General features: G+C 41.9%; 5 protein-coding genes and 2 pseudogenes across 6 annotated transcripts; 2 read left to right on the top strand and 5 right to left on the bottom strand.

Annotated features, from left to right (window-relative positions):
* Positions 1-3,825: 3,825 nt before the first annotated feature.
* Positions 3,826-5,438, bottom strand: LOC143891912 (lectin alpha chain-like). The gene is made up of 4 exons (XM_077396408.1): positions 5,040-5,438; positions 4,872-4,938; positions 4,329-4,774; positions 3,826-4,287 (listed from the first exon to the last, which is right to left on the bottom strand). The coding sequence occupies exons 1-4, from the start codon at positions 5,436-5,438 to the stop codon at positions 3,826-3,828; spliced, it is 1,374 nt and encodes a 457-aa protein (XP_077252523.1).
* A 1,767-nt stretch (positions 5,439-7,205) lies between these two features.
* Positions 7,206-12,571, bottom strand: LOC143846041 (putative L-type lectin-domain containing receptor kinase S.5). The gene is made up of 3 exons (XM_077354449.1): positions 12,151-12,571; positions 11,302-12,072; positions 7,206-8,187 (listed from the first exon to the last, which is right to left on the bottom strand). Exons 1-3 carry the CDS (start codon positions 12,560-12,562, stop codon positions 7,379-7,381), a joined length of 1,992 nt encoding a protein of 663 aa, XP_077210564.1. The 5' UTR covers positions 12,563-12,571; the 3' UTR covers positions 7,206-7,378.
* Positions 12,572-21,637: 9,066 nt separating this feature from the next.
* Positions 21,638-25,803, top strand: LOC143846310 (putative L-type lectin-domain containing receptor kinase S.5; annotated as a pseudogene). Its single transcript, XR_013234743.1, has 3 exons — positions 21,638-22,085; positions 22,555-23,229; positions 24,699-25,803. The product of XR_013234743.1 is annotated as a putative L-type lectin-domain containing receptor kinase S.5 (transcript).
* An 18,076-nt stretch (positions 25,804-43,879) lies between these two features.
* Positions 43,880-44,600, bottom strand: LOC143845564 (protein VACUOLELESS GAMETOPHYTES-like; annotated as a pseudogene).
* A 2,456-nt stretch (positions 44,601-47,056) lies between these two features.
* On the top strand, positions 47,057-49,523 carry LOC143891911 (uncharacterized). The gene is made up of 4 exons (XM_077396407.1): positions 47,057-48,345; positions 48,428-48,870; positions 48,960-49,406; positions 49,500-49,523. Exons 1-4 carry the CDS (start codon positions 47,367-47,369, stop codon positions 49,521-49,523), a joined length of 1,893 nt encoding a protein of 630 aa, XP_077252522.1. The 5' UTR covers positions 47,057-47,366.
* Positions 49,524-57,975: 8,452 nt separating this feature from the next.
* Positions 57,976-61,361, bottom strand: LOC143891910 (L-type lectin-domain containing receptor kinase SIT2-like). Its single transcript, XM_077396406.1, has 4 exons — positions 61,164-61,361; positions 60,321-60,854; positions 60,161-60,272; positions 57,976-58,778 (listed from the first exon to the last, which is right to left on the bottom strand). The coding sequence occupies exons 1-4, from the start codon at positions 61,359-61,361 to the stop codon at positions 57,976-57,978; spliced, it is 1,647 nt and encodes a 548-aa protein (XP_077252521.1).
* Positions 61,362-63,119: 1,758 nt separating this feature from the next.
* LOC143846951 (putative L-type lectin-domain containing receptor kinase S.5) lies at positions 63,120-68,370 on the bottom strand. Its single transcript, XM_077355573.1, has 4 exons — positions 67,942-68,370; positions 67,477-67,570; positions 64,291-65,021; positions 63,120-63,934 (listed from the first exon to the last, which is right to left on the bottom strand). Exons 1-4 carry the CDS (start codon positions 68,273-68,275, stop codon positions 63,168-63,170), a joined length of 1,926 nt encoding a protein of 641 aa, XP_077211688.1. The 5' UTR covers positions 68,276-68,370; the 3' UTR covers positions 63,120-63,167.
* Between the last annotated feature and the right edge of the window lie 2,021 nt (positions 68,371-70,391).

Below are 70,391 nucleotides of genomic sequence, written 5' to 3'. Positions count from 1 at the left end.
CCCCAAAAAGCTCTTAGAAGCCAATTAAAAAAGAACAGACTAAAAGAAATAGTGCAATTATGAAAACAGGGTAGTGTCAATATCAGTAACCTATATCTTTCTTCCAATAAATTAAGAATAGTACAATGTCATGCATTAGTCTTTAAAAGGGACGACTACAGACGATATCCTACTTTTCCTACAATCAAATGGGCGTGTCTTCACGGCCGGCTTATAACTTTTTTAACACTATTGTCTTAAGAAACTTCGCTGCTATTACGAAGAGGAGTTAAAAGGAAGGAGTCCAATTTTCCTTGACCTTTCATCTCTTTCTAGGAAACTGCAACGATGCATAGGTTGCGTGGTCAATTAGACTAACTGGGTTTGCAGAGAAATGACAGATAAAACAAGGACAAGCTTTGAAATAGATGTACAAGGGTGTCTTCGTATATCGTCAAGATGGACTTTCTGTCCAAATAAGATCACATTAAGGCCCTATTTGTTTTGGATTTTGAGAATCGATTACAAACCTGATCATTGGACTCAAAATTAAGGCCCAGGTTTGTTTTGGCTTTTGAGAACCGATTGTGAGTCCAAAACTGATTATCGTACTCATATTTAGGCCATGTTCGCTGTGGATTTTGAGAGCTGATTGTGAGTCCTATAATCAGTTTTGGATTGATCACCATCGGTTCTCAATTTTCAAAAGATATGGGCCTGGTGGGGTAAAATTTGCATCCCCTCTGAGATTTCGACACGTGGCAAAGGCATGCTCCGCATGTCCTTGTCCGCCACCTCCTTACAGGACCGTACTCGATCCACAACGATGTCCGCCTCCTTCTTAGCACGCCTCCTTCTCAGCACACGCCATTCCCAAAGAAGGTAAAGAACCTTCCTCCGGCACGTGCGGCAACAGAGATTGTGCCTCACTCCCATGAGGCCCAATCAGCTCCTCGCAAGGACGACACTACACGGTGTAACACCATCATTATCTCTTCACCAATGAGGCCACGACATGTCACACTCACACCAAATCATGGTGTAAGAGATCCATATAAAAGCCTCCACGCTCAAAGGTACCGGGACCTCTCCATCTTCTCTCCTCTCCTATTTCATCTTCAACCTCTTAAACCTTCAGATAAGCTCATACTTTCCTGGTACTCTTATCACTTGTCTTTACCTGTGGTACCGATTTCTGACTTGAGCGCAGGAGTAGATTCCAGGAGCCATAGCTCTAGGACCCCAACACTTTATCTGTCAGCACAGGACAGTACAGATTTGAGCTCTACCAGCCCTTGGATTGCGGGATCAGATTTCGGTATCATTAGGGCCTAATCTGGGGCCCTATTTGTTTTAGATTGTGACAATTGATTGTGGCCCCCAAACCGATTATTGGACTCCAAACTAAACGTAATTTGGAGACCATTGGATTGGGACCCACAATCGATTGTCACAATCTAAAACCAACAATGCCTTAATTTTGAGTCCAATAATAAGTTTTCAAGTCACCGATGATCTAACATAGTTTAGTCATCTTCGATGTGGTACGGGTATTTTGCTTATGTTTTATGATATAAAGGTATTCTGATCCTTTTGTATAAGATAAGAGTATTTTGGTCATATAAACATGATATAGATATTTTGGTTATTTTTAGGAAATATGGGAGGTTTGGTCATTTTCTATGAGATAGAAGCATGTTGGTAATTTTCATAAGATAGGTGTATTTTAGTAGTTTCTAATGTAATTGGGTTGTACTAGATTGTTTTCTTGTTTGGGATTTTTATTTTTTATCTCTTGTTTTCATTTTTCTATTTTTACAGAAATACTCCATAGATACACAAATAAGGATGTTATGTGAGATTGGGATATTTTATTTTATTTTTTTGAAAAGAAAATAACATGCATTACTAAGTTTTTGCTTTCGCTGTTTTTTTTTTTTTTGGAGAAAATTTTTACTCATGAAAACCTCACTTTCCAAGAAAAGTGTTTACCTTTTTTTCTTTTGAGAAAATAGAATCCATGCATTCAAACATGGTATAAGAAGACCGAAAAATCACAACTTTATAGTCTGCATTGCTTGATAAACTCAAAAATCAAGTAATTTATTCAACAAAGCAAATAATTTACTTAAATTGTAATTCAATAATTTTTTTAGGATAGCACTTGAGAGTCATTGTCAAATATATTGTAATCTCTTTAAAGAAATATTAAGGATAATCTTAACAACTCTAGAATTAGGATATTGATCAAATATCCATCTCTTCATTCGCTGATCGCCTGAAATGGAGGAATCGGATTGAGTGGTCCTCCACTCAATCAAAGATCTCATCTATGAAATCTCCAGGGATGGGGAGAGCTCTCTTCAAGCCACCTGAATAATTACATTGAGGGAATCTTCTTTCAATATAAGATTGTCCAAATCTCTGCCTGCCATCAATCCAATACCCTTAAAACTGCCCTGATTTCTGCCTCATTTGAGTCTTTCGTGCCAATTGGACCCGAAAAGGCCCATTTAGTGGAGCTATTTTCTTCTCTGAGAAGCCCTCCAATACATGACAGTCCTCAGTTGCTCAAATTGGACCCATCAAAATTTAATTTTCGGCGCTTGTGGTACGGGGGATTCCATCTGGGTACGACTGACACCTCGCGGTCCCTACTAATATAAATCTCCATCCAGCATCATCTTATATCTGTGGCTGAGCACAAGTTGAAACTAGAAAGGAATTTAGCCCACGAAATAACTAAATTTAAGGTCATTGAGAAAGAAGAGTAGGCGCTCTTGACTACATTCTTAAATATGCGCGCATTTCTCTCTTTCCAAAGATCCCAGATAAATGCTAGCGATACCAACTTCCATAACATCCTTCCCTTGATAGACCACGGCATAAAAAACCAACTATCTAGAGGCTCTATCATGTGAGCCAAGAAGATTCACGGGATCTTCCTGTAAGCCCAATGTTTCAACCCTTGGCATTCTTTTATCTTGTTTTTATGATTCCAAACACAAGTGATTTAGTTTACTAATGTGTTTGATGTTTTAAGTTGCGGACTTATTTAAAGTTCAGAGTCAAGGATCAATGGATCAATAAAATTGGAGGTGAAATGAAGATCAATTGAAGTATGAGAAGATTCAAGAAGAAGAAGGAAAGGCTTGAAGATGTAATGTATAGAAGATCTCAAGTCAAGTCTCTTTATCTAAATAGACTGTAAAGTCCAATCCTACACTTAGGTTGCATAGAGGCACTAAAAGGAGGCCTAAAAATACCTTAAGTAACTTATTCATGCTATGAAAATCAAGTGGACCAAAGTGCATTTGAGAAATCAAATGAAAAGGGGTAAAATGCGGAAAAACATAGCTTGGAGGTCGACCGCGACCCAATCAATCAGGAAGTTGCAGAGAAAAATAAAAAAGCAGAGTAGTTCTGGCAGTCGGCTGGCCTTTCTCGGTCAACCGGCCCGATCGACCGGGTTCGGTAAAGTTATTTTTTAAAATACCCCAATGGCTACTTGCAACTAGACATTAGAGAGTCGCTGGGGGACTCCCAAATGGCTAGATTTTGGCTTTTTGCACTATGTAAGGGTTCTCTAACCCTCTAAGTTCAATTCTAACACTCTTAAACTTACTTGAATACTATTAGAGTGAAGAATCACCCTTTGAGAGCCTCTCTTGAGTATCTTAGTGGAGGATTGGATATAGGCATCAAATTGTATATCTTTCTTATATGTGACACTGCAAGGCTTTCTTTCTTTGTTTTCTTTGATTCATTGTATATGGCGGAGGGTTCCCTGAAGTTCTTTGTTGATTGTGTGTACAGTTGAGGGCACCAAGCAGTCCCTTGCTCTTGTTACGGTGTAGGGCACCCGGAAGACCCTTGTTGGCGAGTGATGAGGTGTGGAGCCACCTCATATTGTGTATACGATGGATGGAAACCGGAAGACCCTTGGGCAAGTGACGAGGCGTGAAACCATCTTAGAGGTGAATTGTAATGGATTGGACTACAGTTGTAAGGAGTCCGGTTAGTGAAGCCACCACGGATTTTGGTGGAATGGATGTGGGTCCGGGATTTGGGCTGAACAACTGTAAAAACCACGGTGCACTCTTTCCTTTCTTTCTCTATGTTCCCTCTAGAAAATTTCTCCACAGCCACCTCCATATTCTCCTTGGCCAAAATCCCCTTATATTGTCCAAGCTTATTCTTCTCATCGAAATTGTTCGTCGCCTTCTTCAGATCCTTAAACCGAAACTCTCTCGGCGTGTGGGGAAGGCTCCTCAATGTCACCAGAATTCTTGGGTCGTCTTTAATTTTCTTCTTATACATATAATAACCACTATCAGACCCACAATCACCAATCCCAGTATTGGGATTCCGATTGCCAACATGAGCTTAACCGACGTCGAATTGTTGTCCGACGGAAGAATCTCGACTGTCAGATTCCAACCCAATACGGAGTTGACCTGGTACGTGCTACCGGTCGAGGCAGAAAATCTGAAATACGATTCCTTGGCTACAATTTCTTTCAAGTTGATGCTTCTTTGTATGATGGAGATGTTGGGCTTGAGCTTCTCTTGTGGGCCTATGTAAACATCCATCACCGTCGTGTTTCCCTTATAATCCACCCCGATTGTGTAATTTGTCGGAGTCTCCGGTGCAAGTTCAATTCCAACGTCGGAGAAATTGTAAGTGAGATTGGACTTGATACTGTTTATGTTAAGTCCGATATGGTTGTTGTTGGGATCGAAATCTTCCTTGAATGTATCGAGCTCAATCGCGATGAACTGGTTAGATGAGTTACCTGATTGAAGTATAAATGATTAATTAACACCAACTCTAACGACTTAATCTTTTTGAATAATTGGTTCTTTCACATGGTATTAGACCTATTATCTCACAGTAGGTCTTGAGATCAAAACCCAATAAACTCCCTATATTAAAAACCAAGTGTAAAGCCAAAACCACCTATAAATGATTAAATAACACCAACTCTAACATCTTAAGCTTTTGGAGTAATTGGTTGTTTCACATTACCGTCGGTGGTGGAGTTCGTGAGCCCGAGCCACTGTCCTTTGCTTCCGGCGGGGATTTCGAGATTTGGGGCAATGAGAAAAGCGAGTCCTTCGGGTGAGGTTATAAGGACGGAGGATGTTGACGAGAAAGGAAGTGGAGAAGGAAGCTACGGTTCCGGTGAAGTTTTCATGGCCTTCCCAGAGGCGGAAGGGTTTGGAGAACATGGCGCGGCCGTATCGGTTGGAGAGGGTGAAGTCGGTGTTAAGGGAGTTGGGGGTTATTTGGAGGGCATTTCCTGTAATGGAGGCATCGTTTAGGGTGGTGATGGTAGTGTAGTCAATGGTTTCGAATTGGCCGAAAGTCATGGAAAAGGTTTGTGGTTCTTTTGCGGTGGAGATGGAGAGCCAAGTGAGGACGATGACTGCGGAGACGATGATCTGGAGCTTCTCCATGCTGGAACAGTGCAAAGAGGTTGAGGAGAGAGGACCAGATCTTACATTTTTTTCTTCATTAATATATAGAGAATAGAGATGTCAACGATACACTTAAGATTCGGTCCACATATGTCTTGGCCACGATCCATTTTAACCTCACTTGTGGTAATAAATTATTAACTGCATAAAATATAACAAAATTTTCAAATAGGGTGATGGAATCAGCACTCTCCTTCCAAAGTTGATGATTCTCTTATGCCAAAAATCATTCAGATAGGAAAATTCAAATATATATTTTTGAAATGGTAAATTATATATTGAAGGAAGAGAAACCGAGATGGTTCTCAATGATTACATTAAAAGATAAACAACAAAATAAAATATTCCGATCATAGGTTTTTTCATATGTATATTTTTATTGTCCAAAAATGCATTTAGTTGGCTGTCACAATATTCCGATCGGTGTCATCTTTGGGCCATCGGTGATCCATCATGGGCCTACAGAAGGACGGTCCAGATCAAACAAAGGTGGGACCTACTATTACGTGACAGCGGACGTCTTCCATTGTTACTACAGTGAAGTCTGCATGTAGGTGCCCATGTTGCTACCAATAAATCTTAACTTGCTTGTGTTGTTAGAGTATAGTTTAAGATATTCCCCCTCTTAAGTGCATGGCAGTGGCTCTTGCACCAATCATGTAGGAACCGAGCTTGCCTATTATAAAGTATAGTTTCAAAATCCCCCCTCTTTAACCGTTCGTGAATTATGCTTTATCAAAAAATTTCATTAAAAAAAAAAACAAGCAAAAAAAAAAAACGAGCGATAGGCCATGGCATGCCGTGCCCACCTCCCAAAATTCATGGGTCGGCCCGGCCTGTGAGGGACCCGTGCAGCGCAGTGCTTGGCCAGCGGCATGGTTACCTTTTCATTAAAAAGGTATTTTTGTTGTGGGAAGTGATAAATCCGCCCCTTTTAATTACTTGGCCCATCTAATGGATGGTTTGGATCATCCTATGGTGCGGGTCATACCGTACTTTTAATAAAGTGAGAGTGTGATCATCGAAGTACAGTAGTGCTAATAACATTTCCTTCTTTTTTTTGTTAGCTTGAACCCACATCTCGTGGTTGCAATAGAAAGCAATGGAAATATGGGCCAAGCTTGCCATTAATGTTTTTGGGTTAGTGGCAGTGTGGGATACTGGGATTGCTGTTAGGAAGCTCTCTTCTCCCAAAATGTGAGTATGGTGAACAGAGTACAGGGAGTTTTGCCGCATCAAAATTTTCTTTGAAAAAACTACAATGGTTCCTAGGACTATTCTTGGTGCTCACATGTATCATATACAAGCCCACTACCTAAAAAGCTAGCTTGTGTTGTTAATCAAAACATAGTTTTTGTCCGAGTCCACATTTCACCTTACAAAATTAATCAAAACACCTTTGTAACCCTTTTAAAGTTACTAGAGTGTTAACCGAGTACTCAACCGCGTTTACAGAACTTACGCGGAGTTATTTAGAATTTGCTTTGGCTGTGTTTTGGCACCGTTTGCATTTTGAACCGCATGTTAGGCCCAGTTAGTTTTGGACTTTTAGAATCAATTATGAATCCAAAACTGACTGTGGGACTCAAATTTACACCCTGTTTGTTTTGGAATATGAGAACGGATTGTGAGGCCACAACATTTTTGTAGACTCAAAATTAAAAGTAAATTTAAGTCCAATAATAATTAAAAAATCGTACAAAAGTAAATTTTAATAAAAGAAAGAGCACTATTATCTGTACACGTACGTACGCTAAATTGAATATATACAATGAAAGAAAGTACACTTTCTACTTTATACAAACCAAAATCTTCGTTGGCATGAAATTCACCATCCTTTCTTACGGAGCATCTAAAGGAACTCTTTATGCCATGAAATCAACTCACATCCTTTCTTAGAGAGCATCCAAAGTACCTCTTTATGGCATGAAATCTTCGTTGCCATTGTGTCCGTCCACATTTTCCCGGCTAGGGTACTGACGGCTCCACCCCGAGGTCCTATCACTGATGACAACCGAGCTTTCATCGTCCTTGGCGATTTCCATCCTCGACAAATCGAAAGACGGCTTGATTGGTGGGACCCAAGGAGGGCCCACCAATTTCGAGATGATCTGAACGATTGCTGCCACCTTGGGCCTCTCGCTAGGCTTGGGGTGCGAACATGCGAGCCCCAGCATCAATAGCCTCTCCGCATCCTCGGCCACATAATTATTCACTAACCTCTTATCAATGGCCTCTAACATGCGGCCCTCTCTGTAGAGGGTCCATACCCAATCAACGAGTAAATCGAACTCCTCGATGTTGACTAGGGCAGGCTGCCCGCACATGACCTCGAGCACCACAGCTCCAAACCCGTACACGTCGGACTCACAGGTGGCCTTGCCTGTGCGGAAGCATTCGAGTGCGATGTAACCCCTAGTGCCAGCCACACCCTCTTGCGGGGAGCAGGAAGTTGCCGAGTTCTCCAAGGCACGTGCGAGACCGAAGTCACCGAGGTGAGCATTATATTCGGAGTCGAGCATAACGTTACTAGCTTTCAGGTCTCGGTGCACCACCTTTTGGTCATATTCGTCGTGTAGGTAATGCAGGGCGGAGGCAATGCCGGAGATTATTTTGTATCGGTGGGCCCAGTTAAGGGGTTCGACCCCGCCAAAGAGGTGTTTGTCTAGGCTGCCATTGGGCAAGTAGTTATATACCAAAAGAAGCATTTCGTCCTTGTGACACCATCCTGATAGCAAAAACTAAAGTATGGTTAGACCCTAAGCATAGTAATTAGAAGTGATAAGAGGAAATGGGGTCTTTCAGTTTCCTTCTGTTTGGTTGCGGGTATTTACCTCGTACATGGCAATGTTAGTCAACCTGAAGGAGACAAGCATTAGATTTACATGGGACTTACCTTGTAGAATAGTGTTATGTAGCTATAAAGTTTACATGGGACTTACCTTGGTAAACTGGAGAGATGTATGTGTACCTATAAAGTTTGGAGGTTTGGGCATTAGGAGGTTTAGGGAGTTTAACCATGCTTTATTGGGGAAATGGTTGTGGAGATTTGGGGAAGAGCAGTCTAATTTATGGGCTAAGGTGTTTTGTAGTAAGTATAGTTGTATTCCGGGTGGGTGGGAATCAAAGGACGAATATAAGAAAAATGGGTCGACTGTATGGAGAGATATCCTGAAACTAGCTTGTTCCTTTAATTTAAAGGTGAGGTTTAGGGTCTATGGTGGTGATAGAATTAAGTTTTGGAGTGATGTGTGGCGTGAAGAGGAGCAGTTAAGGATCTTGTTCCCTAGGCTGTATAGGGTGGCTGTTAACAAAGAAGCCTTAGTTTGTGATTGTTTTGATCTTAGTGGTGGTAAGTTGATATGGTGTCCTGCCTTTAGAAGAATCCTTTTTGAGTGGGAAAGTGAGGATGAATCTTGGCTTCGGCGGCTCCTTAATAAGTACTATGTAAAAAATGGGGGTGAGGACAAAAGAATATGGACAGTGGTACCATCTGGCATTTTCTCTGTCAAATCTTTCTATAATGGTCTGATGCCTCCTTATGTTCTTGCATTTTCAGCAAAGGTATGGAATTTTCATTGCCCACCTCGGGTTAGTATCTTCGGTTGGGCCGTTTGTCGTCAAAAGATACAAACCATTAACTTCTTGAGAAACCGTGGGATGTGGCTAATTAATCACTGCCCTCTTTGTCTTAAGGATGGGGAATCTGTGGATCATTTGTTCATGCATTGTTCTTTCACCAGGATCATATGGAGATGTATCTTTCTGAGGTTTGGGTCTTCCCTAGAACTATTCAAAATCTTTTGAGTATATGGGGGTTTGTGCCGTGGAAAAAGAAAGGAAAATTATTGTGGAATGTGTGTTTGCTAGCTACGTGGTGGGTGGTTTGGAAGGAAAGAAACTCTAGGGTGTTTCAGGGTACGGCCAAATCACCTTATTATCTGTACATGCGGATTATAGCATTGGTTATATCGTGGGTTAGATGTCTTCCATCATTTCGTTTTGTATCGGCCTTTGATCTTTGGGAAGGTTGGAGGGAAGTGTGCTCTAGTAGTGAGAGGAAAATTAACATAGCCCAAAGATGGGAGCCTCCGATGCTAGGATTGTTGAAAATCAACTTTGATGGTGCTTGTTTTGGAAACCCGGGTCCGGCAGGGGTGGTAGGCCTTTGTCGTGATGAGTTTGGTGAGATACTTTGGGCTTTTTCTGGCCCTATTGGTGTGTGTGATTCTTCGGAGGTGGAAGTCAAAGTGGCCTATTTTGGGATCAAGAAGTTGAGTAGGGAAGTCTTGGACCATATTATTGTTGAAGGGGATTCATTGAATGTGATTCGGTGGTTGAAGGGTGGAGTAGCTCCTCCTTGGAGATTTTTGGCATTATTTGATGAAATTGAGGATTTTGTTGCGGGTTCGGCTATTGTCTTTAAACACGTTTGGAGGTCGGGAAACGAAAAAGCGGATGTGTTAGCCAAGCAAGGTGTTGGGGGGGAGAGGATTCTCTGGTTCGATCATCTTCCCTCGTAGTTTAATATTGTAATTTTTGTTGTTTTTTCTCCTTCTTTCCTTGTATCTTTCTTGTTTTTGTTCTCTGGGTTTCCCCTTCTTGGGTGCTCCCTTTTTATTTTATACAAATCGCTATTTCAAAAAGAAAAAAGTGGTATGTAGCTTTTGGTTGTCAACCTCATAGAGTAGTGGTAACGGGTGTCATTGCTAATATATATATATATATACACACACACACACACACACACACACACACACACACACACACACATATATATATATATATATATATATATATATATATATATATATATATATATATATATATATATATATATAGAGAGAGAGAGAGAGAGAGAGAGAGAGAGAGAGAAGAGTTGCTGCGTTCGAGCACAAAAACAAGGGGTGGGGACATTGGGAGTGATCCTAATCATTCATTTGGAAGGGGTCTACCAAAAATCAGCTCCATTGGATCACCAATGTGTGTCCATTTGTGGGGCAAAAAATGGACAGATACTGTTTGTTCACAAATCTGTCCATTTTTTGCCCCACAAATGGACACCCTAAGGTGATCCAATTGAGCTGATTTTTGGTGGACACCCTACCCATGAAAGGGCCCATCAAATGAATGCTTTGGATCCCACCCAAAATGTGGCCCCACCCTGTTTATGTGCTCGAGCGCAACAACTCTATCCTATATATATATATATATATATATATATATATATATATATATATATATATATATATAGGGAAATGACATCACCACTACCGTATTTTGATGATCACACTCCACACATTATTAAAAAGTACTTTATGGCCCGCACCATAGGATGATCCAAACCGTCCATTAGATCAGCCACAGCCTAAACAATCATTGAGAGAGAGTGGGTGTGCTATATAGCATATCTGTGTGTGTGAGAGAGAGAGAGGGAGGAGGGGGAGTGACAAATCAGCAGACCATGCAATGATTAACTAGGAGACATCCTTTGTAGTCTCCGGGGACTTGAATGCTATATATATTAGGAACCAAACATGCAGTTTTGTTGAGGTGGCACCCGAATGTCAAGCAAAACCCCAAAGCCATGGGAAACGTCTATTGTCTTAATATTGAGGGTAGGCCATGAGGGATCTATTTTTTTCCAGTTGGGGATGCTTTCAACAGCCACATCAAAGGAGTGGACATGAGATGGCTTGATCAAGAATGTTCAATTAGGTGGGCCTAGTATGTCTTGATCGGGACTTTCTATCATATCCATCCATTTTTGGGCCATCACGATTCATCACCAACTCATTCAAATAGACGGAATCAAAGAACAGAAAAGTTAAGTTGCACTGACCTACTAATCGGACGAGATTCTTATGCCGGAGACGATTGATGATGATGAGCTCCGACAAGAAATCATCTTTCCCTTTTATGTTCCCTCTAGAAAATTTCTTCACAGCCACCTCCATGTTCTCCTTGGCCAAAACCCCCTTATAAACAACTCCAAAACCCCCTTGTCCAAGCTTATTCTTCTCGTCGAAATTGTTCGTAGCCTTCTTCAGATCCTTAAACCGAAACTCTCTCGGCGTGTGGGGAAGGCTCCTCAACGTCACCAGAAATCTTGGGTCATCTCTAATTTTCTTCTTATACATATAATAACACAGCACCATCAGAACTCCAGTCACTGTTCCGATTATTAATGGGATTCCGATCTTCAACTTGAGCTTTAGCATATTCTTTCTTGGAAGAATCTCTACCGTCAGATTCCAACTCAACACGCAGTTGAGCTGGAACGTGTTCCCCGTCGATGCAGAGAATCCGAAATACGAATCCTGGGCTATGATCTCTTTCAAGTTTAGGCTTCTTTGGATCACTGAGGTGTTGGGCTTCGGCATTCCTTGTTGGGCTATATAAACATCCATCATTGTCGTGGTCCCATTGTAATCCACCCAGATTGTGTAATTTGCAGGTTTCTCCGGTGCGAGCTGGACTCCGATGAGGGAGAGATTGTAAGTGATATTGGATACGACGCTGTTTATGTTAAGCCCGATATGGTTGTCATTTGGATCGAAATCTTCCTTGAATGTATCTAGCTCCACGGCGATGAATTGGTTGGATGAGTTACCTGTTTAAGTATAAATGATTAATTAACACCAACTCTAACAACTTAAGCTTTTGGACTAATTGGTTATTTCACAATTACCGTCAGTGGTTGAGTTGGTTAGCCCGAGCCACTGTCCATAACTTCCGGTGGGGATTTGGAGATCTGGGGCGATGACAAAAACGAGTCCTTCGCCAGGGGTGGAATTATCAGAACGGAAGATGTTGATGAGGAAGGAGGTGGAGAAGGAAGCTAGTATGTCCCCTTCCCAGAGGCGGAAAGGTTTGGAGATCATGGCGCGGCCATATCGGTTGGCGAGGGTGAAGTTGGAGTGATCAGAGTCGGGGGTTATTCGGAGGGCACTGTTGGAGATTTCGGCGTCTTTTAGGGGGGTGAAGTTGGTGGAGTCGAATGAGCTGAAGCTCATGGAAAAGTTTTTTGCGGTTGAGATGGAGAGCCAATTGAGTAGGAGGATGGTGGAAAGGAAGATCGGGAGCTTTTCTGGCACACCCATCTTTGAAGATCGGGAGCCAAAGTGAGAAGAGAGGATCAGATTTTTGACAATTTCTCCTTTAAGAGAGAGAGAGAGAGAGAGATCCATAAGTCTAGGGCTGCAACCTGGGTCGGGTTTTACCCGACCCGAAAATAGCTTGGGTTGGGTTCATGGTTCTCGGGTTTCGGGTCGAGCTGGGTCTACGATCCAAAAGCCCGCATGAATCTCGGGTCGAGCCGGGTTTGAAGGAGCCCAACCCGACCCAACCCAAGTTAACTTTGTTACTTTAAAAGTGAAAACTTAAAAGTAAAACTCATGCACGCACGCACGCATTCACATGGACTCTTTCCATCTTCTGTTTGTTTCTCCCCTTTAGCTCTAGGGTTTTAAGTTTCAACTAAATAGTTAATGCACTAAATAGTTTGTTGTTTATCTCATGAGTATAATCATTTTCATTTGGTAACGCATCAATTTATTCTCTGTGGACTAGTTATTAGTTAATGCACTTAAAAGTTTGCCATGCTTGAGTTTTTCTACTTCTATGAGTTGAGTTGCCTTGCCAAACAAGAGTTTTCCTTAAAAAACTGCGTCAACGAAAAAAAACCCGACCTGACCCGACATTACCCGAGATTTATCATGGGTAGGGCCGGGTTTGGGAATCGTGGTTTTTCCGGAAAAAAACCCGACCCGAGATATTTCTCGTGTAGGGTTGGGTTCTTCAAAACCCGACCCGCCCGACCCGAGTTGCAGCCCATAACCATTGATCGATTAATTTTCCAAGTCAATTGATATAAAGTTTTTAATTTCAAGCAATTTTTCACAAGTCAATTAATATAAAGTATTTAATTTCACAAGTCAATTAATATAAAGTATTGTTGCGTGTGGTATTAAATTATTAACGGGGTAAAATATAGACAAAATTAATTTTTTGCGTGACAAGAAGCATTATATGATGCTTTCATATTTTAGTTTAGAGGAATGCTAAACTCAGGGGCACCCTTGCATAAATGAGATGAAAGAACACCCCCATTGGTCGAAAGTCACCAGAGTGCATTTAATGCCACTTTTACAGTATTTGGACCACACTAAATACGCTAACAAGTAGTAGTTTATTTTCTGATGCTTTTACCCAAAACCATTCCTTTTCTGGTGAAGAACATGTTCAAGATTGCTTAACTATATGAAGCGTTTCCTTAGGGACTTTTTCATTGTTCTCTTCCATTTCATGGGTTTGCTTGAATTGGACAAGCAGCCTAAATAAGTCTTGATCCCAGCTTAGATACTGTCACATTCTGCTTATTTGGTTTGAGGTTCTTGTGCCTCTAGAAATGCGTAATTTCTGTGGATGAGAAATTTGATATCTGTTGCTTATTTTCCTTGATAAATCATACAAGATATGGCTTCTGTACAATTTTTTTTTAAAGTAAGTGATGGTTGAGCAAATCAAATCATAGCAATGCTATAAAGTATACGTAACAATTTTCAAAATAAGAAAAAGCATACATAATGAATAGACAAATATTACAGATACATTTTTTCAACTTATTTCTTATACAAGTTTAGCAATGCTATAAAGGACCTTTTAACAAGTTTGCTGGAAAACAACAGCATCATGAGCTTGAAGAGATCATCAGCTTGAAACTAGAATAGTAGACCCTAGGAACCCTCCGAGAAGCTGTCCTCGTGTGCTGGTATGATTCAGTGAGTCCCGATGGTTTCTGCCGAGGAGTCTCCCCATGGGGAGACTCCTCTTCCTCAAGAATCCCTTGGTGTCTCTCCAACCAGATTTGCAGGCGCCACCTACCTGGTACCTCCTCCCCCTGTTATTGCATCAAAACCTGCGCCTCAACCACCCTCTCTGGGACGCAGCTATGCCGACGCAATGGCTAGGAACCTGTTCTTGCCGAAATCTTCGCTGGGGTTGTTAAAGCCATCCAAAACTGCCTCTGGTATTCCTGCCCTATTTCTCAGTGAAGAAGAAGTCAGAAAGGGGTCTGCTCCTTTCAAACTAGCTTTAGTTGCCAAATGTTCTTATGGGCGCCCTCCCCTATATGTGGTCAAGGAATCGATCAAACAAAAATTCCATATTTCTGTGGAACCAGTTGTTACAATCCTGGATCAAAGGCATTTATTGATCAGATTTGGCACGGAACGAGATTTCCTCTCGGTCTGGCTCTCAGATAACATGAAGATACAGGGCTACCTCCTCAGGTTCCTGAGGTGGTCACCGGACTTCAAGCCAGGTATTGAACCGCCTATTGCCCCTGTGTGGGTAACGCTTCCGGGCCTTCCCATGTACTTATTCAATGAAGATTACCTAGCCTCAGTAGGAGGGCTGCTTGGGAGAATGTTGAAAATTGATGCTCCCACCATCCAGGGCACTCGAACAGAATTTGCAAAAATCTGCATAGAGATCAATATTAGGGAGAAGCTCCACGAAAAGTTTTGGCTTGGCTCCCCGGGCGGTGGAGGAAGATGGCAGAAGGTGACCTATGAAAAAATCCCAAAATACTGTGATCACTGTCTCAAATTTGGGCATTATGAACTAGAATGCAGATCAAAAAAAGAACACGAATCAATTAATCCTCTTAAGGATCTCTCAATGGAAGGAAGGGTCAGGGCAGCAGATGTCTCGGCCCCAGATCAAGGTGAAAAGCAGAACTCTGGCAGGGTGGGGAAGTCTACGAAGGCCTGGGTAACAAAATCATTCTCCGATCGAAGAGATCCAGAGGACACCAGAACCATGCAGGACAAAGAGAATATTGATCAAATGGTTACAGGATTGGAAGAGACAAGATTTAATGAAGAGGAGGATTTGATGAACCAAACAGAATTTTTTGCAGATGAAATATCAGCAAGGATAGCCTTCAAGGAAGATATGCAAAGACAAATTCAGTTCACCCAAATAGAGCCATCAGGCACCCATGAGGAAGGAGAACAGTCTCTGGCACATTCAGCATCAGACCAATCTCTAGGGACGGAGCTAGCTGAGGAAAGTCCTTTAAACCATGAATCAAGGGAAGTTAGACCCGAAAATTCAGAGATGATCCTAGAAGCAGGAGAACCGGAGGAGGAAATTCCAAGCCGTGTTCATTATAGTGAGGGAGCAGAACCCGGGAGATTAACAAGAGAGTCGTTAACCCCATCCTCGGAGAAGGAAACTAGCACAATCGTCGAAGACGGTTCAGAGATTCATCTCTTAATTTCACCTAGAAATCAGGCTGGTTCGAGTTCTGTTCCATTACAAAATCCAAGAAGGGACATTGAAGAAGGCACAGTCTCGGCTGGAGCTAGTCCAAAGTCAACAGTTCCTAGAAGGGAGCTAATCAAATTAGGAGTTAATGTTGAAGCCAGAATTCAAGCAATTATGGACACAGTTAGGCAGGAGAACACGGGAAGTGCTCTGTTATTGGAGAAAGATTGCCTGGAGATAATGCTTACAGAAGAATCAGCTAAGTTGGGAGTTTCATCTCAGGAATCAGCCAAAGCTCAATCTGAATTTACCACCAGGTCAGGAAAGAAATGGGGGAAGCCTTCAAAATGATTTCAGGAATTATATGGAACATAAGGGGAATTAGGAGCAGGAGCTCCCGTAGCAGGTTAAATATGATTAATAAGATGCACAAGCCATGCTTCATCGCAATTTTGGAACCATTTCTAAACGAAGCAGCGATTCAAGGGGTGGCCAATCTGTTAAATATGGATTATCACATGACAAACTCAGACTCAAACTCAAAAATATGGCTGATGTGGAATAATATGATTGATATAAATATAATATCTTCGTCTCAGCAAGCTCTATCAGTGAAAGCCCGCCATCGGGATTCGGCAAAGTCTATTTTCATGACATTAGTATACGCAAGTTGCTCAGTAGTCGAAAGAAGACTTCTTTGGAGCTACCTGTTTGACTGCAGTCAATACTTTACTGATGCGTGGATGGTGGGTGGGGATTTCAATGCCGTATTAAGTGCGGAAGAAAAACTGGGATTACATCCTCCTAACTGCCGATCTACATCTGACTTCCAAGATGCAGTAGAAGGAGCAGGATTGATTGATGTGGGATACTCGGGAAATAGGTTCACAAGATGTAATAATCAGATGAATGAAGGGTGCGTATGGGCTAGATTGGATAGGGTTCTTGTTAATGCATTGTGGATGACAGAATTCTTAGCATTAAAAGTTACTCACCTATCTCGAACCAATTCAGACCATTGTCCGCTACTTGTGAGCTTCAGGTCCAATGCCAATCCTCCTGTGGGGTCGTTCAAATTCCAAAGAATGTGGTGCAGGCATGAGAACTTTCAGGAGGTGGTCAGAGGAGCTTGGAGTGTGCCGGTAGATGGGAACGCCCTTGAGATCTTGTCCATAAAGCTAAAGAACACAAAAAGAAACCTAAGAGCTTGGAACTCGCAGCATTTTGGTAATGTTTATCAGAATGTTAAAGATGCGGAAGACTCTGTAATAAAAGCGGAAAGTATTCATCTGGAACTTCCAAACCAAGTAAACACTGCAAGCCTTGATGGGGCTAGGGCAAAGTTGAACGAGGCCATTCTCCAGGAAGAAATATTTCTAAGACAGAAATGCAAAGACAAGTGGCTTAAAGAGGGGGATCGAAACACAAAATTCTTCCATGCCTCAATTCAAATGCAAAGGAAATACTGTGGAATGAGGAGGATTATGGAAGATAACTCTTGGGAGGAGGACCCTCAGAAAATACGTGAGTTGGCTGCTAAATTCTTCCTCAAAGCCTTTCAAGAGGAGGGAGTTTCAGAAGATGAAGAAATGCTCGAAGCTATTCCTTGTCTTGTATCTGAAGAGGTCAATGTCTCGCTGATTCAAGCTCCCTCAGAAGAAGAAGTCAAGGAAGCCGTGTTTGGCTGCCCAGAGGAGAGTGCTCCTGGCCCAGATGGTCTTAATGGGACTTTCTTCACAGCTTGCTGGGAGGTAATTAAAGATGAAGTGGTGGAAGCAGCAAAAGCCTTCTTTGCCGGAGGTAAGTTATCGAGACACTATACCTCCACTCTAATTACGTTAATTCCGAAAGTGGAAGACCCAAAGGACTTTTCTGAATATAGACCAATCAGTTTGTGTAACTTCTGTTATAAAATCTTTGCCAAGATTATTGTAACAAGACTTGCCAAAGTTTTGCCTAACCTGATTTCTCCAGAACAGGGAGCATTTGTTAAAGGAAGATGCATTTCAGACAATATATCAATTGCCCAGGAAATGATGGTGGGAGTAGGTAGGAAAGTGCGAGGAGGTAATGTAATGCTCAAAATTGATATGGCCAAGGCGTATGATAGATTAAATTGGGATTTCATGCAAAAAGTGTTGGCGCGATTTGGATTCTCGGAGTCTTGGCGAAAGCTCATCGAAGAAGCAACCCAGAAGTGCTGGTTCTCAGTGGTTTTGAACGGGGAACCAAATGGATTTTTTAAATCTTCGAGGGGTCTCAGACAAGGCGATCCTTTGTCTCCTTGCCTCTTTATTATTGCCGAAGAAGTCCTAAGCAGAGGAATATCTAAACTGTTCCGTGAGGGTAAGGCTAAGTATTTCTTGAGAAGTAAAGATAGCACCCCAATATCTCATTGTCTGTTTGCAGATGACACCGTGATCTTTTCAAATGGAGGGAAAGCAAGCTTGAACCAGATTATGAGATTCCTAAAGCGGTATGAAGCTATGTCAGGCCAGCTAGTTAACGCTAACAAAAGCAGCTTTACCACATCAGACAAGATGACCCTCAGTAGGCAAAGAGCTATTGGCAAAAGTACAGGGTACATGCAAAAGAAGTCCCCTATAATGTATCTAGGAGCTCCCCTATTCACGGGTCGTCTTAAAGCGAGTTTCTTTGATGGGCTAATAGATAAAGTTCGGAAAAAGATTGAAGGATGGAAAGGGAAAATGTTATCCTCTAGAGGAAAACTTATATTAATCAACCATGTTCTATCAAGCCTTCCCATCTTCATCCTGTCAACATTATCCCCTCCAAAAAAGGTTCTCCAGCGCATTGACAGTATAATGGCCAACTTTTGGTGGGGGAATTCAGAATTTGGGGCTAGAAACCATTGGGTTGCTTGGAAGAAAATTTGCAAGCCAACAGACGAAGGGGGATTAGGCATAAAAGCTATGGAGGACCTATGTATTGCTTTCCGAATGAAGGCTCTTCATAGGCTTCACCAATCCCATGGGCTATGGGCCTCATTCTTGAAATCTACCTACAGCAGGGGTAAACACTTAAATTTAGTGGAGCCAAATGCAGTCTCATCAAAACAATGGAAAAATATTATTGCTACAAAACCCTTGTGGCAAGAAAATGCGAGGTGGACTGTTGGAAAAGGAGAGGTGTTTTTCTGGACAGATATTTGGATAGGGAATAAGCCATTGGTGGAATATACAACAGGATTCCAAGGAATCGATCTTAAGGGAAAAATCAAAGACATGATCAATGAGAATGGAGAGTGGAAGAAGAGTCATATATTGCCTTTTTTTCCTGGTGGTTGGGATGCAATTATGGACAAGGTTAAGATCGTCATCAACCGATCGCCTGACAAGCTCATTTGGGCAAAAACATCGTCAGGTAATTTCAGCTCTAAATCGGCTTGGGAAGTATGTAGAAGGAGTGGCCCTAAAGTGAGTTGGGCGCAAGGTATTTGGGATTCCATCCCACCTAAGATGGGTTGTTTCTCTTGGAAACTTTTCCTCAATGCCATTCCAGTGGACAGCAGAATCAAAGATCTCAAAATCCAGATGGCATCCAAATGTGAATGTTGTAAGCACAGTAAAGAAGAATCAGTTGATCATCTGTTAGGTAACAGTGGCCTAGCAAGGGGAATCTGGGAGTTCTTCGCAGACCTCTGGGCCATGAAACTTCTTCCATTGCAACCAGTAAGGAGCAGGATGCTTGCTTGGATATCATATGGCAGGAAAAGGAGCACCCAAGCTGGATTTCTCCTTGGCATGTCAGCTTTGATTATCCCTTGGGAAATCTGGAAGGAACGTTGTAATAGAAGAATGGAAGGTAAAGAGAGAAGTACAAATTGGGTGATTCAGCAAATATTAAATAAGTTAAAAACTGTGAGCTCTAGCCAAAAATTCACCAAAGAAAACAATATGGTGGAGTGTTTAGCTTTGGAGCAAATCCAGATTGATCCGCAGAGGCAAAAGATCAGCAGGGATAATTGGATTTGGTGGGAACGTCCGATGATTGGTTCGCTCAAATTGAACATTGATGGAGCAGCCAAGGGAAACCCAGGAGAGTCGGGAGGCGGTGGAGTTATGCGAGATGCCAAAGCAAAAGTTATATTTGCTTTTGCGTTCTTCTACGGGACATCTACCAACATGGTGGCTGAAGCGAGAGCTCTATTGGACGGCCTTAGGCTATGCAAAGCCTTTGGGTTCAAGAATTTCGTAGTAGAGTCAGACAGCAAAGTTCTCATGGACTTCATCTCTAAGAAAGGAAGCCACCCCTGGTCCATCTCTTTCTTCTGGCCCGAAATTATAGACCTCATGGACTTCATGGGCCCTCATCATCAGCACCAGTTTAGAGAAGGTAACCAAGTGGCAGATGCTCTTGCAAATGAAGCTTGCAAAGCTAGATCTCATCAAATTTTCCATGGATGGTCAGAAATGCCTCGCATAGCCCGGGGGGCTGCAAGATGCGACACTAATGGTTTTCCAAATATTCGCCCAAGCAAATGAACGAAGCAGGTGGTGTTGTGTAGGGTCTTTGGTTCCCCTTTGTTTGTCGCGGTCTAGAGGGCTGGTTGTTTGCCCTCCTTTTGTATTGTGCCTTCAATAAATAATATGCTGAGGCCCGCCCCGGGGTCGCATTCCTTTCCGGGTTAAAAAAAAAAAAAAAAAAAAAAAAACTTATTTCTTATACATTCTTGCTTTTCAATATTTAATTATATTTTAAAAACAATTCTTTGTGAATTTGTGGGTTACATTTAATCATCATCTGTTTGCCAATGAAGAACACAACCTCATGGGCCAAATTCAAGAAGATCCATCAGAGGACATGGTGTTGGGCATCTAACAATGAATCAGTCCACCTTCAATATGATTTCAGATCAAGGGAAAGACAAGACCTTACAAACAAAAATCCAATTTTGAATATTGACTACGGAGTCTTTCCTTTTTGTCAAACAAGTAATATAAAATTAGCAGCTCAACCACCTCCATTTACTTTCCTTTCTGATGTTTGCTACATTCATTTCATTTGCTATTACTACATCAAATGCCGAGTGCCCAGCCCAATATAAAACTCGCTCCTCTTATTTGGTTTGTTCTTTAGTTAACTTTAAATTTCTTTTCAATCTTAATTCACGGTTAGTCACACTAGTTTCAGAGTATGGCCATTTTTCATTAGTCAATTGTCTGTGAACCAAGTTAGTCTAAATAATCAGGCAACCTATCTATTGTTGCAGTTTCGTAGCAAGTGATGAAAGGTTAAGGAAAATTGGACTCCTTCCTTTTAACTTGATCTGTAATGGCAGCAAAGATTCTTTCGACAGCTATTTAAATAATAAAAGACAAGATGAGTTAGTGCAATTATTAAAACATGGTAGTACCATCTATAGCCAAATATAATGGGGACTATACCTTCAAGACAAGCATGTAGTGACAAACTCGTAGTGATGAACAAAGTTCACAACTCACATGTAGTGACAAAGGTCTCTCTCTCTCGGGACTAAATGACTGATACCTTCGAGACAAACACGTAGTGATAAACTTGTAGTGATAAACAAAGTTCACAACTCACATGTAGTGACAAAGCTCACATCTCTCTCTCTCTCTCTCTCTCTCTCTCTCTCTGGACTGAATGAATGATACCTTGAAGACAAGCACGTAGTGACAAACTCGTAGTGATAAACAAAGTTCACAACTCACATGTAGTGACAAAGGTCTCATCTCTCTCTCTCTCTCTCTCTAGACTGAATGACTGATACCTTCAAGACAAGCACATATCTCTCTCTCTCTAGACTGAATGACTGATACCTTCAGGACAAGCACGTAGTGACAAACTCGTAGTGATAAACAAACTCCCTCTCTCTCTGGTCCTCACTCCTCACCGTGCTCCTTGCACTTTTCCGAGATCATCCGATATGGGTTTGCCGGAAAAACTCCCGATCTTCCTCCTCTTGGCCGTCCTCCTCCTCAATTGGCTCTCCATTACCACAGCAAACCAACAACAATCCTCCTTTTCCATGAACTACAGATCATTCCAAAGAAGAGATTCCAGCACCATCACCACAAAAAATGACGCCTCCACTGTCGGAGATGCCCTCCAAATAACCCAAGACACAAGGAACCCGAGCTTCCACCTCTCCAACCAATCTCGCCACGGCATGTTATCCAAACCTTTCCGCCTCTGGAAGGACGACACACTAGCTTCCTTCTCCACCTCCTTCATCGTCAACGTATATCTCTCCTGTTTGTATTTTCACCCCAAGCGAAGGACTTGTTTTTGTCATCGCCCCAGATCTCCAAATCCCCACTGGAAGCCATGGACAGTGGCTCGGCCTAACCAACTCCACCACTGATGGTAATGTGAATCAACCAATTACTCGAAAAGCTTAAGCTGTTTGAGTTTGTAAATACCCGAAATTACCCCTCCCTTTGAAATTCGCCCCCTTTGTTTACCGAGGGTATTTTGGTCGTGGCATGGGAGCGTGACAGAGTTGGTGTTATTTAATCACTTATAGGAGTTTGTTGGCCATATACTTAATATCAAGTAGTTTATTGTGTTTTGAGCTCAAGACCTGCCGTAAGACAATGTCTCTGATACCATGTGAAAAAAAACCTACTATCCCAAAAGCTTAAGGCCCTGTTCGTTTGAGATTATGACAACTGATGGTGAGCCTCCAAACCGATTATTGGACTCAAATTACATTATTTATGAGTCCAATAATCGGTCTGGGGCTCATCATCTGGTTATCATAATCTCAAACAAACAGGGTCTAAGGCCTAAGCTGTTCGAGTTGTGTGTTATTTAATCATTTATACCTGAACAGGTAACTCATCTAACCGATTCATAGCTGCGGAGCTCGATACATTCAAACAAGATTTCAATCCAAACGACAATCATATCGGGCTTAACAAAAATAGTGTCAAATCCAATATCACTTACAATCTTTCCCACATCGGAATCGAGTACATGCCATGGACATATAACACAATCTGGGTGGATTACAACGGGAACACGATGGTGTTGGCCGTTTGCATAGCTCAAGAAGGGAAGCCCAAGCCCAACATCGCCAACATCAAAACAAGCATAGACTCGAAAGAAATCCTACCCCTGGATTCGTATTCCGGATTTTCTTGGTCTACGGGGGCAAGAACGTTCCAGCTCAACTCAGTGTTTTGTTGGAATCTGACGGTGGAGATTCTTCTGAGCGACCAAAATGGGCTTAAGATCATGTTACCGATCCTAATCTCGATAGTGGCAATGGTGATTATAGCTAGGAGAAGGGAGTTTTGGGGCTGTTTAAGGGGATTTTGCCCAAGGAGAATATCGAGGTGGTACGAGGGGTTTTTAGGCCTTGTTACAAGAGAGTTTTGACCGATGAGAATATGAAGGTCGCTGTGAAGAAATTTACTAGAGGGAATATAAAAGGGAAAAGATGATTTCTTATCAGAGCTCACAATCATCAATCGTCTCCGGCACAGAAATCTCGTCCGATAAGAAGGTTAGTGCAACTTCTCGTTTCTCTTCTTCCATTGCAGTCCTTTATTTTCATTTTTCTATTTTTTTTCATTTTAAAGATGTTTGATTTCTGTGTTACTTTGTTTTTTTTTTCTTTTTGCTTTTTTTTTTTGGAATTGATAGGTTTTAGTTACTCAGCAGGAAAAAAAAACAAAAAATAAAGAAACCAAGCAACAAGCAATCCATTTAAAACGAATGTTTTTTCATTGGGATTTCCATCGCAAAAAGACATTTCGCAGCGGGTGTCAGACCAGCCACCTCGTGAATGAAGACAACAGCTTTTGAGATGGTTGGTCTATGACATGCGACAGACCAACCACGAAATGCCTTTTGCGATGGACGCTAGCAATTCTCTTTTTCATTTAGTGATTTGTCTACACAATTATTGATTTATTTACTATAAGATTGAAACCAGAACGTACGAAGTCCATATTTTTGCAATTAGCCATGTAGGTTATTTGTTTAGGGAAATGATATCCCCCCCCCCTAAACGGATAAAATCACTCCCTCTAACGGTTTTTGTGAGAATAATTGAGGATAAATTCACCCCCTTTATCGTTTTGCTTTGGCTTTAAAACCTAACGGATAATGTTAAAGAGGGGAGCGTGAGAGAATTTATCCGTCAGAGCGGGGAAATATCAATCCCCTTTGTTTATTTATTGCATTATTATTGTTTTTATCAGATTTTAAGCTTACATGCTCTATATTGGAAAACCATGGTAATTTTATTTATTTACTTATTCTCGAGTAATCCAGCCACAGACTAATAAGCACTGTATGTAAAATGCAAATGAATATAGCAGAGAGCTTTAAATTTATATATAGTATGTCTTTATTTCTTTTTGTATCTCCATCATTATTTTTCGTCTAACATGAGGAAAAAATTGTTCCTTTTCCAATTCTGAAATAAATGAACCTCTTATTTTAAGAAACATGAGTTTATTTCCCATAGAAAAGAAATAGATAAAATTACCATTCAAAAAACTTTCATGGTTTTTATGTATTTAAGCTCGTGGATCGTCCGAGAAGACAAATCTCACAGGTTGGGTAATCGGGGCTGTCTAAATAATCTTCTAACTAGTAGGCCCATGAATTGAATGACTTGATCATGATGGCCCACAAATGGATGGATAGGATAGAAAGTCCGGATAAGGACAAACTTGGCCCACCTAATTGAACAGTCTGGATCAAGACATCTCATGTCCACTTCTTTGATGTGCTTGTTGAAAGCATCTCCAACTGGAAAAATGGATCCCTCGTGCTCAACCTCAATATATTAAAGACACCCACGTTTACCATGGGCTTGACATTTGGGTGCCACATCACAAAACTTAAAGACCCCATTTGTTTCTATCACTTCTAATAACTAAGCTTAGGGTCTAAACTTACTTGTTTCTATCACTTCTAATTACTATGCTTAGGGTCTAAACATACTTTAGTTTTGGCTTTCAGGATGGTGTCACAAGAATGAAATGCTGCTTTTGGTCTATGACTACTTGTCAAATGGCAGCCCAGACAAACACCTCCTTGGCCGGGCTCAGACCCTTACTTGGGCCCGTCGATACAACATAATCTCTGGGGTCGCCTCTGCCTTGCACTACCTCCATGCCCAATACAACAAAATGGTGGTGCACCGAGACGTGAAAGCCAGCAATATCATGCTCGACTCCGACTACAATGCTCGTCTAGGCGACTTCGGCCTCGAACGTGCTTTGGAGAACTCGGCAACTTCCTATGCTGAGCAGGGAGTGGCGGGCACCAGGGGGTACATCTCACCCGAATGCTTCCACAGTGGCAAGGCCTCGCGCAGGTCGGACGTGTACGGGTTTGGTGCTGTGGTGCTTGAGGTCGTGTGCGGGAAGCGTGCACTAGAGAACTACCATTTACTCGTTGATTCGGTGTGGACCCTCTACAGAGAGGGCCACATTGTAGAGGCTGTTGATGAGAGGTTAGCCACGGATTATGTGGCCGAAGATGTGGAGCGGCTATTGAAGCTGGGCTCGCATGTTCGCACCCAAGGCCTAGTGAGAGGCCCGAGATGGAAACAATCGTTCAGATCATCTTGAGATCGGTGGGCCCTCCTTCGGTCCCGACAATCAAGCCGTCTTTCGTTTGGCCGATGATGGGCCGTGTTAATGGTGATGACAGCTCGGGGTGGAGGGGGGAAAGTCTGTCTGATTCCGAAGAAGAAGATGATGCCCCTTGCCAATTAGATGATGTAATGGTCGAACTTTCCATCCCTTGCCAATTCTGATGTAGTGGTCGTAATTTCTGTCCCTTTTTAATTTGGGAAAAATACAGTTACACCCCCTGATGCAGGCGCATGATATGGAAAAGGGTATATCATATGGAAACGTGGAAAGAGTCATGCCAAATTCAAAGTTTCCAAAAGATCTAGGAAGCCAAAAATATATTTGAGATATGTTTCCTAATTATTCTCCTTTTCTCTAGTTAGCAATATATTGGTATTATAAGATTTTAGGATATCTTTAGTTAGTAAGTGTTTCTTAGATTAGTAACTCTTTTATTCTTTGGAATCTAAAGAGATCTTTTCCTATTTTTAGTAGGTAGTTTTAGAATGATTTTAGGGCTTTTGTTTGGTATTAAATAACGTATGTGATTTGGGGGAAAGGGACATTTTTTATTTTAAGAAATTGATATTTCACGTTTTGTGAAACAGATGCCGTGAGCCATCTTTTTCTCTTCATTTGTTATGGTTTTGTGAACACCATAGATCAAAGGTGAGAAATTAAATTTGAGTTTTGGTGTTGCAATTTCTTCTTTCTTCCGCTCGCATTAATTTGGTATCAAAGCTCTCATGGTTCCTTGCCGTTAGTCGTGAAGAAGCGATTACCATGGCTCGTGGACGTCATCAAGATCATCAAATCGATGAAGTTGAAGAACTAATTATGCAAATCCATCAACATACGAAACGCATAGCTCGTCTCGAAACTCGGAGAGGCTATAAAAATAGTCTCGTTTCGGAAGATATTAACCCTCTTTATCATCATGGTCCGCAGGGTGAGCCGGGTGAAAGGGAAATTCAGGATCGGACGGGTCCAAACCAAAGGTACATAAATTTGGTCGAAGAATTTGATGGGTCGGTTGAATCGAAAGTTTTAGTTGAACAACCATATTTAAATTTGGTTGAAGAATTTGAAGAGTTTGTCGAATCGAAGGTTGAACAACCGTGTTTTGTTGAACAACCGTATTTTGACGACTATAATGATGATGAGGATGACGTGATCACTCAGAATGATCGTGGCGAGGCGTTGGTTACTCGGTGTACTACAAGTGATCTCATCATTAGTAGTTGCGAAGATGTGGTGACAAAAGAGATGGTTGTTGAGTGCTACAAAACCATGTATGGCGGAGCAAAGGAAATTGAATTTGACAATAAATTAGATGAATTAATAGAGACTGAAAAGATAGGTGAGTGGAAATACATTCAACCATTTACATCGATCCATTTTTATTCGAGTCTATACTGAAGCCTAAGGATATTCATGAATTTGAGCATGTTCAAGATCAAGACATAGACTATGCGGCGGGAATTGAACCTCGAGATTTTCTTATGATAAAGATTCTTCGACACTACAAAACTGGAGGACGATTTTTTTTGAACCAGGGGAGTTTGATGCAGGCGCATGATATAGAAAATGGTATATCATATGGAAAAGTGGAAAGAGTCATGCCAAATTCAAAGTTTCCAAAAGATTTAGGAAATCAAAAATATATTTGAGATATGTTTCCTAATTATTCTCCTTTTCTCTAGTTAGCAATATATTGGTATTATAGGATTTTAGGATATCTTTAGTTAGTAAGTGTTTCATAAATTAGTAACTCTTTTATTTTTTGAAATCTAAAGAGATCTTTTCCTATTTTTAGTTGGTAGTTTTAGAATGATTTTAGGACTTTTGGTTGGTATTAAATAACGTATGTGATTTGGGGGAAAGGGACTTTTTTTATTTTAAGAAATTGATATTTCACGTTTTGTGAAACAGAGGCCGTGAGCTATCTTTTTCTCTTCATTTGTTATGGTTTTGTGAAAACCATAGATCAAAGGTGAGAAATTAAATTTGAGTTTTGGTGTTGCAATTTCTTCTTTCTTCCGCTCGCATTACCCTTTCAACTTTCTGACACATTCAACGATATCCCTATAGTTTGAAACACTACCAATGCTTATTAAGATCTCTGACTCAGCCCAGCTGCATATGAATTAATTCAGAATTGGAGGGCATCTACCTTATATTTTGAGTCATTCCGTCATTTTAAAGTGATGGACCGTCAACCGAGGGGGTTTACCTTATACAAATTGAAAAGTCAGGGGGTGTAGTTGATGAGTTTGAAACTGTAGGAATATTGTTGAATGTGGTTGAGGTGGTATATTTGTATTTTTCCCTTTTAATTTTTAGGTCAAGACAGCCAGCTCCACTGTATCTATGACTCTAGAGGGGCGGATGTACTTCACGTGGGAAGGATTCAACGAGCGTGATTACCATGTACACTGCTTCTGGCTGTCCCATGTAAGAAAAGGTGTGAATTTATCATTCCCCTTCTTTTATTCTCCACTTTCAAAATATGTCATTTGTCCTTAGTTTATTTGCTTTTATTAATTTACACATTATATGGTGGAATGCCTAATTTTAAGACTGGCAATGTCTTTCCTCTTGATATCCGTATGCATGGAAGCTCAAATAAGGATTCTCTTTCTCTGTGTTCTTTAGAGTGAGAGGAATCTGGTTGCAAAGTAGAAAAGTGTACTTTTCTCTTTGTATTCAATTTAGTGCACTTTTTTATAAATTTAGTGTAAAGTTAATACAGATTTTTCTTTTATCAAAGGTTCGTTTTTATGTCATTTTATTATCCTTTTTTTTATGCAGATCAAGATCTTCTATTGCCCAGTTTGTTTTAGATTTTGAGAATAGATTGCAAGTCCAAAACTGATTATTGGACTCAAAAACTTTCAGTCAGATGATCAGTTTTGAATTACTGTTGGTTCTCATGATCCAAAACAAACAAGGCCTAAATTTGAGTCCAATAATCGGTTTTGGCCTCGGAATTGGTTCTAAAATTCCAAACCAAACAGTACCTAGGATGTGTTTCAAAATGTAGACGGGCCAAAACATGGCCAGAGCAGATCCTAATGATCCTAATTGACTGGCGTGATGCAATTCACTACTCAGTTGACGCAGGCGAATACTCGGTTGACACTACCATAACTAAAGAGGGTTAAAGGTTGTAGAAAACCAAGGATCAAAGCAAGAAAGCTTTGATACTAGTTGTTGAAAACGAGATTAAAGCAAGAAGCAAAACTCACAAAACGAAGAAACAAAAGCCACAATAAAAGAGAGATATTTTATTTACAAATATAATCTGATACACTCTTCTCTGTTTCCTCAACACGTTTTATCATAGACTCTTTTTCTCTTTCACAAGTTGTTCAAGGTTTGGGTCTCCTCTTTATATATACAAAATCAAATAACACACCAAAACCAACTAGGACTCAGAAACTACTTTCTGGAGACAACCAATAGAAAAGTTATATTCTAAGACAACTTAAACTCCCACTCTAACTCAAAATATACATCTCCTCTTAATACTAACTATTTATCTTTTAACTAAAACTCAAACAATTCCCAACTCAACCGCAACTCTAATCACGCACGGTTCCTACTTTATCTAAACAAACTCCTCAACGTCCCACTCAAAGAAGACTCCAATAAAATTACTTTAATAACCACTAATTAAAATCCTATTCTAAATCAAAGACATCAACTAAGACACCGTACACGTCACGTGGGTTCCGCATCTCCCTGTGTGAGCCCACACCGCTCCACGTGCCACACCGTGTCGCGCCGGCCCATCCCTTCCGGCACTTGTGTAGAGTCGGCTATGACTCTCAAAACTTCCCCTCAGTGTTGACTCTCAACAAGTCACATCAAGCTCCTTTCGAAACTTCAACAACTTCTTGTAGTAGAGCCCTTTGTTAAATATGTCGGCAACTTGATCATTAGAACAAACTGGCATGAAAGAAATTTCTCCACGAAGCACCTTCTCTCTAACAAAGTGATGATGTACTTCCACGTGCTTCGTTCCGGCATGAAACAATGGATTTTCCGCAAGCTTGATCACACTATCATTATCACAATACCATACAATACCACTCTATAATCGATTTCTTGGTTAGGTCTTCCATCAACTGCATTAACCACACACTGTCTTGTGACGCCATAGCCGCAACATGATACTCTGCTTCAGTTGTGGATAGAGAAACCATCAGTTACCGTTCACCACCAGCTCAAAAGCTGCTATATCGTGTTAACAAAATTGTCAAATAGGGTCATGGAATCAGCACTCTCCTTCCAAAGTTGGAGAAATTATATGGTGTAAGGCCTTACACCGTATGAACTTCTTATATGCCAAAAATCATTCAGATAGGACAATTCTAATATTCAATTATATGTATTTTCATCGTTCAATGTAGACTTGCCTATATGTATACTTCTATTGTCCAAAAATGCATTTAATTGGATGTCACAATATTCCAATAGGTGTCATCTTTGGGCCACATGAAAGATCAATCATTAATTGAGCCTACAGCTGGATGGTCTGATCAAACAGAGGTGGGGCCTACTATTATGTGACAGTCGTAGTCTTTCCTGCCAATTAAAGCCTGAATGTAAGAGTAAATTACTAGGGCATTATTTATGCCCCTAGAAGTATTTCATGTAGAGGTCTAAATGGGCCGAGTTGGGTTGGATTTGCGTAAGTTTTAGCCATAGTTTTTGACCCATTAAAGTAAACAATGAATTTCTGAGCGATCTTGGCTGACCTTAGTCGAGTCTGAGCGAAAACCAATAATAATTAATGGATCGAACATTGGAAGTTTTCTTTCAATCGGAGGTTTTCAAAACTGGCAATGAGACGAACAACACGTCAATCCGACATCTTAATCAAAACCTTTAGGAAAAATATCATGAGAGTGTTGATTTCGACACGCGAGCCAACTTTCTACGATCATGGGCCCACCGGAGTAGGGATGCCACTCGGATGGAAAAATGTACGTATAAGCAGCCGATGTGGTAGGAATATAATCAACGTGTGAAATTCATACCTAGCAGCGGAAGAAGGAAGGGATGGGAAGAAGAGTACAAAAGGCAACAAAAATAGAGGTGCACACAAGGACTTCCCAAGACGTCACCCCAAGCACGCTTAACTTCAGAGTTCTAATGGGATCCAATGCATTTGAGCTATTATGATCTCACCCCGCATGCCTCTCCATTTTCAAAGTAATATAGATGTTTCATATGTGGATTCAATATGTAACGAAATTTCTTCACATGAAAGTGCAAAAAAACTCATATTAGATAACATCGGATCGACGATCGAAGCATACCCGGATGTCGCATGACCACTTTGAGGTCATTACATGATGCCTCGTCTCGAGTAGTCCCAAATTGATATAAGAATTACCTCAATCTGATGGCCAGATCAAAAGTTTTTTCAACACAAGTGGGCAAGTTCAATGTCGGAGAATCATCTTTTGACCTAATTCCAGACTTGCATCATTCCGTACAGTCATCAACTATGGCTTGTACGCCATAGGAGCTAAACAACCTCCCACTATTTTTTACCAGATTTGAAATCTCTGATCAAATTCCGGATATCCGATCTGGTAACACTAAAAAAAGGCACCCTTTGGTTTAGCATTCCTCATTCGGTTATTCAATATCTTTCAAAGATGGAGGAGAGACTATAATGCCAATTTAAAATTTTACCAGGATTTTTAAACAGGGAGATGGACTCAGCAATCACCTCTTTATTTGAAGGGATTTAAAGGCATTCAGCATGATAGAGCAGCCACCTCAGATTAATTAAATGAATAAGACAAAATCTGCTAAAAAATAACCTGTGTGGCTGCTCTCGCATGCAATAGAGTCAGCTGCGAAAGTCCCTAGTAAAGTTGAGGATTTCATCAAGTTCCTTCGAGAAATCTTTTTCAAAATCAATAGAGGGCAAAACCATAGAATAATAGTAATGATGGGTAGATTTGATATCATCCCTAGATCTTATATCGCACTTTATATCATCCACATTTAACATTAGGGGAGTGATAAATCGACTCCCAAATGTGATAAATCGACTCCCCATGTCTCTTTCTCTCTCCTCTGGGTTAGAGAGAGAAAGAGGAGAGAGATAGACACATGGGGAGTCGATTTATCACTGCCCTTAACATTAATGTCCAAATACATTTTGGATTTAGAGCACTAGGAAAACGGGAATCCGTTTTGGGAAAAAAAGGGCTCCATTCATTGGAACCACGTCCACTAAAACACAAAAGGAAGGGAGTTCAAATCCATATATAACTACAACCTAATGGAGGGGGATTCTACTGTGCTAAAAATCATGATAATAGGACAACCCTAAAATCCTTATACTATATATATATATATATATATATATATATATATATATATATATTACTATCCTTATACTATATATAAAGCGTGAATCATGGGTTAAGTTCTTCCACTCTTTTGCATTAATTCCTTCTATGTCCTGTACATCTTTGCATCAATTCCCCATGTATTTCCGTTTTTTTGTTGTGTGTTTTTGGTCATTTCCGCCTCTCCCATGCCACTGCAGATACTTCCACAAAAAAAAAGAAGGCCAACTGCACCTTTTGTAATGTTTCTTTGTTCGTATCTTGCCACCTGTTTGCAAACTATCTTGATTTACGATTTATGAGCAGCGATAAATTCACGCCCTTCTATTACAATATTCACCCCTTATTTTTCAAAATAAATTGTACAGCCCACACCATAGGATGATCCAACCCTTCCATTTGATGGGCCACAATGTAAATAGGTTGTGCTCCAAAAATCATTTTCATAGGAAGATCCTGGCCGTCCAATCTATAGAGGTTTGATTATATGGAGTTTTTCTATATCTCGGAGGGCTAGGATCATCCTATGGAAATGATTTTTGGGGCCACTTATTTTTCAAAATTGACTGTACAGCCCACACGATAAGATGATCCAACCCGTCCATTTGATGGGCACAATGTAAATAGGTAGTGCCCCAAAAATCATTTCTATAGGATGATCCAATCTATAGAGGTTTGATTATATGGAGTTTTTCTATATATCGGAGTGCTAGGATCATCCTATGGAAATGATTTTTGGGTCAAAACGTATTTACTTTGTGGCCCATCAAATGGATGGTTTGGATCATCCTATGGTGTGGGCTGTACAGTCTATTTTGAACAATAAGGGGTGAATATTGTAATAGAAGGGGGTGAATTTATCACCGCCCTTATTTATTGCTTCATTCACCTAAATCCTAATCTTTCAATTTGTGGATGTTTATATACATACAATCAATTTTCTTCTCTATTTATATACACAATGATTCTCAATGAATCAAATCCTAATCCAAAATCACAATCTTAATAAGGCCCTGTTTGTTTGAGATTATGACAGCCAATTGTAAGCACCAAACCAATTATTGGACTCAAAATAATTTTCAAATTCTACTCCAATAATTAGTTTCACACTCACAATCGGTTGTCACAACTCATAACCTCAAACGAACAGGGCCTAAGTGATTGGATTGTGACTAAAACTTAACTAGGTTCATCTATGATAAGAATTCAATTTTTTTTAATGAGTTATAAGAATTCAATTTGACAAACAAACAAAACGAAAAATAACATTTTCCGTCGACCGCAAATCTACTGTCTCTTCGACTCATCTCTTTTTTTCTTCCATTCCTTATCATTCGTAACAACTCCGCCCCTGTAAAGAGATAAGAGCAGACCCGGCCTTGCTTTTCAACTATTGCTACTTGCAGAAGATCAAGGCATTTCTCGGAAAAAAAATCCATCTTCTTTCCGTAAAACTCAACTTATAATTGTTTGATTCACTTTTTTGTTTCGATTGCTTTTCCCTTGATTAGTATAAAAGAGGCTGAAAATCATGTTTCTGATCTAATTTTTTTTTTATGCAGAGATTGCAAATCATGTCTCTGATCTGAGTTTTTCTTTGTACTAAGAAATTATCTTCAAAAGAGGGGAGAGTCCCTAATTTTCAAGAGAGGAAAGATCCCCAAATCGACTCTTTAATTGTATCCAAGTTATAGGAGTATTGATTTAATGGAGGAGAAATAATCTAAATTAAAGAGTGATCTGGTGCATAGCCATTGATTTTAGTGATTGATGTATTAACTGTCTATCAATTTTGATGCTGGAGCTATAATTAAGTTCCAAGCTAATAATGAACAACAAAATATGACAAAGAAAACGACTCTTTAATATGACAAACATTGAAAAAAAAGTATAATTGTATGCATGAAACTGTTAAAATATTTCTCGACGCCAAATTGTTGAAAGACAAATATGAAAGATGGTAATTTGTTTCAATATGTTATTTGATGATTACAGACATCCAATGCGAGAAATGAAATTTGTACTTTTTAGGTGCTAATAATGAGGAATATTTAAAAATGAGTGGTTTCTTTCAAAATCTCTCCTGTATTAGATGGTAATTCCACCATCAGTCGTTGTCATAAGCAAACTTAGTAGTCTTTGACCATTTTCATTTAGAAAGTGTTTTATCTTAACATCTTGTAGCTTTGATTACATTCACTTCGTGGGCTTCTAGAAACGTATGAAAGTAAAATAGATACTGGAATGCAAAGAAACACTTTTTGCAGTGCGAAAGTTGTTTTGGTGGCGAGAAACATGTCTATCCAATTAGAGAACACATCTAACGGTTCATTTGACTCAATCACAAAAGATAGAATTAGAGAGAAAGGTAATAAAGATAATTAGAGTAGGTTCACTCATTTTACTGATGCAAGCCATAATGTAATCCTAATCTGAATATCAATTGAACCTATTGCAAATGGGTTGATATTTTCGATTATGCAGAAAATCCTACTATTAGCTAAGAAATATGCATCCAACTCAAAAGTTACCTTTTTGTCCAGGATTCAATCTCCATATGAGATGAGATACAAATTTATTAAGAACTATCAAATCTTGATAAACGGGTGATTTAATTTGCTTGTCCTCGACGAATAAAAATTGCTATTGTTAGGCTATTTTTTTCTTTGAGGAGGGGTTGTCTTCCCTTTCTTCATATGTTGAATTTAAATTGGTGGCCATCTTGCTTTGCAGATGATAGAATTTATGATGTCATGATTGATGAGGAGGTTTTTGGACTTGTAGGGCCACACAGACGTAGCGCTAAAATCCTTTATGTGATGCTGGATTGGATGTTCAAAGAACAAATTAAGTTTTTTATTCCTTCAAAATATTGATTATTTTGCTTTTCCTTTTATTTTATTTTTGAATGGTGTAGATTTTCTTCTATAATATAATTTTTTGCTTAAATTAACAATTTATTTTTTTAACTTTTAAAGTACTTAAGTACATAATAAAAAAATATTTTATATATTATTCTAATTCTGTGATAATATTTTATTCCTTTGACAGAATAAAAGAACAATAATCTTTCAGTAGTAATATTTGCACTACCATGTTTTAATAATGAAACAAATTTAACTTGTATTTCCTTTTCAACGGGCTCTAAAATGCAATAACAGTTGATAGTTGTTTAAATAAAAAGGACAAGATTAATTAGTGCAGTTATCAAAACATGATAGTTTCAATATCAATACTTTAATATTTACTTTTCTTGCTTTTGTGTGTTTATCTCTTTTATGTATATCTTTTTCCCCGTGTATTCTATTTTGTTGACAATTATAATTATAAATTTTGATTATATCCCTCTCAAGGGAGCTTTGATCTATGCTTTATTTGTTTGGATGGAATAGTTTAACAACTCTATAATATTCATTGTTTATGCTAGATGATTCTATTAATTAGGGAATTTGTTCGGTTAGTGTTTCTATGTTGACGGAACAGAGTTGAGATTAGACATACATTTAAAATTTTGTCCACAGTATGAGCCAATAACTAAGTCCAGGTTATGACAAAATGCCCAAGAGATGACATCGGATCACTCCCCTTTGGCCTTTAAACCCCCCCTTCAAATCTTCAAATAGTAAATGCAGGTGACGCAAAGTTGAGACCAATTTTCAGTCCAGAGTGAGGAATTGTTCAAATCAATGTTCAGCAAATGATTCTACATGATGTATTAGTCAAACCGTGCTAGTCAAAATCTATGTAATGAGCTTAATCATATATAAACTTTCATTGTTTTCATCAACATATGTAGTTTCAACAATAATTTCCATTAGAACACAGGTTTGTACATGTTTTTGATAGATTTACTTTTGAGATTGCAACTGCACTTTTGTGGCTCATCATATCTGATGCTTTTTCTGTACCGTACATTTCAAAAATTGTATAAGTTCCTTACTTGTCTTTGTTGCTTAAAGATTATAATTAAATTCATATGCAGTCGATCGGAATAGTTCATTAAGATGTCGCACGTGCACCTTTTTACTAGTATATATAAAGCGAGAATAATGGGTTAAGTTCTTTCGCTCTTTTTGCATTAATTCCTTCTGTGTCCTGTACATCTCTGCATTAATTCCCCATGTATTTCCTTTCTTTGCTGTGTGTGTTTTTGGTCATTTCTGCCTCTCCGATGCCTCTGCAGATGCTTCCAAAACCAAACTGGTGACCTGTCATTCTTCCCTGTCCTATAATTTCTTTTCTTTGAACCCCTTCTGTGTCCCATATGTCTTTTAGATAAGTACCCATTACAACCATTTTTGGAAAGGTCCCTTTGCCATTTCATTCGCCCTGCAAATACTTCCAAAACAAAATAGATGTGTTGTCCTTCTTCCCACTCCTAAAATCATTACGACCTCCACCTGTATCCCACTGCCTTTCCACCCTTGCCATAGACATCCAAATACAGTGGAAAAATTAATCCAGGTATATTTTCGTTCAGATTCAACTCATACTTTGGAGATTTTGGTTTAGATTATTTGTCTTGATTATAAAAAAAAAACAAAAAACTAATTCTGATTCCAATTTTTTACAAATTTTTGAGGATGGATTGAGACCAAAACTGATTATTGGGCTCAATAATCTTTAACATTCTAAAGCAAAATCTTGCTTTCATGACGAACATTGGGACGATTCGTCCCCAACGTTTCTTTCTTTCTGCCCTGCCCAATTCTCTTTTTGCTTATACTATTTTTACTAATACTATTGATATTTCCACCCACTTCTTTTCGTACCTTCCATCATTCTCTATGAAAATCAAATATTCATCAAAAAACATCTAAGCCAAAGACCTTGAATGATAATATGTCTTGAGCATTTGTTATTTTGGTCGTAAGTGCACGGGTGCTGATGTTGACAGTAAATATTAATCAAATAAGGTAACCATCTATTCTTAGTGGGTTTCTCACATAAATTGCCACTAAAAACATCAAAAAAGTGAGAGAAAAATCAAAACTAAAAAACCTAAAAGGTAATGAGACAGGGATATACTCTGATTTGAGTGACTTGGATAAACATATTCTTACCTTTTGCATTTATCACGGAGGCCTAAGTGCTGCTTTCAAATAAATTTCAGTGGTTTAGCCTAATTACTTAATGATTGCAAAGTCCTTAGGTAGAGGTAGTTAATTTTTTCTCCTGGCAAATTGGTGCTTTCAGAAGTTCATATAGTTACAATCTCAGCCTTTTTAATGTTCTTTTTTAAATTTCACATATAGTTACAATCGTCTCCAGTCAATATCTAAGGGTAATGGTAACCCAGGTGTTTACATGTTGGTGATGTTTGTTAGTATTAGTTGCACACAGCCACAGATTTTGAAATTTTTTCATTCTCTGGTCACTGATTATACTATATTGTAATCAATATGGCCATTCCATTCTTCTTCTCTAGCTACAACATGTAAGCTTCTGTTTACTACTTATATATTGAACAATGTAACATGAATTGTGGTTTCACACTCAAACATTCTTGAAATCTCAGTATAGTTATAAATTAAAATTTGTACAGCTCTATGCTTCTATTTCCTATAAGAAAATAATAATAGGTCCTTGTATTTTTATAAATCGGTAGGTTCCCTTTCTTCCTTAAATATTATTAAATTCATATACAATCGAAATAGTTCATTAAGACACCGCACGTGCACTGCACGCGCCATTTTACTAGCTAGTACAATAATAATATGTGTTTCTATCGTTCAATGTAGGCCCTGGACCCCGCCTATAAGAATATTTTTAGGGAAATGAAATGAACACTCCAATGTTTTGATATCACCCTCTACTAGCTTGTCTTTTAGCATTTAAAAGCCTGTCAACATGTTATTACAGTTCCCAAAAAGATCCCACAAGCCAATTAAATACTAAAAGACAAGCAAGGAGAGCGTGAATATCAAATCATTGAAGTGCTGATATCATTTCCCTATTTTTTATTGTCCAAAAATGCATTTAATTGGATATCATAATATTCCTATTGGTGTCATCTTTGGGCCAATGGAGATCCATCATAGAGCCTATAGATGGGCGGTCTAGATCAAACAAGAGTGGGGCCTACTATTATGTAACAGTGGACGTCTTTCATTGTTATTACAATGAACTCGTGCCAATTGAAGCGTGAATGTAAAAGTAAATTATAAGGACATGTTATTTCGTCAATATATCACATATGAAAATCAAAAGTTTCTTCGGGGAGGAAGAAATTGAAAACTTCTAATTCGGGCCTAGTCACCCCAGACAGAGCAAGACGATCCTCAACGAAAACGATCCTCCACTTCGTTCGCCGACCTCCTAACATGCTGATAATTAATGAACCAAATGGCCTTCGACCCTAACTGAGATCTCATCAAACAATGTAGAAAATCTTCTTCACAGGTAAGGAGAACCACCTTCCAACCATCTAATGACATTTAGGGAGTCTCCTTCCACTATAAAATTATCCATATCTCCGGCACCAATCTAACACCTTGAAGAATGGCTCTCACTTCTGCTTCATTTGAATCATAAATACCTATTGGTCCTGAGGAAGCCCATTTTGTAATGTTATTTTCATCTCTTAGAAGGCCCTACATCCGAAGGTCCATGGTTTTCCAAACTAGACCCATCAACGTTTACTTTAGCCACCCCAACTCAGGGGGTCCACCTGGGGGCAACAACTTCACTTTTCTTGCTAATACAAATTTCTTTCCAACCTCTTTAGATATCAGAGGCCGAATAGAAGGATAACTCAGGGAGCACTTTTGCCGAAGAAACCACTGAATAAGTTATTCTTATAAGGACATTTTATGCCCCTAGAGATCTTCATGTAGAGGTCCATGTGGTCCTACTTAGTTTTAACCCAGCAGCAGCCAAAAGGGAGACCCAAGCAGTTATATGGTGTTCGCATGTAGGTGCCCCATGTTACTGAAAAAAAAACGTTGCCTAATCTCGTTCGGATATCGAAACTTTCACTAGTTGAGCCCTAAAAATCATCTCCATAGAATGATCCTAACCCTATGACTTTCAGACGGAAACATATAGAAATCCTTACTGATTGGAGGATTGGGATCATCCTATTGAGATGATTTATAGGGTACAACCATGTTTTTGTTGGGCCCAACAAATGAATGGTTTGGATATTTAAACAATACGTGCCGGGTATATTTCTTAAATTAAATACACCCATCTTTGTGGAGGCAATCTATAAAAACTAGGGCTGCAACTCGAGCCGGGTTTTACCCGACCCGCATCGACCCAACCCGAAAATACCCTGGGTTGGGTTCAGGTTTCATGGGTTTCGGGTCGAGCCGGGTTTAGCATTCAAAAGCCCGCATGAATCTTGGGTCGAGCCGGGTTTGAAGGGGCCCGACCCGACCCGACCCGAGTTACATAAGTTATAGTATGTACATTTTTTTCTATTGTTAGTTAAAAGTTAAAAGTGAAAACCCACGCACCCACTGTTACTGTATGTGAGTGTAATTTCTGCTTCTATGAGTCGAGTTGATTCAAGTGTTTGATTCAGCATTGTTTGATTGTAATTACAACATTGTTTGATTACAGCATTGTTTGATTCAAGTGTAGTGTGAGTGTAATTACATCATTGTTTGATTCAAGTGTAATGTGAGTGTAATTTCTGCTTCTATGAGTTGAGTTGCCTTGCCAAACAAGAATTTTCCTTAAAAAATTGCGTCAACGTGAAAAAACCCGACCCGACCCGAACCGACCCGAGATTTATCATGGGAAGGGCCGGGTTTGGGAATCGTGGGTTTTCCGAAAAAAAACCCGACCCGACCCGACCCGACCCGAGATATTTCTCGGGTAGGGTTGGGTTCTCCAAAGCCCGACCCGAGTTGCAGCCCTAATAAAAACTCAAGGGCCGGTGAACCATTATATTGTCTAAAATGAGAGATTTTAGAGCAAAACTTGGCTCAGGAATGTGGGGGTGTGGAAATATCAATTCCATTCCATGCTTACTTTTTATTTTCAGAAGTAATTGATATTTCCACACCCCTTGCTATTAGAATAAGCAAGGGGTCTCAGGAAAGTTCCTCAGACCCCGACCTGAGCCAAGTTTCGTTCGAGATTTTATATCGTGCTCTATAGATAGGAGGGTTAGGATCATTCTACGGAGATGGTTTACTAGGTACAGTCAATCTATGTTGTGGGCCTGTGGCACAACAGATGACCAGTTTGTGTTATTCCATGAAGTGAGCCCCACTATGTTTTTTTGAATTATACTGGACTTTAGGCCAACACACCATATAAAATCTCCTAAAATGAAGACCCCATATTTTATTGATATTTATGAAGTCCCGTTGCAAAAGTCTTTTACTATTTTCTTTTTCCTTCGACGGTTATCTCATTATGAAAAGGGAGAAATTATCATTTAGCAGGCTCTTTTGTTTTTATAAGAGTAGGAAAATTGGGGAGAAAACCCAATATAATTTGGGTGCCCTTTGCACATACAAGTAGATACTATGGAAAACATGTGCTTAACTAACTATAACTACATGTGTTTGAATTTCAAAATAGATTACTAAATAACTTCCAATCCTACCACTACCATGATCCAACGGTCAGATCTGATCCAATACATTCTAACAGTTTTTAACCCGTTTCTTATGCGAAGGATTTAAAGGATCTGATTGTCACGTACACTGTAGCCGGCTGTCCCATGTAAAGAAAAGGGGCGCATTTATCACCCCCGCCCTTTGTTATTCATTGTTGTATATGTTTCAAATTTTGTTTGGGAGAAGGGTGATCACAGTAGTTGATCTTGCCGTACGGCTATCTAATTTCTGTGAGCTTTTTGTTTAACGAAATTTGGGTCTGCTGATTTTGGCTGATCTTTTACTACCTCGGGAATGATCGGCTGCCTTGAAACATGTATGTCCTGGTTTGTTTGTTTTTATATCTTTGCTCGATTTTGGCTGATCTTAAACTGTTTGATCGTGTGATCAGTGAGAAAATGAATTTCCTCTTTGTTTTTTGCTCTTTTCGTTTAATTTGATCCGTTTCGGAACAATTGCTCCCAAGACGAGCAACTGTAATGGAATTACGGAGTGATTTAAGGTCGGATTTTAGGGAAAGAGCAGCTTGAATTTGATTCCTCGTGAAAATCTAGGGAATGTTGGTCGCCGCAATGGGTCAATGATACCGTTGTCCGCTCAATGACTTGCAAAGTGATGGGTTATAAAAAGTTAGTAGCTTTCAACGTTCAAGTTCATTTATCAAATGGGCATATTACAGAGCTACTAATTTTTTGTTATGTCATCTACAATGACGAACCACACTTCTATTGGTCATGTCTATGATGACCCATTGCATGACATATTCAACTAAATAAGGGTTGTGACAACAATTGCATGCACTCCAATTTAGCATGATGGAATAAACTCTAATCTTGTGATAGATCAAACACGAAAATAATTTCTCTTTGTTGTTCATTCATGAATTGGAGCCAAAATAAAGTTGAGTAGATATAAGAATGCCTATTTTCTACCTCAACGAGGAGAAACTCCAATTTATTTTCTCTTCTCAGATGTTGCAAAGGTAAGAGTAAGAGACATCTTCAACGTCTTAAAAAAAGAGAAAATTATCACTCAATGAGTAATTTTTTCCAGTGTTGATTTCTAATCATTTTCACTTCTTTTCGAAGAAATTTTACATGGCAAGAATTCCCTAAAGACTTGAGATATTGGAGGAAACTGAAAAAACTCAGAGACCTAGACTTGCATTTCCATCTGTAAGCATATGTGTATCAATACAAATTAATAATCTCATATATGATTTTAATAATTTATTTCATTGCAAAAGAAAATTTAAAAATATTAAATAAAGAAAGAAAATAGTTGATAAAAATATTTTTTTATTCAAGTATGACCTCGAAGATTCAATTGAACAAACTAGTCGAAATACAAATTACAACCAAAGAAATAGGATTAAACAAATTGGAAGGCAATGATCTCAATAATATTTTTTGTTGAATGATAGCCGATATCTTAACAAAGCTATCAATCTATTGTTTTAGAGCAGCCAAAAAATCAACACCAGCCACCTTTTTAATAGTTGTTTTCTTACTGTAAATCAACATTATTCACCATCCCTACAATCGTTCTTGCTGTAAAATGGGGCCCAACCCATGCTATTGTGTAAAAGAAGATTCACCATAAGTTGCTAAAAAATTCCTTTTTCTCTTCCTTTTTTGATTAATTGCCATTGATTCCCAATCCAATTTACCAATTTTCGAAGCCAATCTGCAACAGAACCAATTTTCTAGTATATGCGCCGTACTTTCGGTGACAGAACTCACAGACTTTCTGAGTTTCTACAAATATGAATAAACCTTTTCCTCTCTCCCATAGTACGCACTAACCCTCAAAAGAGCAACAATATGTGTCTCCTCTAGCATGATACCCATTGAATCCATGTGCTCTTCAACAGAGTAAGCCTTATCGGCCTCCATATTCCAACAAAAAGCAAGCAGTGGTATGGAACATGTATTCAAAGATGGAGATAAATTGTAAAGCAAGCTCACGTCCTTTCAAAATTCTGAATGCAAAGTGACCACCAGTACGCATAGCAGCAATCATCACCAATGGTCTCATGTCTCTTTCAGTTGGACTGAAATCACTATCCAGCATGTGCTTAAAAATTCCGAAAGCAATTCGTAGAATGTCTCTTCTTAGTGATTCATCTATCGGTTTGGCCTGCGGATTACAAATACAAGTGGAATGATGGGGATTTCTTCAGAAACGGAGTCTTGATATAAGAAAAACGCGGCAGGAAAGTCTTTCATAACCTCGCAACTGGTGAAGAGCCACTCTCGCCCCATAACCCTATAATGCATGTTATGATGCTTCAAAACCCCTAAGAACCAGAACTAGAAACTCTGTCCAATGATAATCAAAACCCCTGAAAACAAGAAACCCACTGTCAGATTCTTCTGGTTTCCAAGAATGAAAACCTCTTTCATGGAACCCAAACCCTTAAACAAGAAGCCCTACCAATGATCTTTCTTTGTCAAATCAAATGAATGCTGTGCAAACAGATTTAGAGGGAGGGAGGGAGAGAGAGAGAGTGAGAAACAGAAAAAAATACCTTAAAGTATCTGAATCTCTTCTTTCAGTCTCAATTGTCGCAAGATGCTGACATATAGAAGAAGAAATCTTGGAAAACCTTAATATCAAAGATGAAAAATCTTCTATGTTTAGGGCGATTCTGAGTATAGAAGCCTAAAACGCTTGAGCTCCAATGTGCAGGTATTTAATAAGGAGAGATTACGACAAGGAGAGTGAGTGGGGAAATCTTGGAAAACCCTAATATCAAAGATGAAAAACCTTCTGCGTTTAGGGCGATTATGAGTATAGAAGCCTGAAGGCGCTAATGTACGGGATTTAAAAAGGAGAAATTACGAGAAGGAGGTGTGCGGTTGGAATGTCCCTGAAGACGCTAATGTCAGCAGAGGGACCAGAGATGAAGAAGCGGGAGTTAGCTCGGGCGCAAGCAAGATGGACATCAGTTATGATGATTCTGATGATTATAGGAACTGACTTTAAGTTTTCGAGCAAGATGAACATTAGTTGATTTGGTGGAACTGCATGAGGTGGCCTACATGATCTTGGTCCCATCCCTCTTTGATGCATCATGACCAAAAGATCAGTTTTGTATTCAGTTTTGTAATGGATACAGTTTTGTATACAGTTTTGTACATGTGACATAGCATGGAGTATAGAGCCTACCACTGTAATGGATACATTGAATGGAGTATAGATCCCACCACTGTAATAGACACACTTCTGTACACGTAACATGCAAGTAATATAGAGCCACATACTTTGTTTTCCTTTTCTCTTTATTTATTTTTATCATCATTTTATATAGCCGACCCCAACTAGTTTGGGACAAAGGCTTAGTTGAGTTGAGAAAGAGTAGTGTCATTATTGAACTAAAAGGAGTAGAGAGATGTCATTTCTTTATATCTCAAGACAATCCTAGCCATTCAATCAGTGACCTTAAAGTATCTGAAAGCCCATTTACCATGAATGGTTAAGTTTGTCTAATTGGTGCAACATTTAAGTAATGGCTCTTTCTTTTTAGGACACTGATTGAATTCTCTATCAAATAACATCAGCACTGTAATAGTTTTTTTTTTTTTTTTTGTGGTAAGTATTCTCTACTACTTTGATTTGAACCCTCCAACCACTGCAGCAATGATAGCCGTAAGATCTCCAAGAATGGCCGAGACGATAACACGAACTGCACCCCCAGCAATCTGACAACACTTATATACTGTCCTTCCTCTCATTCTTTGATGATTTTCCAACGTCCCTTTAAGGCTTGGAATTTTGGTCTGAATCTCCCTCACCTTGTTCTTGTCCACGTTTAGATACATAGCTTGCCAGCTCTCCACCATCAATTCCTTCACACAAGCCACATGAAGGTTGTAGTTCTTGCACTCTGATCTGTAAGACCAATCCCACCCTTTAACCCCACATTGAAGACAAGGGCTAGAGAGCTTTATACGGAGGTAGAGGTTTCGTTCTCCATCGTCTAGGATTTGTGGGAGGTTTGCATAACAAGGGTGGAGGTCAAAACCACAACGCGGGCAATGATATACAAACCCTAGACCATCTTTTCTACATGCATCACATATTCTCATGGCAGAGCCTGGTGTCTTGTAATAAAAGCCAAAGTCACATTTATTATAAAAGGGGTGTGTGATGGTGGGAGGTGCTAAGGCATGCTTTGTGAAGGTCGAATTCGCATTCCTCACATTTGTATTCGAGGCCTATTCCATCCTCCTTGCACCCATCACACCTGAATGGGGTTTCAGTGTATTCCAGCTTGAGCTTGTGTTTTGGATGGCATGGATGAAAAATCCCCTTGTCTAGCTTCATGGGTTTTGTTTAGGATGGAGGGTTTTTGTCTGTTGATTTCGTTTTGAGATTGGGTTTAAATGGAGGTGAGCGATTTGGGATGTTGGGTCTCTTTTTAAATAGTGAAAGTTGTTTTCTAGCAATTCCTTAAAGCATCTGCTTTGCTTATTAGTTACAAGTAGGGGTGGACATGGTTCCGGTTCGAACCGAGGAACCGAACCGAACCGGCACATATGGTTCGGTTCGGTTTGGTTCCATATTTATATGGTTCGGTTTCGGTTCTGATATCCTGGAACCGATGGAGATTCGGTTCGGTTCTGGGTTTGGGATCCCAGAACCGAAAACCGAACAGAGAACCGACCCTCATCTTAAAACCCAATGCCTCATCGCTTGATAAAATCACCCCACCCCCTTTTAATTCACCCCTCTTTAACGTGTTGCTTTGCCTTTAAAATTTTAATTCACCCTCCAAATTTGTGCTTGATTATTCCAATTTGTGCATGTGTGTAGGTCATATATAATTTTTGCATTGCCCAAATTTGTGCAAATTTGTGCCTGATTATTCCAAATTCGTTCATGTTAATCTTTGTAGTTCATATATAAACAGGATCGAACCGATTATAAATACGATTAGGCAAAATATCTACATTTGGTGAAGGTTGGGTAAACCCAGAACCGAACCAATTATATATGGTTCTGGTTCGGTTCGGTTCCAAACATATCTGGTTCGGTTCTGGTTCCAATTTCAGGAAACCGATTATATATGGTTCGGTTCTGGGTATACCCCAGAACCGAACCGAACCGAACCATGTCCACCCCTAGTTACAAGGAGAGAATAACTTGACCAATGTGGGTGAAATAAACAAGGTGAGAGGAGGGTTGAGTGATGGATCAAGAAAGCATTTCGAGATTCTGTGCCAAAGCTTAGTGTTTTGTTTGTAGTGGGGGAGATCTAATTGATTATTGTTAGACCAAAAATCGGTAACAGGTACAGCAGTGGCGTAAGAGCTGAGAGCGAGCGACAAGGGAGGTTGAGTATGAGTCCTGCGGTGAGTGTTTAGTCCTGCACAAGGCAAGCGAGGTCAGAAGACCAGACCGGGTTTTACTCCGGACAGGCCCTTCGACACTCAAGTCAGTATGAGCAGGAGTGAAGGGGAGATGTCTTAAGAGTTTAGGGAGAGAAGGGATTTTCGCATTACCCATTAGTCTGAGCTTTAGTCCCCTATTTATAGGGAAAATCTGTTGAGGTGTCCAGGACAGGTGGCGGCCTGTGAGAGGCTGGATTTCACCTACTCTGAACAGGTGGCAGCCTGTGAGAGGCTGAGTCTCACCTACTCTGGGACAGGTGGCGGCCTGTGAGAGGCTGGGTCTCACCTACTTTGGGACAGGTGGCAGCCTGTGAGAGGCTGGATCTCACCAACTCTGAACAGGTGGCAGCCTGTGAGAGGCTGAGTCTCACCTACTTTGGGACAGGTGGCAGCCTGTGAGAGGCTGGTGTTTTCACACCCCATCAGTTGCCCCCCAGTTTTCCAAGTCATTGAAGGACTTGGGAAAGTGTGATCACTCGTTTTTCTGGATGGGGAGACGTTGTTCGGGGGTGAATCGAAGAATTTAGCACGGAGTCCGGAGTTCGCAGTCCGGATTTAGGAGTTCGGAGTTCGCAGTCCGGCGTCCGGAGTACGGCTTCAACCGGACTGGCTCCTGGCGCAACACAGAGTCAAATATCCAGTCCGGAGTTCGCAGTCCGGAGTCCGGAGTTGGGAGTTCGCAGTCCGGAGTACAGCTTCAACCGGACTGGCTCCTGGCGCAACACAGAGTCAAATATCCAGTCCGGAGTTCGCAGTCCGGAGTCCGGAGTTGGGAGTTCGCAGTCCGGAGTACAGCTTCAACCGGACTGGCTCCTGGCGCAACACAGAGTCAAATATCCAGTCCGGAGTTCGCAGTCCGGAGTCCGGAGTTGGGAGTTCGCAGTCCGGAGTACGGCTTCAACCGGACTGGCTCCTGGCGCAACACAGAGTCAAATATCCAGTCCGGAGTTCGCAGTCCGGAGTCCGGAGTTGGGAGTTCGCAGTCCGGAGTACGGCTTCAACCGGACTGGCTCCTGGCGCAACACAGAGTCAAATATCCAGTCCGGAGTTCGCAGTCCGGAGTCCGGAGTTGGGAGTTCGCAGTCCGGAGTACGGCTTCAACCGGACTGATTTTTGTCGTCTTGTGAGAACGCGTTATATCCAGTACGGTTTTTTCCGGACTGAATTTTGTCTTCTAGCAGCCAGTTCGGTGCGAACCGGACTGATTTTTGTCGTCTTGTGAGAACGCGTTATATCCAGTACGGTTTTTTCCGGACTGAATGCCGAGTGCGGAGTGCGGAGTGCGGAGTGCGGAGTGCGGAGGGCGGAGTGCGGAGTGCGGAGTGCGGAGATCCATCTTTGGGACGTGAATGTTTACGCGCGTGCTTGATCGTATTGATGGTGGGAGAATGTGTCCGTCATAAATAGGGGACACGTGGCGCAATCCGGGTGGCCTCGAGATGCGTGCATCGCATTTATTACCCCACCGCCTCTGAAAAACTATATAAGGAGGTTTACCCCCCTTCACTTTTTACTTTTTACCTTTCATCTTTTTCCTCTTCTTGCTCTGGGAGTTTCCACTTCTCAGTTCGCAGCTCGCAGTCCACAGATTGCAGATCGCAGTTCGCAGTTCGTAGTCGCAGTTCGTAGCTCGCAGTCGCGTTCCAAGATCTGTTAAGGGCTCCACTCACCGGTATTCCTCTCAGCCCTTCCTTTTACTATGTCTGGTAGTACTTCCAATTCCGAGTCCGGTACGGGGTCCTCCACTAGCAGTATTTCGGAGTTTAGGATGCCTCAGGAGCCTTTTTTGGCTAGTCCGTCTGATAGGATAGACCTTGTAGATAGTGACGATGGAGGGGATAGGGATGAAGTGATCTTAGATCTGAATGCCACTCCTCCCTTGACTGGCAGTCTCCCGCAAGCAGGAGGGAGTGTTGAGAGCGACGTTAATGAAGCGTCCACAACATTCCGTCCTGGCCGGGCGGTGGAGGTGATCGCTAGAGCGCGGATGGATGCCGATCCAAAATACAACTTGCGAGCTCTAGTCGAGGAGAACTACCTCACCAGGTCTATGCTGGGAGATATCAGGGATAAATACTGCGTGCCCCCGAGATTTGAACTGAGGGCAGCTATAGAGGGAGACAGAGCCTGCAACGAGAGCCAGGATCTCTGTATTTATGAGGAGTCACTGAGGGCAGGACTCCGATTTCCGTTGCACCCCTTTTTCTCAGCGGTGCTACGTTACTACGGACTAGCCCCGGCCCAGGTAGCTCCGAACTCATGGAGATTATTAGTTGGGTTTTTATACCTCGTCCACGGTCGGTTAGAGAGGAGTGTGACTTTGTCACTGTTCCGTGCTTGTGCACACCTGAAGAAGCATAAAGAAGGGGGCTGGATCTACATTAGCCAGCGCCCTGAACGGAAGATAATCACTGGCATTCCTTCGTCGATTCACTCGTGGAAGAATAGATTCTTCTATGTTGTGGATCAGGAGGCCAGTGAGCCCTGGTCCGTCCCTCTAGTGTGGGACACTCCAGATACCTCAAAACTGAGTCGAAAGCCGCTCCTCGAAGGTGAGGACAGGATAACATTCGCCTTGATGCGGAAGGAGATCGAGCAATCGGGCCTCATCCGTTGTAAGGAGTTTTCTGAAGAGGCGATTCTGGTCGGGCTGGGCGTGAGTGCCGCGACTCCAGGACGTATGTAGCTAGACTTGTCTATGCAATCTGTTTATTTTTTATATACTTGCTTCTGACCGTTGGCTGCTCATTTGTCATGCAGAGATGAAGAAACAATCAACCGTCGAGAAAATCAGGCAGGGAGCTCAGCCGCGGGCACAAGAAGGTGCTCAACAGGCGCAGCAGGAGCGCCAGAAGAGAAAAGCGACTGTGCTGGGGAGTCCGGCCCCGTCACAGGGCATTCCTCCCCCATCCCAGAAGCCCAAGACTAAGGTGAAGCTAATAGGCCCATTTGCTCAGGGCGGTGGCTCTTCTAAGTCCGGTGGTGCTTCTACCGGAGCCGGTTCTGGGGCTCGCCCTCCTGCGGGGATTAGTGAGCAAGTCTTTCGACCCAATTGGGCCGTTCTGAAGGATGACACTGCCTTAGGCGAGAGCCGGGTAGCAGCAGAGCTTATGAGCAAGTGTTTGCTGCAGAAGGACAAGCAACAGGTCCTTTACGAGCCGCCAGCTACAGGAGAGGAGGCTGTGTTGTCCTCCGCTTACCAGGTAAGGAAGTAGTGCTTCGATTTGCTAACTTTCTGCCCATTTCTTCCTTTCACCATACTGATGCCTGTTTCTTTCTGTTCTTTCTTCAGATCTTGCTATACTATAATGACCTCAAGGAGAAGAGTAAGAGCTTCTCCCAAGCCATTACTTCATCTGAAGAGGTGAACGGAAAGTTGGCCGTTGAGGTGCAGGAGCTTCAAACGAGCATCGGGCGAATAGAGGAGGAGAGGAAGTTGTTAAAAGAAGATCTGGCCGCAGAGAAGAGGAAACTGGCCAAGGCTGCTGAAGCCATGGAGGCTCAAAGAGGAAGGGCCACTGACAGACAGGAGAAGGCAGTAAAAGAGGCCACAGAGGCAAAGGAGGCTGAACTTTTCAGCCTGTCGAGCGAGGCTTACAGTCTTGGATACTACGACTGCCTCCAGGAGCTCCAGGCCTGCAATCCAAATCTGTTAATGCAGAACATGACTCTCCCTGCCAGGCCGAAGATTACTGATGAGGAGCCAGATACTCCTGCTGATACTCCTGCTGACACTCCTGCTGACATCACCTCTCTTCCAGATGCTTAGATTTTTTTTTTTTTTTTTTTTTTGTTTTGACCTCTTTTTGTAATGGTCCTTGAGACCCTACAGCTTTTACCAGCATGTTTAAAGTGAATTTTGTAATGGCCCTCGAGGCCCCACATATTCTGATCAATGAAATTTGTCTGTCTCTGATACTTCTCAGCTGAGTGATTTGCTTGACTTTGTCTTTTTATTTTGATAACCTGTGAGTGAGGCCGTTGATGGTCGAATTGCGACGAACTGGTCTTTTAACAAGTACCCAAGTTTTGTGAACTGGGTTTCCATTGAGTACCCAAGTTTTGTGAACTGGGTTTCCAATGCGTACCCAAGTTTAAGAACTGGGTTTCCAGTGCGTACCCAAGTTTAAGAACTGGGTTTCCAGTGCGTACCCAAGTTTTGTGAACTGGGTTTCCAGTGCGTACCCAAGTTTAAGAACTGGGTTTCCAATGAGTACCCAAGTTTTGTGAACTGGGTTTCCAGTGCGTACCCAAGTTTAAGAACTGGGTTTCCAGTGCGTACCCAAGTTTAAGAACTGGGTTTCCAGTGCGTACCCAAGTTTAAGAACTGGGTTTCCAATGAGTACCCAAGTTTTGTGAACTGGGTTTCCAGTGCGTACCCAAGTTTAAGAACTGGGTTTCCAGTGCGTACCCAAGTTTAAGAACTGGGTTTCCAGTGAGTACCCAAGTTTTGTGAACTTGGTTTCCAGATATAAAAATGACACTGAATTTGCAAGAAGATTATTTATTCATAACAACAAATATACAAATATACAACTTTACAAGATCACCTTTTCACGCCGGATAATTCGACTACTGATAATATTTCCTGAGGTTTTTGGAGTTCCATGCATGAGGTAATAGGTGCTCCTCCAGTGTCTCTAGCCTGTAGCTTCCTGGCCGGATAACTTCCTTCACTCGATAGGGTCCCTCCCAAGTTGGGGAAAGTTTCCCTACTTTCGTCGGCTGGGAGACGGCTGCCTTTCTTAGGACCAGATCCCCTGTCCTGAATTCTCTGGGGCGGATTTTGGAGTCGTGATAATTCGACACCTTCTGCTTATAAGCGGCGACCCGGATTCGAGATTCCTCCCGGATTTCTTCTAGTAAGTCGAGGTTGGCGCGGAGTCCGTCGCTGTTCAGTTGCTCATGGAAACTGATGACTCTGGGAGATGGGGTGCCTATATCAACAGGTATCACGGCTTCAGTTCCAAAAGAGAGGTTGAATGGTGATTCACCAGTCGTCGTGCGAGGAGTGGTGCGGTAAGCCCACAGAACATGGTAGAGCTCATCTGCCCATCGGCCAGCCTTTTCATCCAGCCTTTTCTTTATCCCTTGAAGCAAGATCCTATTGGTTACTTCCGTTTGCCCATTGGTCTGGGGGTGAGCTACCGAAGTGAATCTCTGTTCAATCTTTAGGTCAGAGCAGAACTTCCGAAAGTTCCGGCAGTCGAACTGTTTGCCGTTATCTGTGATTAAGGCACGGGGAATCCCAAATCTGCAGACCACTGCCTTCCAGAAGAAATTCTGTATATTCTGCTCAGTGATCTGGGCTAGAGGTTCTGCCTCCACCCACTTGGTGAAGTAGTCGATGGCCACTACTACGAATATGCGCTTTCCGGAAGCCGGGGGAAAAGGACCCAGAATGTCCATCCCCCATACTGCAAAAGGGAGTGGACTGATAATTGGGGCCATCGCCACAGCAGGCTGGTGGATGGTGGGGGAGAATTTCTGGCACCTCTCGCACTTTTTAACCAGATTCAGCGCGTCTTGTCGTATGGTGGGCCAATACAATCCTCTGAGGAGTACCTTGATTGCCAGGGCTTTGCCCCCCAGATGTTCTCCACAGATTCCTTCATGAGTCTCTTGCAATGCGTACGCGGCGTTACTTGGTCCCAGACACTTCAGGAACGGGAGAGTGTAGGACCTTTTATACAAAATGTCACCGCTGAGGGAGAATCGGGCGGCTCTCTGTATCACCTTACGGGCTTCCTTCTTATCTTCGGGAAGTTTCGCGTCCCGTAAGTAATGAACGATCTCATCCATCCAGCACGGCTCGTTCTCCACCTGCATTATATCTGCGGCTTCTCTTTCGATGCTAGATCTTTGTAGAAATTCCATACGTATGCTTCCAAGAGTGGTGTATCCAGAAGCAGCCAGCTTCGACAGTACATCTGCTTTGGCATTTTCTGTCCGTGGTATTCTGATGACCTCGAAACTGGCAAACCGGCTGGAGAGTTGATGAACCTTAGCAAGATACTTAACCATACGCTCATCTCGAGCTTCGTAGACCCCTTGGATCTGATTTGCTACCAGCTGTGAGTCGCAGTATGCTTTTAATTTCCGGGCGCCGGTATGAATTGCTAGGTTCATTCCGGCAAGGAGGGCTTCATATTCTGCCTCATTGTTGGACGCACGGAATCCGAATCTCAGAGCATAATCCGCAGTGAACTCCTCAGGCCCAGTGAGGATGAGGCCTGCTCCACAGCCGTTTTTATTTGAAGAACCATCGACATATACTTCCCAAGTTGGTGTGCTGGTCATGGAGTCCTGCTCTGCCAGGGGTTGCAAGATCTCTGTCTGAGTTTCTGCTATGCATTCGTCAGGAACCGCTTTTTCTGCAACTGGGAGTTGTACCGTTTCAGGGTCGGCGACTTGCTGGGGGATGGTGCACTCTGCTACGAAATCTGCCAGTACTTGGGCCTTGATGGCTGGCCTTGGAGCGTACTGGATGTCGAACTCGCTTAGCTCTACGGCCCATTTCACAAGTCGTCCGGAGATATCTGGTCGATGGAGTACTTGCCGGAGCGGCTGGTCAGTCAAGACCTTTACAGTATGAGCTTGAAAGTACGGTCTTAATTTTCTTGCAGCCATTACCAGCGCGTAAGCCAATTTCTCGACCCGCTGGTACCTTGTTTCTGCGTCGTGAAGAACCTTGCTGACATAATAGATTGGTTTTTGCTGGCGGTGCTCCTCGCGGACGAGGACAGCTGCCAGTGCCGTGGAGCTAACGGAGAGATATAGAAATAACTCCTCACCTGGCTCCGGCTTTGTTAATAATGGCGGGGAGGACAGATACCTTTTCAGCTCGTCGAAGGCAATCTGGCATTCTTCCGTCCAGGGCGCAGTTTTGAGGCCCTTAACCGCACTGAAAAAAGGCAGGCATCTCTCCGCCGATTTGGAGATGAAGCGACCCAGCGCCGCTATCATTCCCGTGAGCCGCTGAACTTCTCTGATGGTTCTTGGGGCGGTAAGCTCTATCACAGCTCTGATCTTCTCGGGATTTGCTTCTATCCCTCGCTGACTCACCATGAATCCCAAGAACTTCCCTGAACTGACACCAAAGGTGCACTTGGTGGGGTTGAGTTTCATGTTGTGCTTCTTGAGGACCTGAAACGTTTCTCTGAGATCAGACACGTGGTCCTGTGCGCTTCGACTTTTGACCAGCATATCATCCACATACACTTCCATATTTCGGCCGATCTGGTTCTGAAAAAGTCTGTTCACCAGCCTTTGGTAAGTAGCTCCGGCGTTTTTGAGGCCGAAGGGCATGACTCGGTAGCAATAAGTCCCTTGATCTGTGACGAATGAGGTCTTTGGTATATCCGATTCGTACATCCTGATCTGGTTATATCCGGAGAAGGCGTCCATGAAGCTCAACAGTTCATGACCCGCTGTGGCGTCGATGAGCTGATCAATCTTCGGGAGCGGATAACTGTCCTTGGGACAAGCCTTATTCAGATCAGTAAAATCGACGCAGGTTCTCCACTTTCCATTAGTCTTCTTGACTAGGACTACATTTGCTAGCCAGTCCGGATATCGAATCTCACGAATGAAGTCAGCCTTCAGAAGCTTCTCCACTTCTTCTTTTATTGCCTGTCGCCTTTCAAAAGCAAAGTGTCTCCTTTTCTGTTTCACCGGTCTGCAGGTTGAATCGACACCAAGCCTATGAGTGCTGATCTCTGGATCGATGCCGGGCATATCGGCAGGAACCCATGCAAAGACATCTGCATTGCCCTGGAGAAACTCGGTGAGTTGATGTTGAATGCTACTACTAAGGGAGGAACCGATCAGAGCGACTTTCTCACCGTCCTCCGGGCACAGTGGGATGGAGAGTAGGTCCTCAGCGGGTTGAGTACCCCTGAGTTCGTCCCTTACATCAAGCAGTTCGATTGGCAGTGATTCTACTGCATTTTTTCCTTTCAGTGCCATTGCATAGCACTCCCTTGATTGAGGCTGATCTCCGCGAACTTCCCCCACACCATTAGGGGTTATGAATTTCATTTTTTGGTGGTAGGCTGAGGCGACTGCTCGGATCAGATTCTGGCCAGGCCGTCCCAAGATAGCATTATAGACCGAGGTGGCCTTCACTACCAGGAAGTTAACCATGGCGAACGCTTGACATGGTGAATCTCCGACAAGAACAGGGAGCTCGATCTGTCCTACCACTTTTACGACCTCTCCGGAGAAGCCGAACAAATCTGAGTTCGCCGGCCTTAGACGGTCGTCGCCTATCATCATTTTCTCGAAGGCATGGTAGTATAGAATATCCGCTGAGCTCCCGTTGTCCACAAGAATTTTCTTTACCTCCCAGTTGGCAACGAGCATGGTTAACACCAATGCATCGTCGTGGGGCAAAATAAGGCTGTCCAGATCTGCGTCTGAGAAGGAGATCTCATTCTCCGTTCTTGACTTTTTGCTGGTTGTGTGAACGGCGTTAACTTGCCGTGCATATGCTTTTCGAGCAGCAGAGGAGGTGCCCCCGGCGGCTGATCCGCCCATGATTGTATTGATAACCCCCCTTGATTGAGATCGGGGTGCCTCAGGCTGCGCGTCGGTGACCTGAGAAGTCTTATCCTGAGGAGGGGGCTGCGGTGATCTTCGAGGGCTACGGCCCTGGGGACTCTTTCCTTTGCGCCCTTGGGTGCGGCCGTCATTCTGGATGTATTTTTCAAATAACCCCGGCTGATCAGCTGCTCAATTTCTCCCTTGAGCTGCCAGCAATCCTCTGTGTCATGGCCGTGGTCCTTGTGGAACCGACAGTACTTTGAAGGATCTCTTCTGTTTCCTTTGGAGATCATTCTAGGCGGCCACTTCACAAACTCCTCCTCACTGATCGCCGCCAGTATGTGCTTTCTAGAGGTATTGAGAGGTGTGAAGTTCTCTTCTCTTCTCTGAGGGGGTGGAGACTTCTCTTTCCTGGGAGGTTTATCCTCCCTACGCTGTTTAGGCAGATTCTTCTCTTCAGAGGTTATCCTCCGATTTGAATTAAGAGCTGCCAGTGTTTCTTCCACTGTTATGTACTCTTCTGCCCCGGCCATGAGATCCGCCAGTGAGCGCGGATTTTGCCGAGCCACCGCTCGACGGAAATCATCAGATCTTGCACCGGTGAGGAGTGCGTTCATAGCCGCTGAGGGATCTAAATTGGGCACCTGTAGTGCCTCCCTGTTGAAGCGGCGGACGAACACCTTCAGGGGCTCATTGTCTTCCTGTCGCAAGGCCATCAGGGAAGCTGTTGTTTTCTTTGGCCTGCGGCTGCTCATGAAGTGGCGGACGAGGTCCTCTCCAAAATCGTCGAAATTGTTGATGGAGTTTGGTTTGATCCTGGAGTACCAGTCTCTTGCCGCGCCAGTGAGCGTCGTTGGGAAGGCTCTGCAGATGAAGCCGTCGGAGGCGCCGTGGAGGAGCATCATTGTTCTAAATGTCTCCAGATGATCCACGGGATCGGTAGTGCCGTCGTACTGAGGGACGGCAGGCATCTTAAATCCTCTGGGTGCTGGAGCACTCAGGACATCCTTAGTGAAGGGCGTTCTGCTTGAGAACGCTCTAGAGGCGGGCCGGCTCTGATCCTTCGCCAATTCCTCTATCCGGTGGTTCATCTCCTCCATTCTCTGTAGCAGCGGATCCGTTCTGCGGTCTGGGGACCTGATTCTTCCCACAAATGGGCTTGCCGCAGAACCGGACTGACTTTCCGGACTCCTACGACGAGGCCGAGATTTTGCCGGTGGCAAACGATCTTCGTGAGGCCGGTGCCTCTGCGTGGAGCGAGACCGCGATCTTTCGCGGTGATGAGGTTCTGTCTGGGCGTGCCTCACTATGGGGCGATAAACTTGTCTAGCGGAGTGATGAGTTCTGCCCTCCCCATGACGTGATGACTCTCCCCTGTGGACTCCTTGGGCAGATCGCAGGGCCTCTGGAGGAGGTGGAGGGGGTGCTTGAAGTAGTTGTTGGTACTGACCAACAAGGGCCGTCATCTGCTGGAAGAGGGCTTGGACTTGCTCCGAGGTGGGCACGGGATTGTGGTGCTCCGAGCGAGAAAGGCTTTGGTCGGCAGAAGCTGCCACTACCATCGAGGCGATTCGACCGCTCCGGGTCCTGCGAGGTAGCGCGGATTGGTCGTTCTGCGCAGAAGCTAACCGCGCACTCTTGCGCCCTGCCATTTTGTAAGTGAGATGTAAGAACAGCTTTTAGTTCTTGGTCCCACGGATGGCGCCAATCTGTTAGACCAAAAATCGGTAACAGGTACAGCAGTGGCGTAAGAGCTGAGAGCGAGCGACAAGGGAGGTTGAGTATGAGTCCTGCGGTGAGTGTTTAGTCCTGCACAAGGCAAGCGAGGTCAGAAGACCAGACCGGGTTTTACTCCGGACAGGCCCTTCGACACTCAAGTCAGTATGAGCAGGAGTGAAGGGGAGATGTCTTAAGAGTTTAGGGAGAGAAGGGATTTTCGCATTACCCATTAGTCTGAGCTTTAGTCCCCTATTTATAGGGAAAATCTGTTGAGGTGTCCTGGACAGGTGTCCAGGACAGGTGGCGGCCTGTGAGAGGCTGGATCTCACCTACTCTGAACAGGTGGCAGCCTGTGAGAGGCTGAGTCTCACCTACTCTGGGACAGGTGGCGGCCTGTGAGAGGCTGGGTCTCACCTACTTTGGGACAGGTGGCAGCCTGTGAGAGGCTGGATCTCACCAACTCTGAACAGGTGGCAGCCTGTGAGAGGCTGAGTCTCACCTACTTTGGGACAGGTGGCAGCCTGTGAGAGGCTGGTGTTTTCACACCCCATCAATTATATACCCTTGGATTTGGATGAAATTGCAAAATGCATTTGTGGTAGAGTTAGTGAAATGATCAGGGACAGGTCCCTTTCATGAGGCTATTTTTGTAGCTTCATGTTATAATTCAAATGGAATTTGTGTAGCTGCTTCTACACGACCACGTTCTCTAAATAAACAGAACCCAGGTGGGATTTGGCAGTTAGAGTTGCGTCATTGGCCATTCTTTTGCTTTTACCTGTTTCTTTTTTTAAGGTATAGAACAAAGGCCTAAGTCTAAGATTCCATAGAATAGCCCCAGTCAAAAATACAGATGTGATATTTCTGGAATTATATTCGTATCTGTTTTTCCCAAAAAGCAGAAAAATGAAAGGAAAGTACTATCCTGGATTTAGCTGGAAGTTTCCATCCTCTAAAACATCGAACATTTTCTCCAGTTGTAAAACGAACAAACTACTCTTGTGGGAATAACATTGCTAAATCACCCAAAGCTTTGGGGTAGTCATATAAAATTTGACAGAGGATCTTTTCTGGGTTCAAAAATCAAAATGAAAGATGGGGAATGGCAAACAAGATCTTTTCCCAAATTAACAGTTCTCATAGGAACACTAAGACTTGTTCATTGCAAATTTTGTGAAGGCAAACTTTAATATTTAGATGCATTAAAACACTTTTGAAAATGTGGAGCATCCAAGCTCAACCCCCGAATTCGTGATTCCAATGCCACTTTTCTTGTATATGAAAAAAACTTTGGGAAGTCAAAACCCTCGTCCTATTGTATATGAAAAAAAGGACTTCGTTTCCACCAATGGAAAAATAGCAGACGTTTTTGTTAGTGAGAGAGGCCTGCAAGTTGGGGTGCATACGTGTGACAAGAAACCCACTCCCAAACGATTTTTAGAGAGAAGAACCCACTTCCAAACCTTGGTGGAGGAGAGGAGATAATGCTTCAAGATTGTTATAGGTTATTAGGTCAAGCAAGGTTGCTTGAAGCATTACACCCAAGGTATTTAGTTTGGAATACCTAAACCGCTGCGTCCAGCTCCTATATAGAGAGATACACTAGGGTTATTGACTGGTTGAGTCTAGACCATGTAAACGCACTACACCGATCTATTGTCTTATTGGGCTTATATTAGAACATACATGGGTTATATTATATACCTAACAAGAGCATCCTTATTTGAGCTTCCATGCAAACAGATATCAAAGGGAAAGACTTTGCCGGTCATAAAATTAGGCATTCCACCATATAATGCGCAAATTAATAAAAACAAATAAACTAAGGACAAATGATATATCTGAAAAGGCCGACCGTCCAAATCACACCCTTGATCATGGTCAAACAACCTTGTTTGACTTTCTACTTAGATCAAAAATCAAGAGGCAGGATTTTCACACCCTGCCCTTGTGATTTGGACGGTCGGCCACCATATAAATTCTCTGCTAGATGGTAGATGATAAATTTGCAGCCCCTAGGGGTCAGACTTTGATGCTTTTTGACATCAATTCACGTTAGAGTGGTGTGAGCCTGTGAGGTATGACGGCTTTTCGTCACCATGGTAAATCATTACTAAGGCCAGACTTTTGTCCTCGCTCCCCTCTGAGCTGTCATCACCATTAACCGGGCCCCTCATCGGCCAAACAAAAGATGGTTTGATTGGTGGGACCCAAGGAGGGCCCACCGTTTTTGAGATGATCTGAACGATTGTTTCCATCCCGGGCCTCTCGCTGGGCCTTGGGTGCGAACATGTGAGCCCCAACATCAATAGCCGCTCCGCATCATGGGCCACATAGTGATCCATCGCTAACCTCTCATCAACAGCCTCTAAAATGCGGCACTCTCTGTAGAGGGTCCACACCCAATCAACGAGTAAATTGTAGTTCTCTAGCGCAGGCTTCCCGCACACTACCTCCAGCACCACAGCGCCAAAACCGTACACGTCGGACCTGCGTGTGGCCTTGCCAGTGTGGAACAATTCGGGTGCAATGTAACCTCTTGTGCCGTGCAAGGCCTGATCGGTGTAGGAAGTTGCCGAGTTCTCCAAAGCACGTGCGAGGCCGAAGTCGCCTAGGCGAGCATTGAAGTCGGAGTCGAGCATGACATTACTGGCTTTCACGTCTCGGTGCAACACCATTTTATTAAATTGGTCATGAAGGTAGTGCAAGGCCGAGGCGACACCAGAGATTATGTTGTATCGGTGGGCCCAGGTAAGGGTCACGGGCCTGCGGAATAAGTGTTGGTCTAGGCTGTCATTTGGCAAGTATTCATATACCAAAAGCAGAGTTTCATTCTTGTGACACCATCCTGAAAGCAAAAACTAAAGTACGTTTAGATCCCACGAAGAAAACTTGGCTCCAGATCGGTCTTGTGGAACTTTCCTCCAAACTTGACCCCCACTAAGCTAGGCGTGTGGAAATATAAATTCCACGCTTACCTTTTATTCTCAGAAGGAATTGATATTTTCACACCCCTAGCTGTTAGAGGAGTTCTAGACCCTAAGCATAGGAAGGGGTGTGGAGCCAAGTTTTGTTCTAGACCCTAGGCATAGCAAATAAATAGAAGTGATAGTAACAAATGGGGTCTTTTAAGTTTGGTTATGTGCCACCCAAATGTCAAGCAAAACCCCCAAGCCATGGGAAACGTGGGTGTCTTTAATATATTGAGGGTGGGGCACAAGGGATCCATTTTTCCAGTTGCATATGCTTTCAATAACCACATCAAAGGAGTGGACATGAGATATCTTGATCAAGACTGTTCAATTAGGTGGGCCAAGTTTGTCCTTATCCGGACTTTCTATCATATACATCCATTTGTGGGCCATCATGATCAAGTAATTCAATTCATGGGCCTACAAGTTAGAAGAATATTTAGACAGCCCTGATTTCCCATCCTGTGAAATTTGTCTTCTCGTCTTCTCGGACCCACACAGGAATAATCTTATAGGGATATCCACGAGCTTAAATAAATCAAAATCATGAAATTTTTTTGAGTAGTAATTTTATCTATTTCTCTTGGGAAATGATAAATGCGCCCCTTTTCATCACTTGGGACACCCAGTTGTAGTGTTCGATGTCAATCAGGTCCCTTAAATCCATCGCATGTGATGTACACCAGCCTTTTCCGGTCATAGATAAAGTGCATCTAGGTGTCCCAAGTGATGAAAAGGGGCGCATTTATCATTTCCCATTTCTTTTTTTTGTGGGAAATAAACTCATGTTTCTTAATATAAGAGATTGATTTATTTCAGAATGAAAAAGGACCATTTTTTTCTCATGTTGTTAGTCGAAAGATTATGATGTTATATATAAATTTAAAGCTCTCTATCTCTCTTTTTTTTTGTTAGATTCATTTGCATTTTACATACAGACTGTGCTTAATAGTTTGTGCGTGGCTTGGTTACTCAAAAATAAGTAAATAAATAAGATTACCATGGTTTTCCAATATAAAGAATGTAAGCTAAAATTCTGATAAAAACAATAATAATGCAATAAAGAAACAAATAACCTACATAGCTAATAGCAATATGTACTTCGTACGTTCTTGTTTCAATCTTATAGTAAATAAATCAATAATTTTGTAGATAAATCAGTAAATGAAAAAAAAAATCGTTTTGAATGGATTGCTTGTTGCTTGTTTTCTTTTTCTTTCAAGTCTATGCTTCTTCTGAGGAAAATAAAGGGACTAACCTTCTAAGCGGACTAGATTTCTGTGCCGGAGACAATTGATGATGGTGGGCTCCGATAAGAAACCACCTTTCCCTTTTATGTTCCCTCTAGTAAATTTCTTGACCTTCATACTCTCATTGGTCAAAACCCTCTTGTAATAAGGCCTAAAAACCCCTCGTACCACCTCAATTTTCTCCTTGGACAAAATCCCATTGTAAACAGCCCCAAAACCCCCTTCTCCGAGCTTATTCATCATGTCGAAATTGTTGGTCGCCTTCATCAGATCCTTAAACCGAAACTCTCTCGGCGTGTCGGGAAGCCTCTTCATAGTCCCCAAAATAATTAGATCGTCTTCGATTTTCTTCCCATACAAATAATACACTACCATCAGACCTATAATCACCATTGCCACTATCGAGATTACGATAAGTAATACGATCTTCAGCCTATTTTCGTCCCTTGGAAGAATCTCCACCATCAGATTCCAACTAAACACTGAGTGGAGCTGGTGTGTGGTCGCCCCCATCGACCCAGAAAATCCGAAATACGAATCCTGGGGTAGGATTTCTTTCAAGTTTATGCTTATTCTAAGGACGGGGATTTTGGGCTTGGGCATCCCTTCTTGGGCTATGCAAACCTCCAACATCATCGCGTTCCCATTGTAATCCACCCAGATTGTGTAATATGTCCACGGAGCGAGCTCCGAATCAAAGATCTAGACCGTTGATCTTCGATCGGAGAATCTACGGCCAAGATTAAATCAAAATTACTAACTTTCCTAACCCTTAGTTGGGTAGGGCATTACATTCTACCCTCCTTAAAAGGAATTTCGTCCTCGAAATTCAACCATTATTTCTTTATCTAGATCTTTATTTAAATTTCCGACCTTTGGAGGGGTTTGGCATTACATATATGGAGACCTTTTCCCCAGTGAAGAAGATACCGTCTATTTGAGTGTTCATTTCGTTGGCAGTTAATCATGGTTCGCCTCTCTATCAGTTGGATGTTAAAAATGCATTCCTACATGGTGGCCACTCTGAAGAGGTGTATATGGAGCAACCTCCTGGGTTTGTTGCTTAGGAAGATATTGGTTCTGTTTGTCGTATTCAGAAGGCGTTATATGGGCTAAAGCAGTCAACCTTGGTTTGGTAGATTCAACGAGGCTATTAGGTGGTTTGGTTTGAGATAGTGTGTTGTTGATCACTCTGTATTCAGTGTTCATTTTGGTGATGGCTATATCCTTTTGTGTATGTGGATGACATTGTGATTACTGGGGATGATGAGGCGGGTATTCAGAGACTCGAGAAGTTTCTTCAGATGGAATTATGTACCAAAGACTTGGGACGTCTACGGTACTTTCTAAGTGTAGAGGTGGCACTCTCACGGTTGTATTTCCTTGTTGGAGAGCAAATACATTCTTGATATATTAGAGGAGATGGGATCCTTAGCAACAAAGCCGGTTGAGGTTCCTAGGATCCCAACGTGAAGCTTCTTCCAGATCAAGGGGAGTTATTGGAGGGCCCTGGTAGGTATAGCAGGTTGGTGGGAAATTTGATATACTTGATTGTGACTCACCCGACATATCATGCGCGATGCGAGTAGTGAGTCAGTTTATGAGTTCTCCTTGTACTTCGCACTGTGGAGCAACATTGCAGATAGTGAGGTACTTGAATAGTGCCTGGAAAAGGTTTGTTCATCAAGAAGCATAACCACTTGAGGTTAGAAGAATTTAGTGATGCAGATTAGGCGGGATCTCCAGCAGATAGGAAATCGACTACAGGTTACTGCACCTTGATTGGAGGAAATCTTGTGTCCTAGAGGCGGAAGAAGCAAGAGGTGGTAGCTCGTTCTAGTGAAGAGGCAGAGTATCGAGCCATTCCTCAAACAATAGTTCGGAGGTTTAATCCAAGCGCACCTACCAAAAAAAAAAAAAGGGTACAGAGGGATTTTCCCCATCAAATTTTCTTTGAAAAAGTTGCAATGGCTGCTATATATAGGAGTATGCTTGACACACATGTTGAAGTATAAATGATTAAATAACACCTACTCTAACAGCTTGAGCTTTTGGAGTAGTTGGATGTTTCACACATGTGAAATACGAGTCCAATATACCTATAAATCTTAACTTGCTTGTATTGTTAGAAGCATAGTTTCAAAATTCCCCCTTTTTACCAGTGACTCGCTCAAGTAGAATCCTTTTTATCTTAGTTGGGTTCTCTTTGAGTCCTTACTTCACCTTACGAAAGCAATCGAAACACCTTTAACCCACTTTAGTTATCGTAGTGTCAACCTAGTATTCGGCTGCGTCAACTAAGTATTCAATTGCATCACGCCAAGTCAATTAGGATTCGCTTTGGCCATGTTTTGGCCCGTCTACATTGTGGCTGTGGCCCTGTTTGTTTTGGAATTTTAGAACCAATTCTGAGTCCAAAACCGATTATTGGACTCAAATTTAGGCCCTCTTTGTTTTGGAATGTGAGAACCAATTGTCAATTCAAAACTGATCATTAGACTGAAACTAAAGTAAATTTGAGTCCACTGATCATTAGACTGAAACTAAAGTAAATTTGAGTCCAATAATCAGTTTTGGACTCACATCTGTTCGCAGAAGCTAAAACAAACAGGGCATTAGAAGATCAAGATCGGCATAAAAAAAAGATAATAAAAAGACATAAAAACGAACCATTGATAAAAGTAAAATCTGTATTAACTTTACACTAAATTTACCATAAAAACACAGAACTAAATTGAATACAAAGAGAAAATTAGACTTTTCCACTTTACAACCAAATTCGTCTCTCTAAAAAAAACACAGAAAGACCTTATCTGAAAAATGCCTGATTTTAAAAGTGAAAAATAAAAGAAGTGGATAAATGGGAGATGATAAATTCGCAGCCCCTGGATGATTCGCACCCTTTTAAGATTTTGACGTCAATTCACCTTAAAGGCGTGCGCCTTAAAGGTGTGCGAATCATCCTATGGGGGTGCGAATTTATCATCACCCATGATAAAGTCGCCCCTTTTCTTTTCAATTCTCAAGGGAAGAAACTATTATGGACAGACTTTCGTCCGCGCTGCACTCTGAGCTATCATCATCATTAACCGGGCCCCTCATCGGCCAAACGTAAGACGGCTTGATTGGCGGGACCAAAGGAGGGCCCACTGTTCTCGAGATGATCTGAACGATTGTTTCCATCTCGGGCCTCTCGTAGGGCCACGGGTGCGAACATGCGAGCCCCATCATCAATAGCCGCTCCGCATCCTCAGCCACATAATGATCCGTCGCTAACCTCTCATCAACGGCCTGTAAAATGTGGCCCTCTCTGTAGAGGGTCCACACCCAATCAACGAGTAAATTGTAGTTCTCTAGCGCAGGCTTCCCGCACACGACCTCCAGCACCACAGCACCAAACCCGTACACGTCCGACCTGCGAGAGGCCTTGCCAGAGTGGAAGCATTCGGGTGCGATGTACCCCCTGGTGCCCGCCACGCCCTGCTCGGCATAGGAAGTCGCTGAGTTCTCTAAAGCACGTGCGAGGCCGAAGTCACCTAAGCGAGCATTGTAGTCAGAGTCGAGCATGATATTACTGGCTTTCACGTCTCGGTGCACCACCACTTTGTCCCATTCGGCATGGAGGTAGTGCAAGGCAGAGGCGACGCCAGAGATTATGTTGTATCGGTCGGACCAGGTAAGGATCACAGGCCTCACGGCCCTGCCAAATAAATGTTGGTCTAGGCTGTCATTTGGCAAGTATTCATATACCAAAAGCAGCGTTTCATTCGTGTGACACCATCCTGAAAGCAAAAACTAAAGTATGTTTAGACCCCACGAAGAAAACTTAGACCGGTCTTGTGGAACTTTCCTCCAACCCCTTTCCTCCAAACTTGACCCCCACTAAGCAATGGGTGTGGAAATATAAATTCCATGCTTACCTTTTATTTTCAGAAGGAATTGATATTTTCACACCCCTCGCTGTTAGAGGAGTTCCAGAACCTAAGCATAGCAAAGGGTGTGGATTGATGCTTACCTTTTCTTGTTCTTTTCTGTTGACTAACTAAAATCTATCTAATTCCAAAACAAACAAAAAAACAAATTACCCCACAAATCAAACATCTTTAAAATGGAAAAAAAAAAAAAAAAAAGGATTGACCTTCTAATCGGACGAGATTTCTGTGCCGGAGACGATTGATGATGGTGAGCTCGGATAAGAAATCATCTTTCCCTTTGATGTTCCCTCTAGTAAATTTCTTCACAGCGACTTCCATACTCTCATTGGTCAAAACCCTCTTGTCATAACGCCTAAAAACCCCTAGTACCACCTCAATTTTCTCCTTGGGCAAAATCCCCTTGTAAACAGCCCCAAAACCCCCTTCTCCGAGCTTGTTCCTCATGTCGAAATTGTTGGTCGCCTTCTTCAGATCCTTAAACCGAAACTCTCTCGGCGTGCCGGGAAGCCTCTTCAAAGTTCCCAAAATAATTAGATCGTCTTCGGCTTTCTTCCCATACAAATAATACACTACCATCAGACCTATAATCACCATTGCCACTATCGAGATTACGATAAGTAACACGAACTTCAGCCCATTTTCGTCGCTCGGAAGAATCTCCACCATCAGATTCCAACTAAACACTGAGTTGAGCTGGTGCGTGCTCGCCCCCGTCGACCCAGAAAATCCGAAATACGAATCCTGGGCCAGGATTTCTTTCAAGTTTATGCTTCTTCTGAGGACGGGGATTTTGGGCTTGGGCTTCCCTTCTTGGGCTATGTAAACGTCCAACATCATAGCGTTCCCGTTGTAATCCACCCAGATTGTGTAATATGTCCATGGAGCGAACTCGACTCCGATGTCGGAAAGATTGTAAGTGATATTGGATTTGACACTATTTTGAAGAATTTTGGAGAGAAGATTTCACTAATCTTGAATATCTTAGATCAATTACAAAGACAATTGATGGTGCTTATAAAGAGCACTTACATGATAAACATAGAAATAAATCAAGACAACTATGGAAATAGATAACACTAGAATATTCTAATCTAACCTAATCAAATCTACTTTTCTAATCTCTCTTGCTTGCCTCTTCTAATCCACTTGACTAATTTATCTAGTTGCTTCATTTAGCCAACTTACCCAATCTACCTCCAAGATGATCCAACAGTGAGATCTTAACCCAATCCAACTGCTGGATCCCACATATTCTAACATACCCCCTCAAACGTATGTGGATTGAAAATCAACATACGTTTGATTACAATGAAATTCCCCAATAAGAAAATAAAATTTGCTCCCCATAAGAAAATAAAATCTTTTGATTGGAACCGCACTGCCGAAGTTTGATGATGAATATGCCTTGATGTTATCGCCGAATGTATATTGCCGAAGAAGACGCCGCTTGTTGATTTGCCGTGAAGAGATGGATGAGAACAAATCATAGCCTTAATGGGCTAGACAAGAATCAAACCTCGATGGGGGAGTGGTAATGGGTCACTATGGACCAAAGCCATAATGGGCAAGTCATTAGGTCGATTTAGAATATCGAACCTTCTGGAAATAGGTCACATTGGACCAAAGCCTCGAAGAGCAAAAAGGATGCCTCGATGGGCGAGAATGAGCCTCAATGGGCCAGACACATGGGTCGGCAAGTTCCGATCCTCATGAAATTTGGAAACAACTCTCTCAAGCACGCACTTCAAAACAAATGAAGCACCTCAATTGAAAAGAGAGAATATTCCGGGCACGCACCTCAAATGAAGTACCTCAACCGAAATATATATGAAAAAAAAATGGAAGAAAAAGAAGATAGAGAAGAAAAATAAGATGGAGACAAACGACAACTAATGGCTCAAGGACGACAATTATTGGCAAACATAAAAGGTCATGCAAAACCTTTCATAAGAAATTGAGCAATATGTATCCAAAGAGGGCTGCAAATATCAATAATCGGTAACGATATTTCTCTAAAGAAAGGTAAGAGGGTGTTCTTCTCAATTTTGGGGTTAAGATATTTGGGTAAAAGCAAAGGAGTTTAATTAGTAATTTGGAGGTGATTAGGTAGGTAAAGAAGAAAAGGGTTTCTAGAGTAAAACGAGGAGTCCTAAATATGATATAAGTAGAAATTTGGGAATAAATGGGAAGGAAGGGTGTGCTTACCAAATCTGGGGTTGAATATATTGCAAAAGACAAAGGAAAGGATGTAGCCATTAAAATGAAGCATAGTAATTGCCCCAGCTCTTCTCACTTCCCCTGAAGAGGCATTTCGGTATATGCCACATACCCCACATGTCTCAATAATACCTTTTCAAACCCCATGTGCATGGCCTTGAATTACGTAATTGTTCCTTTACAAGGCATGATGCAAAAAATAGTGTTGTTAGCTACTGTAAAAAGAAAGGGCTGCACATAACCTTGGAAATAACAGAGTTTTGCTGAAATCCCTCCTCCGTCCTTCACCATTAACAGAAAGTGGAAGTGCTCGAACCATGAAAAGAATCAAAACACAGGTTTGAGCAAGAGCAGCATATGGGATCAGATTTGCTCTCGTTACTCTATTTTTGTGTTGACTCCGAATATCTAGACCTTTTTTTTTTTTTTTTTGGAATCGGATCTGCCCTCGTTACTCCATCGTCTCCAGAGATAAGATTGCTATGCTCTAACCCTCAATGTTTGAATACATTGGGCTTGGATCTAGTGTCTGGTTTTCCTTCTGGTGCTTCTCATTGCCATCACTCCGGTCCACAAAGATGAGGTTCCGATTAAAGACATGGTTGATTTTATGAAATCGGCCATTGGCAAAACCGCTCCTTAAGAAAACCGCATAACACAACAGATTATAGAACACACAGATCTCATATAGAATTTAATCAGAGAAGAGTAGCAGGACAGCTAGATTAAGAAAACAAGATGGAGGAAACAAATAAAAATGGATGGACCGGGCGGACGGCTGATCTAGCCATCCGCCAGAGAAATACGTCAGACGAGTTGTGCTCAGGCCAAGGAAATCGGCTGCTCTGATACCATGAAGAATTTTGGAGAGAAGATTTCACTAATCTTGAATATCTTAGATCAATTACAAAGACAATTGATGGTGCTTATAAAGAGCACTTACATGATAAACATAGAAATAAATCAAGACAACTATGGAAATAGATAACACTAGAATATTCTAATCTAACCTAATCAAATCTACTTTTCTAATCTCTCTTACTTGCCTCTTCTAATCCACTTGACTAATTTATCTAGTTGCTTCATTTAGCCAACTTACCCAATCTACCTCCAAGATGATCCAACAGTGAGATCTTAACCCAATCCAACCGCTGGATCCCACATATTCTAACATATTTATGTTAAGCCCGATATGTTTGTCGTTTGGATCGAAATCTTGCTTGAATGTATCGAGCTCCACGGCAATGAATCGGTTAGATGAGCTACCTGTTCAAGTATAAATGATTAATTAACACACAACTCTAACAGCTTAGGCCCTGTTTGATTGTTTGAGATTATGATAACCAGATGGTGAGCCCCAGACTTATTACCGGAAGGACTCAAAAATAATGTAATTTGAGTCCAATAATCGATTTAGAGGCTCACCATCAGTTGTCATAATCTCAAACGAACAGGGCCTTAAGCTTTTTGGATAATTGGTTTTTTCACATGGTATCTCTTACGACAGGTCGTGAGTTCAAAACACGATAAACTCCTTGATAGTAAGTGTATGGCCAACAAACCCCTATAAATGATTGAATAACACCAACTCAAACAGCTTAAGATTTTCGAGTAATTAATTGGTTGATTCACATTACCATCAGTGGTGGAGTTGGTTAGGCCAAGCCACTGTCTATGGCTTCCGGTGGGAATTTGGAGATCTGGGGCGATGACAAAAGCAAGTCCTTCGCCAGGGGTGAAGTTACGAACAGGAGAGATGTTGACGAGGAAGGAGGTGGAGAAGGAAGCTAGTGTGTCGTCTTTCCAGAGGCGGAAAGGTTTGGAGAACATGGCGCGGCCGGATTGGTTGGGGAGGTTGAAGCTCGGGTTCCTCGTGTCTCGAGTTATTTGGAGGGCACCTCCGGCAATGGAAGCATCATTTTTGGTGGTGATGGTGCTGGAGTCGCTTCTTTGGAATGATCTGTAGTTCATGGAAAAGATTCCTGGTTCCTTTGCGGTGGTAATGGAGAGCCAATTGAGGAGGAGGAAGGGCAAGAGGAGGAAGATCGGGAGTTTTTCCGGCAAACCCATATTGCTCTGTTTGGATGCTTGTAGATGTTGGGGGATTTAGAGAAGAAGAAATCAAAAAGAAATCAGTCAAAGGGGAGATTGTGAGCAAATCTTCCCGACGTTGTTTGGTTGGGGGTAGGAGATGTGCAGGAGCTTTTTTACCGTGTTTTTTAAGATTTTTTTGGGGAATGTTATCAGCACTACTGTTTTTGATGAGGGCACTCCTCACTTTATCAAAAGTACGGTATGGCCCGCACTATAGGATTATCCAAACTGTCCATTAGATGGGCCATAGCCTAAATAGGTTATGCCCCAAAATTATTTCCATAGGTTGATTCTAACCCTCTATAGAGGGTTAGGATCAACCCTCTAACATTCAGATTGGAGGGTTAGGATCATCCTATGGAAATGACTTTTGGAGCATAACCTATTTAGGCTATGGCCCATCTAATGGACGGTTTGGATCATCCTATGGTGTGGGCCATACCGTACTTTTAATAAAGTGAGAGTGCCCTCATCAAAAAACAGTAGTGTTGATAACATTTCCTTTTCTTTCTTTTTTTATAGGAATTTGCTAGCAAACTTCTCCTATGCCACTTCTTGGCATGTGGCCATCCTTGGTGCAAAGATGCGCACATGGGGCAAAGGTTGCTAGCAAAAGCAAAAATAGTAATCATTACAAAAAAAGTAAAATAGCGAAGTTAATGAAACATTACGGAGAAATGGTTATAAAGTTTAAAAATTACGAAAAAAAATACAAATAAAATATAATAACATATGACAATTACGGAAAAAACTACAAGCAAAAGTAAAAAGTTATGACAATTACGGTGAAAAAGAATTTTCCTGAGAAATTCTTCCATTTTTGAGAAATTCTCGCATTTTTCCTTCGATTTTGAAAAATTCGTCCGGCGAATTTCGAGGGTTACACATCACCGACAATCGCCCGACATAACCGGCGGTCAAAATTCCAATTTTTGCTAAATCCCTACCAAACACCTCTCGAGTAATCAGGAGAATTACATTCCCTGCTATTTTACTCAAAAAAATGTAATAAAAAAGTGAGGAGAAAGGACCTCTGGTTTGTCGTTAAATAAAGGGCGCTGGTATTCCCCCCCCCCCCCCCCCCCCCCCGCCCCCCTGACGGCTGGTTAACCTTCTCCCATCATTTGACCGGTCTCTCTCTCTCTCTCTCTCTCTCTCTCTCTCTCTCCACACACACAACACGAACAGTTGGTGGGCCCAACAAACCGTTGGTGGAATGGTGGGCCCATCTTTGGACAACGTAGGCCCCACCCATACCACATCATAGGATAATCCAAACCGTCCATTTGATGGGCCATAAACGTAAATAGGTTGCGTCCCAAAATATTATTTCCATAGGCTGATTCTAGCCCTCCGATCTATATAGTCATTACAACTTATGCAACATCTATAGATTGTAGGGTTGTGATCATCATACGGAATGATTTTTGGGGCACAACCTATTTACATTGTGGCTCATCAAATGGACGGCTCGGATCATCCTATGGTCTGGACGGTACACTTCATTTTCAAAAATATGGGTGGGGCCTAAATTGGTACGAACCACACCATAGGATGACCATGGATGGCTTGGATCATCCTATGTTGTGGACAGTATGCTTCAATTTGAAAAATTTCGGTGGGGCCTACGATTGGGCCTTAATGTTACTGTACGACGAACTCCATAAGATTACCCAAACCATGGACGGCTTGGATCGTCCTATGTTATGGACGGGCCTTAACGTTACTTTACGACCAACTCCATAGACTGATACAAACCATTCATTTGATGGGCCACAAAGGAAATAGGTTGTGCCCCAAAAATCATTTCCATAGGATGATCACAACCCTACAATCTATAGAGGTTGCATAAGATGTAGTTTCTATTTAGATCGGAGGGCTAGGATCAGCCTATGGAAATGATATTTTGGGACGCAACCTATATACGTTTATGGCCCATCAAATGGACAGTTTGGATTATCTATGGTGTGGTATGGGCGGGGCCTACGTTGTT

Source organism: Tasmannia lanceolata, unplaced genomic scaffold, assembly GCF_043159265.1.
Source record: "Tasmannia lanceolata isolate RefF3 unplaced genomic scaffold, GAP_Taslan_0.1 ptg000015l, whole genome shotgun sequence".
In the NCBI taxonomy this organism is placed as follows: domain Eukaryota; kingdom Viridiplantae; phylum Streptophyta; class Magnoliopsida; order Canellales; family Winteraceae; genus Tasmannia; species Tasmannia lanceolata.
This window is presented reverse-complemented; position numbering and strand designations above follow the sequence as displayed.

Excerpts from the sequence above, each read along its gene's own strand:
- LOC143891912 (XM_077396408.1), bottom strand. The coding sequence starts at position 5,438 with ATGGAGAAGCTCCAGATCATCGTCTCCGCAGTCATCGTCCTCACTTGG. Across the intron at positions 4,775-4,871 it reads TTTTGATCTCAAGACCTACT|GTAACTCATCTAACCAGTTC; the intron begins GTGAGATAATAG and ends TACTTCAATCAG. Across the intron at positions 4,288-4,328 it reads GAATCCCAATACTGGGATTG|AAAATTAAAGACGACCCAAG; the intron begins GTGATTGTGGGT and ends ATGTATAAGAAG.
- LOC143846041 (XM_077354449.1), bottom strand. The coding sequence starts at position 12,562 with ATGGGTGTGCCAGAAAAGCTCCCGATCTTCCTTTCCACCATCCTCCTA. Across the intron at positions 12,073-12,150 it reads AACCAACTCAACCACTGACG|GTAACTCATCCAACCAATTC; the intron begins GTAATTGTGAAA and ends ATACTTAAACAG. Across the intron at positions 8,188-11,301 it reads GAATCTCGTCCGATTAGTAG|GATGGTGTCACAAGGACGAA; the intron begins GTCAGTGCAACT and ends TTTTGCTATCAG.
- LOC143891911 (XM_077396407.1), top strand. The coding sequence starts at position 47,367 with ATGTCTGGTAGTACTTCCAATTCCGAGTCCGGTACGGGGTCCTCCACT. Across the intron at positions 48,871-48,959 it reads TGTTGTCCTCCGCTTACCAG|ATCTTGCTATACTATAATGA; the intron begins GTAAGGAAGTAG and ends TTCTTTCTTCAG. Across the intron at positions 49,407-49,499 it reads ATACTCCTGCTGACACTCCT|CTTTTACCAGCATGTTTAAA; the intron begins GCTGACATCACC and ends GAGACCCTACAG.
- LOC143891910 (XM_077396406.1), bottom strand. The coding sequence starts at position 61,361 with ATGAACACTGAATACAGAGTGATCAACAACACACTATCTCAAACCAAA. Across the intron at positions 60,273-60,320 it reads CCAAGGAGAAAATTGAGGTG|AGTATGAAGGTCAAGAAATT; the intron begins GTACGAGGGGTT and ends TTGACCAATGAG. Across the intron at positions 58,779-60,160 it reads AAATCTAGTCCGCTTAGAAG|GATGGTGTCACAAGAATGAA; the intron begins GTTAGTCCCTTT and ends TTTTGCTTTCAG.
- LOC143846951 (XM_077355573.1), bottom strand. The coding sequence starts at position 68,275 with ATGAACTACAGATCATTCCAAAGAAGCGACTCCAGCACCATCACCACC. Across the intron at positions 67,571-67,941 it reads AACCAACTCCACCACTGATG|GTAGCTCATCTAACCGATTC; the intron begins GTAATGTGAATC and ends ATACTTGAACAG. Across the intron at positions 65,022-67,476 it reads ATCGGGCTTAACATAAATAT|TGTCAAATCCAATATCACTT; the intron begins GTTAGAATATGT and ends TCTTCAAAATAG.